Genomic DNA, 71,398 nt, shown 5'->3' on the forward strand with positions numbered 1-71,398 from the left:
GGAACAGTACGACAACCCTTGTTAATGCATCCGCACCCACACATTTCCAGTCGTTGCCCATTCGGAAAAGCCGCTCGGCGAGATCTCGTACAGCGTCAAAGTACAAGTGTCGCTGTTAGGTGAAGCTAAACACTCATTACTGGGCTCCCTCACATAATTATGATTATGAGTGATTATTTTTTCATGTTGTCGAGTGTCAGCGCGCTTAACGAGAAGCCCCCCCCCCCCCTGCTCATTATCGCCGCCAGACTGGCGCTCTCGCTGCAGGTCCTGTTTTAATCTCTCGCCCCGAGGTGTCATTATGCCTGTCAAGTGGGCGACACACGCTGAGTTCTTATGTATGCACATATGCAAAGTGGACTCATTGTGCATATTTATGCTTTCTGGCCATGTCTGTCTGTATGTCTATCTATCTATCTATCCATCGATCTATGTGTGTGTGTGTGTAGGCGAGCAGGGGGGTGGGGGGGTGCATAAGTCTGCCGGTTCTGGGTTTGAACCAATCACTTCTGCACCAGGCTTCTGATAGAGTTTTTGCTGGGACATCCAAAAAAAGGGCAAATCTTTCGACCACACTGCATCCAATCTCCAAAAGAAAAGATGCAGAATATTCATTCATTCATTCATCTTCCGAGCCGCTTGATCCTCACTAGGGTCGCGGGGGGTGCTGGAGCCTATCCCAGCTGTCTTCGGGCAGTAGGCGGGGGACACCCTGAATCGGTTGCCAGCCAATCGCAGGGCACACAGAAACGAACAACCACTCGCACTTACACTCACACCTAGGGACAATTTAGAGCGTTCAATCAGCCTGCCACGCATGTTTTTGGAATGTGGGAGGAAACCGGAGCACCCGGAGAAAACCCACGCAGGCCCGGGGAGAACATGCAAACTCCACACAGGGAGGCCGGAGCTGGAATCGAACCCGGTACCTCTGCACTGTGAAGCCGACGTGCTAACCACTGGACTACCGGGCCGCCAGATGCAGAATAGAAAAGACAAAAAAGAATGGTCGCCAAAGAGAGCAAATGAAGGCGGCGTGCGTCGCGTCCAATCAGACGTTGAGTGCCGCAGTATTGCCCGTTTGGTAAAATGGCATCGGGCCCACTCGGCCTTGTCCCGCTCTCTCCGCCACTGTGACGGCGGGCCGGATGATTGTGGACAGCATCATTAAATAGCTTGCCATTACCTGTTCCGCGGTGCCGCGTTCGCTTTCCCCGCCTCATTTCCGTCACGTAGATATGGAGAGAGGTGCCGCAGAGATTCACGTGTTGTACTTGTAGTGAATGTACAGATCCAAAAAATGACTCTCGTAAAAGTAGAAGTACTGTGTGTGTGTGTGTGTGTGTGTGTGTGTGGTTGTATTTCCCCTTATGTGTTAGCATTAAGCCAGTCGATGTATGTGTTGGTTTTAAATAAACAATATGTAATTCTCTTTTAGATTTAGGTATCATTTGATGTTAAATTTGAAGCTAGTGAAACTCCTCTACACTTAAACCTACATGGGCGAAAATACCCTCTAGTGTGAAAAAATGTTCATGCATGAAAGCTATTCCCATTTTTCCGCTCCCCCTAATACGAATTTTTTTCTCTGCTGTTGCCTCGCAATGACATTCACTACAAGGAAAACAAGCCTTCTGCAAAAGTCTAATCCAACCTCTGCATTCCACAGCTACCTCCACCTCCACCTCTACTGCATCATTCGAAAACGACAACAGCAACCACCACATCGGTGTACACATGTGCAGTAGTCCAGGAAATATTTGTTCTTGTTAGTTTCAGACGCAGCACAAACGTTGCATTGCTAAAAAGGCTACAAAACAGAGTTTTGCAGACCAAGGGGTGAAGAAAATGAAAAACATTCACGTTTGAATACAGGTTAAAGTAATAAAAATGGAAGATGGAGGAAGCCAAGTAAAAGACATTATGCAAGAAATTGATGTAAGTGAAAGTGAATGCTGATCCAAAATTTCGCAATTGCTTTCCCGTTTTTTTTTTCTTTCTACGGGTGTGTGTGTGTGTGTGTGCTTACATCTGAGATCAAATTTGCTACAGTGAAAAGCCCCCTGTTGTGAAAAATTTCTTGCTGGAAACATGATTTTGTTGAAGAGGAGTTTCACTGTCGTCAATAAACAGTTTGAGTCCTTTTTGAAGAATCATTTGCTATCTGCCAAACCTGCTGCTTGGTGTCAAGTTCCTTATCTACGAGATGCGGTTTGCCCGGAGGACTTGGTGGAGGACTGAAGCGCCGGGATCGAAATGAGTCAGGACGGCAAGCGGTCCAAAATGAGGCGTTGAAGTGTTGACTTGCAACGGCAATGAACCGACGCAGATTGACGGAAAGCCGAGAACGAAACGCGAACCAAGTTGCGAGACACAAGGAACAGTGTTGATGAGGGGAATGAAAACCCAACTTGCAAAACAAGAAGTGAACAAGGAACGCGAGAAACGGGACGGGCGGTCGGGGGAGAGAGACGGAATCGACATTCCATACGCCAGGGTGATGGCGAGGTGCAGGTTGGGGGTGGGGGTTTGACTTTGACTGCAGCGCACGGGGGCTGTTTGCTTTTCTTGAAGGCCGTGTTTGTCACGGCGAGGAGGCGGGATCGGTGAAGGCTCCCCACTGGGACCGTCGGCAAGCCGAGCGGATAAATTGAAGGTTTATTTGTCCAATTGGTTGTCAAGGTCGGCTCGTCGGCCGGCTGTCCAAAGCTTGTTCGCAAAATGCCAAAATCCGGGCGAAATCGTGTAGTCGCGGGAGCGTTCGGGGAAGGAAGGAAATCAATGACCTTTGCTTTGCGTCAAAGCTTCAAGCTGCCAGCGGCGCTTAAGGCGCTCCTTACTGGTCATTATGGCCGCCTTTCACAGCAACAGCTGACACCGCGCAGCAATTACCGCAACTCCGCTTCCTTTGTCCAACGCACGGCGAGTGTGCACCTCGTGGACGTACTTGAGCTGCATTCTCACAAACTCGCACGTTTCATGCCTCCAACCGGGGAAAATGCATTCCGATCGACCTACGCAGATTGTGCCTTCAACCAAACCAGCGTAACTTTTGTCTTAACGTTGCGTATGCGGACATGTGGTCGCGGGTCATTCGCGGGTGGGCGGTTGCTTGAAAAATAGATCTTCCACAAAAGATATTTGGCCGCTCTAATTCAATCATTGCTATTGTTAGTATTATGAAAACTTGATATGCAATAGAAAGAACAACGGCAGATTCGAAAGCAGGGCAAAAAAAATAAAAAATCATCTTGAAAATCATATTTGCATTTCTAATTTCAGCCATTTTGCCAACATTTGCCGACCAGTCGAATCGACTGGAAAACAGAGATTCGCAGTCTACTCGTTATCATCTCCTCCAAAACTCTGCTGATGCGAAATCCCAAAGTGATGCGATGCCGCCACCTACAGCGATCTGTTTGCCATTACGGCAGATTACGAAGCCAGATGTCACAGACAAGCTGCGCGAGACCATCTTCCACTCCGACGCGTTGAAAAAACGATTTCCATGGATGCGTTCCTCGTATGTCGCTGTCCAACGTCAACGTTCGCGGCAGTGAGATGACGATGACCACCTTTTCCTACTCTGACTTCAAATGTCCCAGAAATGACCGCGCTAACCGATCGTGGCATCCAATCAAAAAGTCCTTTTAGAACTTCCTGACAAATCCCCGCACTTTGAACGCAACTGCTACTCGTACTTCCGACGGATCCCCGAGGCTGTCCTGCACTTTGTAAGCTAATGGCGTAGCACGTAGCGTGTAGCGCGCACGCGTTGCATTGACGGCGATACAGGGCGTCTGGTGCGTGTGTGGATGCGCACGCGCCTGCGTCAGGGAAGGAGGCCCTGTGGCCGGTCAATAGTGAAGCTGCGAACCTTGTTGTGGCTTCCGAGAGGGGGGGGGGGGGGGGGGGGAGAGAGAGCGCGCAAGAGAGCAAATCGGGAGCTCCGAGATTGATTTGGGTGTGCGCGAGCGAGACACAAACAAGGCAATTATTCACAGCGTGTCCCCTGTTAGAGAATTTAGATAGTCGACTCTGCGAGCGGATCATTGACTCGCCGCTTGTAAATATCGTTAACTCTTTGCCTCCCGACAGCGTGCACGCACACACGCGCACGCGCATGCGCATTTTGTGGTGCGCTCAGTGGGAATCTGCTGTGCGACGCAATCGACACTCTGCTCCTATTCCCTTCCTTGCACACACTGAATACACCAAGAGCTCTGTTAGAACAACATCGCCAAAGTTGGAATTTAATTGGGAGAAAATGGAACGACTGAATATGGCCAGGATAAGGTTGGGAAGGCGGCCATTTTAAGAGGAGTTTAACATTTGTGAGAAAAACAACAAAGTAAAAAAAAAAACGCAAGACGACAATCATGAAAGTAGACCGGAGGTGTTGAATCTGCTGCCCTCGGGGGCATTTGCGATCCGCCACATCACCCCAAAAAACCCCGACAAAACAAAAAATGACCTTTGACATGTGCCAACTCGTATCCTTGACCTTTGACTTCCAAACTAGTCATCCATCCATTTGTGGTGCGGATGGAATAATGACTCCTTTTAAGAACTCGATGTGTGTCATTATATGTCTTATGAATGTGAAATCAATATTTAAACATTTATTGGGTTTCACAGTCATAATGCCCATAATAATATAAGAATATTAGGAATCATTTATTATGGGGGATAGTAGTCTACTTCTATTAATTTGCCCTCCCCCCCCCAAAAAAAAACATTCGTCCTTGGAAATCTCTCAGGATGACATCTTTAGTCACAGAACGCGCACGCTTCATCTCCTCGGGATGCGTTGGAGGAGGAGGAGGAGGAGGAGGAGGTGGACGAGCTTGGTTGGGGGAGGCGCTGAAAGGCTGAAGGGGGAGGGAAAAGTAAACAGCCGCTAATTAAGAGCTCAAAACTTGCCATCATTGCACTTTTCTCCTCGCAAAAGGACCACTTCTGAAGATTTGGGGGAGGGAGGGGGGGTTTGCACCTCCTCTTCCCCACACACCCACAGCCACCCACTCGCGTTGCAGAGACCCCGAGCGTCTTTAACACCAATTAGGAGAAAGGCCACGAGAGCAAGAGGCCCACCGAACACGCCGCCATGACAGACACAAACACATGGACGAAGAATATTTGCAAGGCGTGAGTATTGGATTATTTCGACTAGTTAAGTGGTTGTCGTAGAGGAAAAGAAGTAAATCAACGTATTCGCACACTCACACACACACACACACGTTGAAATGTCCCCACAATACACAAATACAAACAGGCATACACACACACACACACACACACACACACACACACACACACACACACAGTTAAACGTCCCCACAAAACACAAATACAAACAACACATACACACACACACACACACACACACACACATGGTGAAACGTCCCCACAAAACACAAATACAAACAACACACACACACACACACGGTGAAATGTCCCCACAATACACAAATACAAGCAGGCATACACACACACACACACAGTGAAACGTCCCCACAAAACACAAATACAAACAACACACACACGCACGCACACACACACACACACACGGTGAAATGTCCCCACAATACACAAATACAAGAAGGCATACACACACACACACACACACACACACAGTGAAACGTCCCCACAAAACACAAATACAAACAACACACACACACACACACACACACACACACACACACACACACGGTGAAATGTCCGCACAATACACAAATACAAACAGGCATACACACACAGACACACAGTGAACGTCCCCACAAAACACAAATACAAACAACAAACACACACACACACAAAATGGCGTGACAGCACCTGTGCCACAAGTTGGCGCTGCTTTCACCAGGCCTCGTCTACTTTTCGGTCGTCACATGGTCAGGTGCATCGTCAAGCGAGGCGTACCGCGCTCCGCCAAATTCCCAAGTAAGCCGAACTAGACGGAAATGAAGATGCGGCACTTTTTGGGCCGAGCGCATGTGTGCCTGCCTACCGAAGTCGGGCCCGTGAAGTGGAAACTTGCCCTTACTGACGACAGAGGACAAATCCTCTCCAGGTTTGTCCGAGCTTTCTTTTTCTTCTTCTTCTTCTTCCTTCTTGTGTTTTTCCTCATGAGCGGGAGCATTTATCAAAACCATAAAGCAACATGTGGTCAGCGCGCGCACGCGGGTGTGTGTGTGTGTGTGTTGTGAAGGCATGTTCCTAGACGACAGGGGGGGGCAGAGGTAGAAATATTTTGCCGTCCCCTCGGTGCGCCGGCCGTGGTATTAAAGCCATATTTCGCGCCGCAGCTGGCAGATAGATGGCGTGTCCTAAACAATATGAACTATGTGTTAAGAAATAAATTGCTTACACCACCGGAATTCTTACAGGAACACTTCAATCCGGAGCCCCAAGACCCTGCACATCATTATTTCTTGCGCATTTCCCACCCCCCCGTGCAAGCAAGCAGACACGAGTACTGATTGTAATAAAACACCGCGGCCGGGAAAAGGAGGCGGCTGTGACAGCGCGGCGCTTGTACGCCATTCGTCTTCTTCTTCATTTACGCTCCAGGATTTCTGGGCTTCGGCGGTGGCTCTAATCGACCCCCCCCCCCCCTCAAAAAAAAAAATCTCCATTTGAGGAGTTTGCGTGTCCCTCGGTGAGAAGCGACGCCACCCCGAGACATTTAAGTTACGGCCGGGCTGGGCGGCCGCAGCGCGAGCTTTGTGTTTTCTGGGCGTCCGCTCGTAAATCCGCTCAACGAGCGACAAACCTGGAGGACTTGTGAAACAGGCAGGCGCTTACATTTTTGGAACTCTTTCTGTCCTTCTTTTATGGCACGTTCCCGAACTCGCTTTATGTCGAATCCGCGGCTTTCGTGCTCTTCGGATACCGAATAAAAGACGACGCCTTGCCCGGCCGGCGACGAGGAAGAATGACAATCGGGAACGTCACATTTGCGGCGATAAGACGCAAACTGGCACCTTCCTGCGACCTTCGTGAACTGTGCAGGGTTGCGTTCCGACTTTCACGTCAACGTTTGAGTTGAAGGTGACAGAATTGTCACTTTCAAGCCTTGGCCGAGGTGTCGAAGCCAACGTTGAAATGGCGTTTTCAACAAGGGTTCCGGTTTCGAGCTAAGATTACGGTTTCAAACAGCAGCGTCGGGATGCGCGTTCGGAACGAGGCTCGCTTCGGATCGGCTTGAAAGCCGAGGTGAGTTTTTCAAATCTTAGGTTTCGAGCCTTTCTTTGACGTTCGCCATCGGGCTTTGAGCAAAAGTCAGGGGCCTCGGTTACGGTTTTAAATGACGGGTTAAGGATTCAAAATAGAGTTTGAAGGCCTACCGCAGTCATTTGGGATGAATGAAACCCGATGAGCGGTAGAAAGACGGAGGAAGCCCCGAATTCAGAATCAGAATCAGAATCAGAATCAGAATCATCTTTATTGGCCAAGTATGTAGAACACACAAGGAATTTGTCTCCGGTATAACACGCTGCACTAGTATCATCGTAAACAACAAAATCATTGAACCATTTTTAGAGTAACCAGTAGTTTTGTAGTACCATTTTGTGATGCAAGAAGAGTGACTATGTCAGTGACTGTTTAAGGAGTTAATGGCTTGAGGGAAGAAGCTGTTTAAGTGTCTACTGGATTTGGTGCGCATGGATCTGTAGCGTCTGCCTGAGGGGAGTGGCTGAAAAAGGTGGTGGGTAGGGTTGCGGGGGATCCAGGAGGATTTTCCGTGCCCTTGTCTTGATTCTTGCAGTGTGCAAGTCCTCAAGAGTGGGCAGGGCGATGCCAACGATTTTTTCTGCCGTCCTAACTGTCCGTTGAAGTCCCACAGACTTCAAACGCTGCAAGACACGGGTAGCAGCGGATGTTTAATGAAGGGCAGAAATTATTCCGACCCCCACCACCCCCAGGAAAGGCAGCAGCTTGCACTTGACAACATGGCCAGAACCAGAGCGCAGGCTCTGTTGAGCGAGGCCAAAGTCCTAAAAGCAGCGGGTTGTCGTCGGTTTTCAATCGCTGCCTCCAAAGCGGAGCCAGAATGTCCTTCTTCGTCTCGGTCTTGGTCTTGTTGTCTTTTTTTAAGACGCTTTGTGTGTCACATCCCATCACGGATGTTGTTTGCGCTTGAGCTCTTTATCTGACGCCCGTGAAAGAAATGATGAAGGCCCAGCCGAGGAACAAGAGCAACACGGCGCCACCTTTTCTTCTTTGTGTATTTTTAATTTTTTGATTTCCTCGCTGCCAAAATTAAACAAGCTTTGGATCTATTCACACGCGCGGAAAAAAAAACCACACGGGGCTCGCCGGCTGTCTCTCGCCGACGCCCACTCCGCGCCGCTGACTGATGTGGAACGCCATCCGGCGTGTCCCAAGCGCTTTTCCGCCCTGCCACTTAGCCCAAATCCCTCGACGGGCGGCGTGACGCCGGCTGTCAGGAGCCCACAACGCCGTCGCTTCTCGCCTGCTCCTTCCCATCCCGACTGACGCCGCGGATGACGGCGGGGCGCCGTTGTGAAACCGCCGCCATTGCCCGCGCCGCCGCCCGTTCTTCCGCGTCTGCTCGGACGCGTTCAGTTCGACGCCGGCCTCCCGCGTCCAGGCGGCTGACGTCGGATTTTCTTCTCTTCTTCTTCTCTTCTAGCATGCGAGAAATAGTTCGCCAGGCAGCCTATCCTCTTTGGATAGTTACTCTTCGTATAATATTGTGACCATTAAAGCTTGCTCGGAACTTTTCAATTGGTGCCCTGAGCAGGATGATAGAGATGAATGAACGCTTCACGTCGCAACTGCAGACACACGCCAAGCTCTTCTTCCGCTTTCCGACTCTGCGAGGCCAAGAAGGGATCGGACGAATAAATCAGGGTGGGCTCGACGCAACCAAGGACGGGTGGAGGGGGTGGGGGGTGGGGGGTGAGGGTGGGGGGTCATGAGTAAGCAAGATTTTGGGGCGGGAAATATCGCAGACTTTCCTCACCTTAGCATTGAACACAAAACATCAGAAGCCTTTGTGTCCTTCCTGCGGGACGTGACGCCATTTTGAAAGTGGATTCGTATCATTCCCGCAGTCGCTCCACATTCTGAAACCGTTTTATTGTCCAGCCCCTCACTGTCACCTAGAAGTTATTCTCCGCAAGACCAAAAAATAAGCGTCAATGTCTCTCCTGACTCGCGGCGCTGACTTTGACTTTTGTTTTCACCTCGTATTTGGCATCCAAGTCTCCCGGCTGCTCTCTCCATCATCTGAGCTTACAAAACGTGCGGTGGGATGTTGATGTCAGACAGCGTCTGACAGACGCAAGCGGTTGACTGATGGGCAGGGCAGTCGGAGGGATGGCAGAGCGACGGATAACAAGAAGCTGATTGACAGCTCGCAGGTGGTATTTTTTTTTTTTATGGCTCAGCTCTGACTGCGACATCTTCGTTTGAGTTTTTGTAAGCAAGATGGAAAATTCACTTGGATCAGATTTTGGATTTCGGATGTGAAAAAAAAAAGAATAAATAACTAAATGAATGACTAAATAAATAAATCGGACTTCCAAAGGCATTTTTAAGAGGCTTTTCAATCCAAATTAAGTCCTCACATTCGATCGTGATGACTGCTTGTAATGGGCGATGTACATCCATCCATCCATTTTCCCAATCCGCTTTGCCTCGCAAGGGTCGCCGGGGGGTGAGGGCGCAACAGGTGGAGGGACACCCTGGATTTGGTTGCCGCCCAATCGCAGGGAACACAGAGACCAACAACAAAAAAAGTATTTTAAAAAAAAATCATGTAAAAAAAAAAAGCAGGTCATCTTTAACCTACGGCGGATCACCGGAAGTTGTTAGCGGTCAGCGTGTTCGGGAGGGGCCGGCCAGGCGGCCTGCTCGTCACCCACCAGCTCATTTGGGCTGGCATAAGTTGGCTCAGGCGGCCCGGTAGTCCAGTGGTTAGCACGTGGGCTTCACAGTGCAGAGGTACCGGGTTCGATTCCAGCTCCGGCCTCCCTGTGTGGAGTTTGCATGTTCTCCCCTGGCCTGCGTGGGTTTTCTCCGGGTGCTCCGGTTTCCTCCCACATTCCAAAAAACATGCGTGGCAGGCTGATTGGACGCTCTAAATTGTCCCTAGGTGTGAGTGTGAGCGTGGATGGTTGTTCGTTTCTGTGTGCCCTGCGATTGGCTGGCAACCGATTCAGGGTGTCCCCCGCCTACTGCCCGAAGACGGCTGGGATAGGCTCCAGCACCCCCCGCGACCCTAGTGAGGATCAAGAGGTTCAGAAAATGGATGGATGGATGGATAAGTTGGCTCAGTGCAAGTTTGGCCCGCAACCACCTGCAGTGAGCTGCACTTTCCCGCCTGAAAGGAGACGGGCCGCCACTTGGTGGTCACACTGGCCCAAGTGACGGAATATTAAGGACCTTTGATCCTTTTTGCTTGCTTTTCGGGAAAGTTTCATGTCAATGCCGCAAATTTTTTTTGGTCCAATTGTGATGAAACATGAAGTCATCGCGGTGTTTACCATTGTGCCGATGAGGAGGCGAGGCGTTTAAATGCGTCCAGACAAGGCTTCGTGCGGCGCCTTTAGCTTGGAAGAAATCAATTTGGATAAAACATTGACCCCGGCGGAAGATTAGAGATGTAAAACGGGACGAAGTAGGATATGCATAATCCTCTTTTTCATTCTCGCTTTTTTTTCTTTTTTCCTCCCGCCCGCCTCTGTCTTTCGAATGCTAATTCCTTTCTCCGGCGGCACACCAAAGTGCACAATAGATAATCTGTATGCTAATAGCGCGGCTCCCGCTCAACTTAACACAGAAATGTGACACAAAGTCGGTCAGAACGCACGACGCAGCGGCAGCGGAGCCAGCGAGCCGAGCGCGGCGCCGGCTCCCGGAGACTAATAGCCCAAATTATACGTGCTAATAATTCATGCAAAATGGACGGCCTTTTGAGCGCCGGCGGGACCCGCTTCTCGTTTTTCAGACAGAATAACGCCGCTCTGATGTTCGAAAACATCACGGCGAACAACATCGCGGGAACATGTTGCAAAAAAAAAAAAAAAAAGATCCTAAACACACTCCATGGACGACATGCATGAGTAACATGGGAGGTGGGCAGCCAAAGAATTAAGTACCAGGAAGTGAAGAGAATTGTCGAAAAAGAACGGTGAAGACCAGGAAACTGAAATTTGATATCTGGGGGAAGAAAAGTGGAGGCCAGCAGACGACTGCTTCCACAAAAGACACGTCATTGGTTCGACAAATTTCTGAGAAATGTATCCAGCGGACCATAAATCCGTTTAAAAAAAATGTATCTGGAGGCAGATTATTTTGGTTTGTGCGACTACTTGACAAAATAAAACACAAATTAATTAATTAGTTAGTTAATTAATTAATTAGTGGGCGGCCCGGTAGTCCAGTGGTTAGCACGTGGGCTTCACAGTGCAGAGGTACCGGGTTCGATTCCAGCTCCGGCCTCCCTGTGTGGAGTTTGCATGTTCTCCCCGGGCCTGCGTGGGTTTTCTCCGGGTGCTCCGGTTTCCTCCCACATTCCAAAAAACATGCGTGGCAGGCTGATTGAACACTCTAAATTGTCCCGAGGTGTGAGTGTGAGAGCGGATGGTTGTTCGTCTCTGTGTGCCCTGCGATTGGCTGGCGACCGATTCAGGGTGTCCCCCGCCTACTGCCCGGAGACAGCTGGGATAGGCTCCAGCACCCCCCGCGACCCTAGTGAGGATCAAGTGGTTAGGAAGATGAATGAATGAACGAATGAATAATTAATTAGTTCGTTAATTAATTAATTTTAAAAAACTTGTCTGGATTCAACACGGCATTTTTTTTTCCAAACTTGCTATTCCAACGGCGAGGTGTGTTGTGAGATTGTTGTTTGAACCCAACTTTATTTCAGCTAAAATGTAAAATATGCCGCAAAGCAAGAAAAAAAAGGAAGAGTCGGCGGGAAAAAGAGTGCAACGCAGAAAAAAAAAAAAGAAGAAAAAGATCCCAATTAAACATGCGCTTTGATCAAAGCGACCAATTGGAGAGGAAGGACGTTGTTTTGATTGTAGTCTACATTTAGAAGTGCTGCGTGTGTGCCTTACGCTTCCTCCGCAGCCTCTTGGCTTCACTAACTTCATCACATTCAAACGCAAAATGACTTAAAGGGGGAAAAGTGGGGGAGGAAAGTGGAGGGGAGGTGGGGGGGTGGGGGGTCAGAGCCACCATCTACAAAGCCCATTTTCTTAATTAGCTGCCGCCACATCAGCATTTTTTTTCTCATGAAACCTTTTGGATACGCCTCATCGCAGGAAGATGTGCCGCTAAAGGCAACCACCTTCCCAGTGGGAATTCTGCGCCCCCGTGCACGGTCGCAGCTAAAGAACTTTCAGTCACATGGCACCGCACTCTTTTGGCGGGGTGTAAATGTTGACTGAGCCGTTGAAGAAATAAAAGGGTTGGATATTAAAATTATAACAACCTGAACGAAATAAAAACAAAATACTGGCTGTTCCTGCCGTGTGTGCCTTGGCCTCTAGGGGCAATATAGCGCCATTCATGCATACGTGCGTGCGGTCACACTGCAAAAAAAAAAATCCCTCCTTAGCGATTAGGGAATGACAAATGACGCCGAACAGCGCCTCTCTCTTGATGCCACAAGGTTTAGCAGCAGAAAACACAAACAGAGAGAGCGAGATGTGTCGAGGTGCATTGTGGGAAACAGGTGGCGCAAAGCGCGGGCGCTACGCAACGTGTCAGCGAGAGCTAATTAGCGGAACAGCGCTAATTGCCAACAATCATTTGTGCGATTACAAGCACGCCGAAGCGGTCACGCATACGGCGCGCGCACGCCGTTTGTGCGCTTATTTTCGGAGGCGTTGAATGTAAACACAAGAGCATATTTTATTCATTCATTCATTCGTTCATTCATCTTCCTAACCGCTTGATCCTCACTAGGGTCGCGGGGGGTGCTGGAGCCTATCCCACCCAGGGACAATTTAGAGTGTTCATGCATATTTTTGGAATGTGGGAGGAAACCGGAGCACCCGGAGAAAACCCACGCAGGCCCGGGGAGAACATGCAAACTCCACACAGCTGGAATCGAACCCGGTACCTCTGCACTGTGAAGCCGACGTGCTAACCACTGGGCTACCGGGCCGCCCTAAGAGCATATTTTAGAAGAAGCAAATTCATGTCCGGTCTTGTATGAGCCGGTAGTCATGTTTATATATTGTCATTTAAAATAATTATTATTTAGATTCAGAAACGCTTGATTTGCTTTTTCTCATGACGCGTCCCTTCATAACGTTATCGAGAGTAGACTGGGAGGAATCCGAGAATTCCTCTCCAACAGTGACCGTTAAAGTGAGCAAGTGTAGTGGAAATTGGTTCCAATCTCATCGTATCAAAATATGAATAATAGATATTTCTGCTCGCGCATTGAAACATAAAAGCAATCTTGTAATTAGCATTAAATATCGCGTCGAAAGACTAAAGTACTGCGCGCGCTTCTCTGCAAGTCTTCACCATATAGACGAGCACAATCATTTTTGAACAGCTGTATCGCTCTAATTATTATTCATAATCAAGAATGGGCATGATGTGTTGACATGTGCATCCGCGTGTGTCATCTATAATTCATGCAAACATGTTTTGAAATGAACATTCCGAATACGAGGCCACAAGTCGCTGATGGGGGAGGAGAAGCGTTTGGCTAATCATGTTTTCTATTTGTCCCATATTTTCTGGTGCTGTTTCTATGGGAAATATGATTAGCGACTAATAAGTTTGCAATGTTGTTTTCGGGAATCTTTTGGGTGATGGAATTACTGTTTACTAAATGCCAAGGGTGCTTCGATTCCTTATTGGCTCACCTTTTCTTCGACATGATTCGATATGCTCCTCCCTTTCATAATCAAGCCATATTTTTATTTATTCAATCATTCATTCATCTTCCAAGCCGCTTGATCCTCACTAGGGTCGCGGGGGTGCTGGAGCCTATCTCAGCTGTCTTCGGGCAGTAGGCGGGGGACACCCTGAATCGGTTGCCAGCCAATCGCAGGGCACACAGAAACGAACAACCATTCGCACTCACACTCACACCGAGGGACAATTTAGAGTGTTCAATCAGCCTGCCACGCATGTTTTTGGAATGTGGGAGGAAACCGGAGCACCCGGAGAAAACCCACGCAGGGGAGAACATGCAAACTCCACACAGGGAGGCCGGAGCTGGAATCGAACCCGGTACCTCTGCACTGTGAAGCCCACGTGCTAACCACTGGACTACCGGGCCGCCCATTATTTTCCTTCAAATGAAAATGGAGGTTATGAACATCGATATGCTCTTGAGTATCATATCCATTGAAACGTCAAAGCAAATGTTATGAAATGAATGTGTATTTTCGTGGGGTTACGGTGTGTGCTGTTTTGGAGGCGGCTGGAGCAAGTTCGTTTTGTTTTGGGTATTCGGCTGGCTTGTTGTCAGCATCTGGTGGGCATTGGCGGTAGCGCCCTTGAGTGGTTTGGCTCCTATTTAGCTGACAGAACCTTTCGTGTTAGTCTTGGTTGCCCCACTGCCGTGTGGTGTTCCACAGGGCTCAATCCTGGAGCCTTTGCTGTTCTCACTGCATCCAGTCCCACTGGGTTCCATCTGAAGGAAACATGGTGGTATTTCCTTCCACTGCTGTGCGGATCAAATCTTTAAAAGGCCTCGCCCATACCTTACCTTTCTGAGCCTCAGGTCTGCGGACCAGACACGATGAGAGGTACCGTGAACTAAGCGGGCGATAAGAGGGAGTGGAGCCTTTTCCGTTGCCGCTCCCTCTCTTTGGAATGACCTCTGGTTTTGAAACTCATCTTGCAAATAATTTTTATTCTTTGCCTTTGGACTCCGCATGAGACTTGATTTTTAGGTTTTTTTTCTGTGTTTTCTCCTGTCTTTGTTCTTCATTTATTGTTGTATGATTTTTTTTTTTGCTCCTTGTATGGTGCTTTGTGTACAACGGTGGTTGTTTTCAATTGCTTAAGAAATATACTCGAGTTGAGTTCAATAATTTTTGTGGAAAAGGAACATTAAGCAATCATCCCGTCAATACGAAATTGGAACTAGCATCTTCAGAATACATGTTGCAACTCATGAAGCTTTTCTTAGGACACACACCGGTGAAGATATTTTGGCTTTAAATTCTTGAAAAATATGATTTTAGAATATTTCCCTCTTCAAAGAAACTGTTTCTGTTTGGAGGCCAAAAACCAACAAAAAAATTACCAATTTCAAAAACTCACATCAGTAAAATTAATCGATTTTCAAAAGAAAATTCGTTGTGATGTGCCTTCACCGTTATTGATCAAATAATATGACAATGAGCCCCCAATTAAAGTTGCAAGCTTGGTCGGGAAGCGAATTGAGCCGGGAAGTCGATGTCTCCGTGTGGCCGTCTCGCGGCAGCATCTGGCGATGATGGAGAGGGCTAGCGTAGCGGTCATTAGGGTGTTTTATGTAGCCTGAAGCTAGCGTGTCAGCTTCTCGATGCTAATGGGCCCTCGCCACGGAAAAATGAGTGTGGCGCTGGCTCGCTCTCTCTGGGGCTGGCGCAGAGATCACCTTGCTCCTGCTCCAGCTCGTTATTCTCATTAAACGCAAATGCTCCTGTTGTCTTTTTTTTTTCTTCTTCTTTTCTTCTCTGGGCTAAGATGTCACAACATGCGTCGACAAAACCTCATCAGACTTTTCACTCGAGGAGACCTTTTAAAGCGTTCAAATCGACACGCCTTTTAATGACAAGCGTCACACATTTGCTTTTTTTGGAAAGGTCATCGGTTTTACCAGATAAAAAGTCTTACGAGAGTTAATTTGGGGGGGAGCTTTGTGTAAATGTATTCGATTTTAAGGACTTTTTGATAAAATAAAGTGGTAATCTTAGTCATGGTGATTTAGATCGTGTCACCCAACGTGTTGCCCACGTACACCGGCTATCCCCCAGGGGCCACCGGAGCGTTCTGAAAATAGCTCACCGGTAATGTGCATCGACATTTTTGTGTGTGTTGGGCAGCTGGACTTAGACTGCACCAAATCGTTTTTGTGTTTTTTGGGGGGAGATATTATTCTATTTAAATCAAATTTGCATTGTTGTAGATTTAGTTTTAAAAAAAAGTAGTATGAGTCAATGTTAGCATTGTAGCACATGACCAAATGCGTGTCTAGCGTCTAGCTAGCGCGTGAAACAATTTGGGGATGATTTACACCAAACTCCTTGGGGCTAATTTGTTACCGATGGAGTGTGGATCAAACGGGTAGCCCTTTGCGTTAATCAGCACCCCCAAAGTTAGCTCTCACTTTCAAAAAGCTTTGTGACCCCTGATTTTGATGAAAAAAAAAACAACCAAAACAAGCGTTTTGAATGAACATGAGAAAACAAAGACGTGGCGGTCCACAATTACAATCGCCGATCCTGCATTTGCATGCGCTCATTAATCTCACTTAAAGGCGACACGTGCGCTACAAAGTGTTTTTTATTACTGCGAGGCGACAAAACAAGCAAGCGTCTGACACGTTATGAAGCTCCAACACCAGCGCGGCGCTGTCTTCATAACTTCTCTCCCCCCCCCCCCCCACACACACAAACACAATCAGCATCACATAAACTGGAGAAGCAATGTCAACTTTTTGGGCTGTAAAGCCGGCTTCCAAATAATCCGAGTGTAACGCGATAGAGGGGGGGGGGGGAAATGATGAAGCCCACATTACATGCAAGTCGCGTTCAATTTTCGCTTCTTTTTTTTTTTCTTCACCTTTTTGCAATAAAAGCTTGCCGTCTTCATTAAAGTGTCACTCCTCATTATTTGGCCGCTATCTCAATTAGCGCAGGTTGTAATAAAGCACGAATCCGCGACTCAACCCCGTCTCCAAAACGCTCGACTGCAACTCAACAATCGGGCCGAATGATTGACTACCGGCGACTATTGATGCTACTTCCCATCAATTCCCAGCATTCTTTTATTTCCAGCATCGGACTGCATTTCTCACAACGGCTGTTATTTACAATCCGGGCCGTATTTCCACAACAAATTCAAGTACTCGATGAGCTAAGACTGAACACCGACACAGGAAAGGGGTCGGTTCTGGTCTGATGGGATCTGAGTGCATCTTATATTTGATAAAATAAAATAAATAAAACCTTTATTTGTCTCACAATGGAGACATTCCCTTTTCGCAGCAGCAAAATTATGAAAGGGAGAACGTAGAAGAACAAAAAGTATATCAATAAACGTAAATGTAAAATTCATTCATTCATCTTCCGAGCCGCTTGATCCTCGCGGGGGGTGCCGGAGCCTATCCCAACTGTCTTCGGGCAGCAGGCGGGGGACACCCTGAATCGGTTGCCAGCCAATCACAGGGCACACAGAGACGAACAACCATTCGCACTCACACTCACACCTACGGACAATTTAGAGTGTTCAATCAGCCTGCTACGCATGTTTTTGGAATGTGGGAGGAAACCGGAGCACCCGGAGAAAACCCACGCAGGCTCGGGGAGAACATGCAAACTCCACGCAGGGAGGCCGGAGCTCCATCCATGCTCACACTCACACCTAGGGACAATTTAGAGTGTCCAATCAGCCTGCCACGCATGTTTTTGGAAAGTGGGAGGAAACCGGAGCACCCGGAGAAAACCCACGCAGGCCCGGGGAGAACATGCAAACTCCACGCAGGGAGGCCGGAGCTGGAATCGAACCCGGTACCTCTGCACTGTGAAGCCCACGTGCTAACCACTGGACTACCGGGCCGTAAATGTAAAATATTAAATAGAAATATAAGCATATTAATCGTCTGACAGCGATCGAAGAAAGAAGAAAGACAACTATGAGCAAACTAGGCAAAACGGCGTGATGGACGCGGATCGGAGGGAAGGAGACAAGGATGCGGGGAAGGAGGGATGGACGAGAGAGACGAAAAGGAGGAGGAGGACGAGAGTTCAATCTCAGCCAGTTTTCTGCTGCGCATCTGCTTCCCCTCCGAGAGCAATTAGACTGCTGCGCGGGCGTGTGTGTGCGTGTGTGCGAGACAAATGTCCACCTTGTTCAATAATGGCTGCAGGAAGTCTAAAGATCTTTGGCGGCTTTCAGCGAAACTATAAGTACAGCGTACAGGCTCGCACACAATCAACACGGCCAACAACGGTGATGCTAGCGGGATGCAAAATGAGGCGACTTTTGTACTGCCTACCGCTTTCAATACCTGCTCATATTTTAGCAACCTGGTTAGCATTTTTTGTACCGTGCTCTCTTTGGAGTACCTAATACTGTTTATCACACGTTATCTCATACGATTTCTTATTTCCACCATCAAGTACAAGAACATCAACAATGACCTGATTGCAATATTTCTCTGACTGGTACTATGTTCGGTATGTGTACTTGTGTATTTCTACGAGGCTACTGGGTAGTTTTTAGAGTATCTGCTACTCTTTCTTCTGCATCTTGGACCTGGTACTCTTTTGGTAATATTTCACTTGGCTTGTAGAATGGCAGTTTTGCACGCTTGCCTCACAGTGCAGAGGTGCAGGGTTCGATTCCGGTCTCCCGTCTGGAGTTTGCGCGTTCCCGCGAGTACACCGGTTTCGTCCAACACCCCCAAAACATTCTTGGTCGGTTCCTTGGACAAACCCAATTGTCCCTCAGTGAGATTGTGAGAGTGTATAATAGTTTTTCGGTGAGTACCTCGCAATCGGCTGGCAACCAGTTCAGCGTGTGTCCCCCCGCCTGCTGCCCAAAGACAACTTCTCCTGAACGCCCGCCACCCTGGTGAGGATGAAGCGGATTAGAAAGTGGAAGGATGGATATCCTACTTGGTGTCTGATACTATTTCCATATACTGTACAACCCAGTCTTGTACTCAACTTCCTGTGTACCCTACATGACTTGCTAGCACCATGCACTATTTCTGGTACCTGTTATTCATTCTACAAGTTGCTACCAAACCCCTTTAATTCGTGGATACCGCATTCTACGCATACATATATTTCCGACCATGGTGTATCACGGTGCATCAAGTGTCATTTGTGTGTGTGTGTGTGTGTGTGTGGTGCCATTGGTACTACATACGGTGCCGCGTACCGAGATTGATAGAGTGCGCGAGTTTTATTGCAGTGTCTGTCACACGGCCTGCAGCCTCAATGTCTCTAATGGAACCTTCATTTCCTTCATTTCCTCTGCACGCTGCCCCCGCAGGCCATGTGTAACACTCGCGCTGACCTGCCGGACGGACAACACGGTACATTTGTCTCACGCACACACACACATACACACACACACACACACATACATGTACCAGAGCAGATATGTCTCCTGATACCTCTGAATGTCCACTGTCAGGACCACAAGGCACAAAATGGCTGTGAGAATAACACAGACTGCTTGATTGTGCACACTTCGCATTCGCGTTAGCTAGCTGTTTCTATTTCTACTAGAAATCGGACTGACGGTATGAAATTGGTTTCATTATGGCATTAGAATTATAGCTTTAACAAGTTTGCTCAACCGTAGCATCACGATTTGAATTCCGAGCATTTACACGTGCTTGTCACGGCTGATCAGTTGGATTGCATTTTAGTCATTTCATGAAGAACAGTTACAACGTTAGCATTGCCCAGTTAGCACGACTACAGCCCATCTGCGCGCAAAACCTTTTCTTCTTGATAAAAATATGACGGAATGTGAGTTGCATTATTCATGTATGTTTACTTTCAATATTAGCGTTAGCTGGCTACACAGGGCCACATCATCGAACTTTTCCCTCATTTGCGCTCAAAAAGTTTACCAAAAAAAAAAAAGCCTACAAAAAGCAGAACTCTCTTTTAGAAAAGAAGTAACTTTGTCTCTTTCGTCCACAGCGGAGGACTTTTTTTTTTCCATTATTTCTGTTTGCCACGTGTGTAAAAGTCCACGGGGGGCGCTAATGACGATAGCATCAAAGCGCCAGTTATCCGTTTGCTGTCGACAGCAAGTGTACTTTTTAAGCAAACGTGCGATTGTGAAATGGCCGCTCCATCAAAGCACACGCTATCTTGTCGCGACGGCGGCTCGGACGCATTGCTCATGTGCCACCTGGAGACGTATTACCGTAGCGTCGCTATCTAGCTGATAGCGACCGACAGCGTTTTGATATTTATGAAGAGCTCAGCGGGGAATTGCGTGCGCTCGCGACCACCGCCCCCATCTGTAATCTGAGAGTTGAACGCAATTCATCTGCGAGAGGAATGTTGAGCATGCTAACGCTAACAAACACATTTGATAACATGTGCAAATACAGACTGCTAAGATGATATACGTAGCGGCCGGTTCCCTCAATGTGCCATCAAGTTTTGACTTCAACTCCAAGGAGTTTTATTTTGAATCAGCATTTTGTGTTTCAAAGTAGGGCTTCGATCTCGTGATTGGGTTCCAAGGTTGTGCTTTAAAGTAACCGGGTTTAGCTTTTCAAAGCCAGATGACAGTCCAGATTTCGACTTTCGAGTGCGAGTTTGGGGTTTCAAGTTCAAGGTTTCAAGCTAAGATTTGAGTTTGGCGAAGGTGGCATCTGTGAAGTCCAACTTTGCGATAAATGTGACACGTGTGACACATGTGATAGCGTAAGAACAAGAAGACAAGGGTATGAGTCCACTCGGTGCTATCCGTGTGTGATTTCTTCTTGTGGAGCTCATCCATCACGGGTGTGTCAGGCCTCCTAACAAAAGAAGTTTATTTCGGTCTGAAGTCCCAAAGCTGAGGACACGCTCATCTGTCTCCGGCTTGCACTTGCCATCACTCACAGTGTACATAGTACACATATCCCGTAATAGCACACACACACACACACACTTGACACGCATCACACGGTAGGAGCCGGTCAAGTCAAAGTCAGGTTGCTAACTTTGATTCGGTTAATTAACGTTGAGAAGTTGTCCAAAGTCAAGTCAAGCCGGATCACTGTGGGAAAGAGGAACAGGTTTCAAAGGTAGGGTTTACAATTAAGACAAGGGAAGGGTTTGAACTACAAAGTCAGGTAACAGCGGGTGTAACAGTCTCTGGCTGAAGGAGCTACCAAGTGCTGTCAGGGCGGGCTGGAGGGGGTGGGAGGGACTGGCCATCATAGCTTTTAGCTTAGTTAGCATCCTTCTGTTGCCAGAAAGAGGAACAGGTTTCAAAGGTAGGGTTTACAATTAAGACAAGGTTAGGGTTTGAACTACAAAGTCAGGTAACAGCAGGTGTAACAGTCTCTGGCTGAAGGAGCTACCAAGTGCTGTCAGGGCGGGCTGGAGGGCGTGGGAGGGACTGGCCATCATAGCTTTTAGCTTAGTTAGCATCCTTCTGTTGCCCACCTCCTCTAGAGTGTCAAGGTAGCAACCCAGGACAGAACTGGCCTTCCTGACCAGTCGCTCCAGTCTCTTTCTGTCCCAGGCTGAGATGCTTCCTGATCAGCAGACAATGCCATAATGGATGGCCGAGGCCACCACCGAGTTATAGAAAGTCTTAAGGAACGACCCCTGAACCCCAAAAGACCTCAGTTTCCTGAGTAGGAAGAGTCGGCTCTGTCCTTTCCTAATCAGGGTGTCCGTGTTTGTAGACCAGTCCAGTTTGTCGTTCAGAAGAACACCAAGGTACTTGTAGGAGGTCACCCTCTCTATGTCCATACCCTGGATGTTCATCGGTGCTGGTGAGGACTTTTTCCTGCAGAAATCCACAACCAACTCCTTAGTTTTCCTAGGGTTGATCTGGAGGAGATTTTGCCGGCACCAGTCCACAAAGTCCTTTGTCAGTCCCCTGTACTCCCGATCGTCCCCTTCTGTAATGAGGCCAACAATCGCAGAGTAATCGGAGAACTTCTGGATTTATTGATGAAAATGATACCAATACACAATCCAGTCATCAATATTCCAATAAAAGGGTAAGTCGCACGCTGTGTTGGAAAGAGTTTGCAGTCGTTGTGACTGCAGGCTTCCTTGCAGGCCTTGAGGCTGTCAGGGATCCAGCAGCGTTCATTTGTCATGTGATCTGCGTCTCAACGGACGGGCCGCTAGCAGCTCTCTCTCGTATTGATCCGGCCGGCCTTTTCTTCATCTGCCTCCCTCCACCGGTCCGCGGATTTCATGGAAGAAACGTTGCAAAGCAAGCAGAGATCCTGGCATGATTGCCTTCTCTACCGCTTGACAGGAAGTAAGGCCGGCTTTACAAAACCAAGAAACGATCCATCTGACCCTTCGATAAAAATAAAAAGATGGATCCGTTGCGCATGAAACAGGCTTTTCAAGTTTTTGCTTTCCAATTATGAACTCGGTCTTGTTTGAAGTCAGGGGTAATGTTTTGGCTTTCAGGTTATGAACGCAGATGAGGATTCCAAGTCAAGCAGTCAGGGTTTGAAATGCGGGTGTCAAGTTGAGGCGAGGCGTTTGAACGGCGCTGAGAGAATTCTTTGCATTGCTGTTTCGCAATTTGTAACTCCCGTGAAAGAGAAGGCATTTTGACATGCGGGGGCGTGCGCCACTGGTCATCAGTCAGTCCTCCCGGTGGGCAGCTTAGCGCGCCAGCGGGTGCCCGTGGGCAGATGGCGACGCTACGGCCAATCACGTGGCTTGATGAGCGAGACCCAACTTTTCCGACAAGCGACGGATGACTCGCGTTACGCCTTCCATCCCCAATGTAACAACAATGATGGGAAAAAAAAGACTTTGGTGTCACCTTGAGCAGATTTAGGGCTATGAGCCTTGATACTCTCGGGTTTTGTTTTTTTTGTTTTAATATGAACACGCAATTGAAACGCTACGCTGGAGTTGAAACAACTTGACTGACACCCTGATAAGAAATCTTCACAATGATTTGAAACCCAAACCCTGTCATGAAACCTTTGCTTTTGCAAAAGACTTCATTGAAACCATAACACCTTCTATTGAAATCCTGATTCCAGGCTTCAAACCCCAACCCGGGCTTGATAGCTTCAATTTAAAATCTTGATACTCGGTTCAAGCCCTCCTGCTGCCATGAAATCCTTTTTTTGCAGCCCTACAGCCATGGTTGAAACCATAAAACAGTCTCGAAAAGCCCACTTTGAAATCCTGATTGAGGATCGAAACCCTAAATCCAAAGCCAGCACCCTTGTTGGAGCCAACAACGCCATTTTGAAACCCTACTCTGAAACCTTGAATCTGATCTCTGAACCTTTTCCATCACCTCGCCACTTTTTTGGAGACCCCAACCTCAGTTTGAACCCCTAAAATTGCATTTGAATCTTACGTGTTGAAACACTTACCTTAGCTTGAAAGCTCAATTTGAAATCCAACCCCTAACCCGATCTTGGTACCCTACTTTGAAACCCGAAACCCAATTTCCAACCTAGACTATGTTTTTGCTGTTGTTGTTTTGCTGATCTTCTTCCTGGTCTCTAGTGTGATCCGTATCCGTTGGAGAGCAGATAAGGATCCCACCTTTAGATGGATGTTTTGAAGGTCTGGGGCGGGGGGAGGGGGGGCCGGTTAGAGAGGTGCGGTTTGCGGAGGACACGGGGAGGCGGGGGACGCATTGAAGGCGACAGCAGCCAAGAGATAAGAAGCTTGTCGTGTAATTCCTCCTTTTTGGCACATCCGCCACCGCCACTCTGGATCTCCGCTCGGCCCCGATCTTCAACACCTCTCCCTGGAATCCCATCACACACACACACACACACACACACACACACACACACACACACACACACACACACAGACAGAAAGATGCTCAGGAGCGGGATGTCATGTTGGAGGAGAGCAGCTCATCCAGACTGAGGCTAAAGCCAGATAAGTTGTTGAGGCAGAGGATCAACTCCCAGCCAGCGTTCCTCCCGTCTGCCTTCATGTGAACACCCGTGAACATCATCAAGCGTCACCTTCTTAAAACGTCCTCTTTGGCTCTTTTTACTCTGGCTCTAATGCATCCATTAGCCACCAATCGCTGACAAAAGCGACACTATTTCATCCCTAGCTCGGCCCGCGTACGGTACAAAATGATGAATTTCAGTCAGTATTGTTATAATTCAGGCCCGGCGACATTTTTGGCAGGCTCACTAAAAAACTTGGCCCATGTTCCACGAGTTTACCACCCAAAAGCCTTCATGTCGGACATTTATTTATTTTGTGTTTGGCAACCTCGGTGGGAGCGCGCTCCACCTGAACTTCATCCTCTCAACGCTGCCTCATTACATCCACGTCCTTTCCCGCATTTGCATATAGACAGTCTGCATGCATACCTGTTGCCTCTATTCACTAAGCGTGCACACACACATACACACACACACACACAAAATACAAAAAGATTGATGGTGATGTTTGTGTTGTGAGCTCCAGTGGAGATGATGCAGCAACCAAAGAAGAAACGTCCAAATATGGTCGCAGAGGAAGTGGACAAGGTGATTGGAGACCTTCAAGGCTGACACAGGTTTTGTATGTATATGTGTGTGTGTGTGTGTGTGTGTGTGTGTGTGTGCGTATGTAATGAAGTCAAAATGTGCAACACTAAGGACTTTCCAAACCGGCGTGCTGTCCCTATAAGTCAACAATAGGAGCTTCTTCAAAAAGCACCACATCCTCTCCCCCACACACACCGATTTCATTCATTCATTCATTTTCCGAGCCGCTTGATGCTCACGAGGGGCGCGGGGGGTGCTGGAGCCTATCCCAGCTGTCTTCGGGCAGTAGGCGGGGGACACCCTGAATCGGTCGCCAGCCAATCGCAGGGCACACAGAGACGAACAACCATTCGCACTCACACTCACACCGAGGGACAATTTAGAGTGTTCAATCAGCCTGCCACGCATATTTTTGGAATGTGGGAGGAAACCGGAGCACCCGGAGAAAACCCACGCAGGCCCGGGGAGAACATGCAAACTCCACACAGGGAGGCCGGAGCTGGAATCGAACCCGGTACCTCTGCAAAGTGAAGCCGACGTGCTAACCACTGGACTACCGGGCCGCCACACACCGATATGTGTTAGTTAATTTGTTGTGAGAGTTAACTCTCAAAAAGGAAAACAAATATGCCCTGATTTAGTACCTTAGTAGTATGTTTTAGATTTTGTTTGTTTATTTCTTTTTTCTTCAGTGTGGCTTGTCACAGAAGCAAACTCAAAAGTCCAAGCGTTTCCGTTTACCGGGGTACTTAGCGACTCTCTTTGCGTTTCTACGATGGCCTCAATTTAACCTCAGTGGTGCCTTTGACTGCCAAGCTGAATTTGTTCCTTTTTCGGACTTGGTTTTGAATTCCTCGACTCATTTTTTTTCCATCACTCAGATGGCCTGATGAATATTTGAGTGAGTGACTGCAGGTCTCCCTTGACAGGCTGCTCGAATATTTACATGGCGAGCGGCCGCTTTTTCAAAGCCTCTCAGCGCATCGGAGTGCGACGCCGTCGAGCGCCGCCTAAGTAGAACCGCGATTCTTGTCGGGAACGCTTTGCTCCTGTCGTTCCTTCGCACATCGTCATCATAGCCCCACCGCGACCAAGCATCGTCTTCACCCTGACACCGTCCTTCAACCTCGCCTTCCTTTGTTTTGGCTCAGCTTCTTCATCCTCGCCCACATTTGGTTACCCGAACGCTCATCTTCTTCCATCCTTGTTGTAACTCGCCTTCCTCTTACATCTATGAGCCCACCACTGATACCGGTTGATAACGGAGGGCCAAAAGGGTGAACTAAATTCGAGATAATATTAATTGGATTTATTTATTTAAAAGTTTGTCATAGAACCTTCCAAGTAAGGGCGGCACTGTAGACCAGTGGTTGGCACGTTGGCTTCACAGTGCAGAGGTACCGGGCTCGATTCCAGCTCCGGCCTCCCTGTGTGGAGTTTGCATGTTCTCCCCGGGCCTGCGTGGGTTTTCTCCGGGTGCTCCGGTTTCCTCCCACATTCCAAAAATATGCATGGCAGGCTGATTGGACGCTCTAAATTGTCCCAAGGTGTGAGTGTGAGTGCGAATGGTTGTTCGTCTCTGTGTGCCCTGCGATTGGCTGGCAACCGATTCAGGGTGTCCCCCGCCTACTGCCTGAAGATGGCTGGGATAGGCTCCAGCACCCCCCGCGACCCTAGTGAGGATCAAGCGGCTCGGAAGATGAATGAATGAATTTATTTAAAAAGCAGTATTTTGCATTTTTTGCCACGTTTTTCAGACTTTAAGAGTACATTATTCCCTCGTATCGAACGGGATTCGCTTGACTCGGCGCTACTCGGCGGGCTTCCGTATCGTCTCCCCCTTCCTCCCAATGTTCTGCAACTTCAAGTAACTGCGCCACCTGGTGTTTAAATGCCTGTCAGTACAAGTCCAAATGAAATGAATGCAGTCATTGACATTAAACCTTAATTGTGTACCAACCTTCGGCGGGCCGGATTAAAAAGACCAAAGGGCCGGATTTGGCCCGCGGGCCGTAGTTTACCCACCACTGCTCTAGACCCTTCGTGATCGACTCGGGACCAGTCAGCGAGCTACCGGTCGATCGTGAAGGGTATAGAGGGAAAGGAAAAAAAAAAAAAAGATTTGTGTGTCTGTGTGTGCATTATTAATACAATCTATTTTGGTGTTACTTCACACTGCACCCTAAGCCTCAGTTTCACTTTCACCAAAAAAAAAGTATTACATGATTTTAAAAAATAAAATAAAAAAAGCAGCTCACCTCTAACCTAAGGTGGCGCATGATCTGCACCGCCGGATGTTGTTAGCGGTCGGCTTGCAATTAGAGCTGATGCGATATATCATGTTATTACGATTATTATTCTCATTCAAAGTTTGCTTGATGTGCAATTCCAAAAAGCATTTTCAAACGTTACAGGTACGTACGAGCATATCTCCACTTAACAGCTGCAAAAGTGCGGCCCGTGCCTGCGCGTCATTTCACAACGAAGGTAGCAGCTATTGAGGCCCTTTTCACAAACTCACAAACTCACAAACTCTTTTTTTTTTTTTTTTTTTTCATGTTCGGGCCGTTAAGGCTGTTGCTCGGTTGCTTGAAAATGTGAACGTCCTTGTTATTGAAGTCATTGAATCAACCACAATAACTGATTTTGGGGGGAAGGAGAACCACCTCGGTCCTTTGCCCACCTTTGTCCTCATCGGCTTTTTCTGTGATGCAAAATCTAAGATTGTGTACCTAATCAAATGGTCTCTGAGCGGCCCCTCGGATTCAGTGTGTGTGTGTGTGAAGGTGTGCGTGTGTGTGCACGCTCGCGTCCACCTGACAGTCCAGTGTCTGATTATGGAGGCACTTTAGCGTTATTAATATTAATGCCACTCCCTTTTATTCAGGATGTCTGCCTGCCACTCCGACAACGACCAGCAGCAGCAGAAGAAGAGGCACTTTGCCGCTTTAAATGATGGGTGCTTGACACAAAATGTGTGTGTGTGTGTGTGCGTGTGTGTGGGTGGGTGTGTGTGAGTGTGAGCATGTGTCTCTTTAGCATAAATGTCAGGAACAAAGAATCCTTCTAGTCCATTAGCAGTTTCAAACAGGACCTCACCTGGTGGAATCTTCCTCACCCCAACGCCGTTTGTTGACCTTTCATGGAAAATGTGATGGTAATCAGTGAGTTCTGTTTTTTTTATTTTTTTTTTAATATTTCTGAGACACTTGTCACAAATAGGAAGCTAGAAGTCAAAAATCACAAGAGCTGTGTGGAAATCGGCTACACTGGAATCATCATGACCACTCCAGACTTCATGTTGCAAATATTCCCAAGAGTGGAAGCAGGTTTAGGGCTGGCCCGGGTTTGATTTTCCAGGGTTAGTGTTTTCAAGAGTTTTCCGGGGAAAGGACCGCCCACATGTAAGCATTCGGTTTCGAGCTTCCCAAGGTTTGGATTTTACTGGATTTGAGTTGACTTTGTTTTGGGCTCTCCAGGGTTGTGGGTTTTCATGGTCAGTTTTATTCCAGGGTGAGTTTTTTTCCAGAGATGAAATTTTTCAGGGTTCGGATCAGGTTATTTCCGGAGTTAGTATTGTCCATCTTTAGGGTTTAGTGTTTTCCAAGTTTTTCAAGGTGAAGGGAGAGCAGGTCTTTTGACGTTTAGGGTCAGGGGGATGTTCTCGGGATTCCCAAATTGAAGGTTTTCCATAAATATGGATTCTAGAGGTTTCTGGGGTTGATCTTAAGGTTTTCCAGGGTGAAGGTTTTTCCAGAGGTAGGGGCTTCCGGGGTCTTTCATCTTGAACTCAACTCACCTCAATTCAATTGTATTTCTGGAGCGCTTCAAAACAACCAGTGCTGTATACAAAGTGCTGTACGTCCAGCAAAAATCTGAAGTATAACAGCAAACAATCAAAAGCCATCCATCCATCTTCTACCGCTTATCCGGGGCCGGGTCGCGGGGGCGACAGCTTTAGCAGGGAAGCCCAGACTTCCCTCTCCCTAGCTACTTCTTCCAGCTCTCCCCGGGGGATCCCGAGGCGTTCCCAGGCCAGCTGGGTCACATAGTCTCTCCAGCGTGTCCTGGGTCTTCCTCGGGGTCTCCTCCCGGTGAGACATGCCCGGAACACCTCACCAGGGAGGCGTTCAGGAGGCATCCGAATCAGATGCCCAAGCCACCTCATCTGGCTCCTCTCGATGTGGAGGAGAAGCGGCTCGACTCGGAGCCCCTCCCGGATGACCGAGCTTCTCACCTTATCTCTAAGGGAGAGCCCGGACACCCTGCGGAGAAAACTCATTTCGGCCGCTTATATCCGGGATCTCGTTCTTTCGGTCATGACAATCAAAAGCCAAAGCATACAAATGAGTTTTGTCTCTCGGGGGGTAAGGGTTCCGCGAGTTAAGCTGGTTAGGCCTTTCCAAAAGTAGGGATCGGTGCTTGACAAGTTCGAGCGGGGTATTACTCTCAAATAAGGCTTGAGCAGGGTTAAGTTAGTCGGGTGAGAGTTTTCCGAGGTAAGCGTGAAGTTATCGCACAGGGCGACAGTTCGGGAAAGGCGACATCTCTGCGTTGCGGTTGGCACGTCTCTATCGCTGTTCACATCAGTTTTGCGACTTGAGATGTTCCGTATATGGCGCCCAATACAAACTGGGAGTCGCATGACTACTTTTAGCGTCGTGGGTTGAAGTCAGCGCTTTGTCAGCAAAGATCTGCAAGTTCCAACTGGAAAACCTTGTCAAGTTCTGCTCACTTTCATGAAGTTCAATTAAACTTCCGCCCCAAATTCCCCCCCCCCCCCCTCTTCCCCCGGCAAATCATCTGCTATCAACTCTTTGTGCCTGCCTTGGGTCCGGACAAAAGGCAGCGGACCCTGGTACCGGGGATCGCGGACTTTGTCGCAGAGCTGAAGCCACCCCAAAATGTAACATGTTGACTGGAGGGAGGTGCTCCGAGGGAGGTGTGGTGGGGGCTTCATCATCTGATATCTTTTTAATTAACGCTATCCCTCTCAGACACTTGAAGGAGGCAAATACAAAGATAGTGACACGGCCAGATACTTAGCTTGTGACAGCTCTAATTAATGGGGGGGGGGGAGAAATTGAGAGTGTGGGGGGGGGGTGCTGCTGATGAAGGATTCATTAAGACCGGTCGCCCTTTTTTACTCAAATCTTCCAACTTCTGTGTGAAGGGAAGAACAGACAATGTAGTGGGAAAAGGAGGATAGAGGATAAAAGAGGAATTGAAGGTGTGTGTGTGTGTGTGTGCGTGTGTGTGTGCGTGTGTGTGTGTGCGTATGTGTGTGTGTGTATGTATACGCAGGAGCTGCCACTTCACAACAGGGGAGATGAATGACTTTTTACCTCTGGACACCGGGCCTTAATGAAACCCCCAGAGGCCAAACAATGGCATCTCTCTTGCTCTCACACACACACACACACACACACTCACACACACACATTCATTTATATATAAACCATATACACACACTCACAAAAGCAGGCGCTATATGTCGGTGCTGCTGCATTCCCAGACACTCCGTAAAAGGCAAAACACCGGATCATGAACCCAAGATGAACCCAGCATATTTTATTCAAGTATCTGTGCATTTGCACACACACACACACACACACACACAAAAACAGACAGTATTTTGTGGCATCTCCGTGTTTTCGTGCGGGTGTTTTGAAATTTGGCAGACCGCTCAGTGCTTTGATGGGTGTGGCTAGGCCGTGCCCTTTGACATCTGCGCAGCGCCTGTGACAATTTTCTGACTGAAAGTTGGTCTAAACGTACGCCTCCTCAGACCACGCCGGTGGGCTCACATATGGGGCGGGGGGCGGGGGGGGGGGGAATTTGATGGAGGTGCAGGCGGACACATACGCCAGCTCCGTCAACGGGTGTGGTGGACGTCAGAATCGCCCTTCGAGGATGACCAGGCTGCAATCGATGCTCAGTGGGCAACGTTTGACACAATATTGCTAAACAATGTGAGTTCCCCCCCCCGCCCCTTTTGTCTCTTGGGTTTGTGTTTGGGGTTTTCAGGGTTGGTCCTTTACATCGCTAGGGTCAAGGTTTTCTGCCTGATGTTTTTTGAGATTGGGCTTGATTAATTTTTTTCCTGCAAAAGGTACAAACGTCCATCCATCCATCCATCCATCCATCCATCATCTACCGCTTGGCCGGGTCGCGGGGCCAACAGCTTTAGCAGGGAAGCCCAGACTTCCCTCTCCCTAGCTACTTCTTCCAGCTCTCCCCGGGGGATCCCGAGGCGTTCCCAGGCAAGCTGGGTGACATAGTCTCTCCAGACTGTCCTGGGTCGTCCTCGGGGTCTCCTCCCGGTGGGACATGACCGGAACACCTCACCAGGGAGGCGTTCAGGAGGCATCCGAATCAGATGCCCAAGCCACCTCATCTGGCTCCTCTCGATGTGGAGGAGAAGCGGCTCGACTCGGAGCCCCTCCCGGATGACTGAACTTCTCACCTTATCTCTAAGGGAGAGCCCGGACACCCTGCGGAGAAAACTCATTTCGGCCGCTTGTATCCGGGATCTCGTTCTTTACGTCAACCTCTTCAATGAGCAGACTTTATTCCCTGAAGAATATTCTTTATATCGTCGTGTGTGTATGTGTGTGTGTGTGTGTGATGGATGAGTGTGGTACCAAGAGCCCCCAAGTCTAATACCCTCAATAAATGCAGCAAGGCATGCTGGGTCATGGCCGGTCCACTTGTGCCTGGTTACTCTCCATCATTCCCAATTAAAGGCGTCACTCGCTCTTATCATCTCCGCCGCCACCTCGTATGAATATGCAAGCGACTCTTATCTGCTCAGGTAAAATGGCCGCCGCAGCACGCGCGCCGCATGCTGATGAATCTCTTTGACCAAACTCCGGGTCCCAAAACTTGATGTTATTTAGCAGCAAAATAGTTCTTGTTTTGCATCGATTATTCTTGGCAGTTTTCGGGCGGTGGGTGGAGGGGGGGGGGGGGGATTCAACTTCTCCAGTTTCTTCCTCTTCTCACAATTTTGGTCACAAAATAAATTTCCCAACGGAAAAAGGGTTACAAAATTGCCATTTTCCGACACTAAATGAGACATTTTAGAAGATGACCTTCTCCTTCCACATTTCCCAACCACTTGAGAAGAGTCACAAACTTTTCCATCCTCATCTTCCTCATTTCTCAAGTGATTTTAAAGTCCAGAAACCGAACCCAACATTCCAGACATCTTCAGAAACAGTCCCCAAATTGCTATGATTTTTTTTTTGGTTTTCCCTTTGACAAAAAAAAAGGACAAAATCTGTCTTCGATGGGCACCACCCTCCCCACTCTCGAGGACTTGCACACCTTGGGAGTCCTTTTCATCATCCACCAAATTCTCCCCGTTGCACATTTCCCAACTGATTCAAGCCATCTAAACCATCAAATATTCCCGAACTTTGGGACATCCTAATGGCCACCTTTTTTTTTTCCCGGTGACATCTGGAACACCACACATGTCAACTGATTCACGCCATGGCAACGTTTCCTACGTTACATCTCATGAGGGCATCTCGAAAAGTGGAACGCATCATTTTCCCGGCAAGTTTCCACATTTTTTTTTAGAAATCCCCAAAATAATGAATATGATGTATCATTTGATAAGCTAAATATAAATATCACCACCTCCAGCTGCTGGAGGCTGTAAATTTCCCCATTGTGGGACGAATAAAGGATATCTTATCTTATCTTGATATATATAATATCAAATATATTATATTTGGGTGATGATATTATGATTAATAGATGTAAATAAAGGCTATTTTATTTGAAGTCAATATCATAAGGCGCATGTACGAAAAGTCAAAGTTGGACTCATCGCTCGACTGTCATCGCTCGGTTCTTGTTTGAGAGTCAAACAAGGGCCCTCCGCGTCTTTCCTGGCAAACAGCGACATCCCTAGGCCAACTGCTGCAGTGCAGCAACCGCACATGCACGCGACTTCCGGGTCTCGTTCGAATGGTCAAAGTCCAGCCGGGCAAAAGCGGGCAGAGTGTGGAGAGAGAAAGAAAAGGAGGGATGCAAACAAAGGGGAAGCAAATGTAAGACGCGAGGAAGAGGAGGACTGCAGGCAACGCCCTGAGCAAGGAAAAACAACTCTAGAAGAAGAGCAGCGAACAGGATTCCAAAATGGCTCTCATTGACATTTTGCTGACGAAGCACTCGACAGGTGATTTCCTTTCTTTGACAGCCTCGAATCACATGAATATGTCAAGACTCTCAATGTGTAAAAACAAATGAGGACGAAAGTCTTTATTGATGTATTTTTTTATTTCTTTTTTAAGATGAATGGATCCAGTCATGAAAGTGTCTGCTTAGACTTGTTCAACCAATTCGTCTTCGATCAATACATTTCCCAAATACAAATATTCCCACGTGCTGTATTAGTTTTGAAGAAAAAAAAGTCAGTCCTTTAAAACAAGTGGACCTTTCCATTCCTTTTCACGTGTTGAAGTCTCAATTTCAAGTTTCCTCCCACTTCATTTTCACACTGGGACAAAGTAACACTCTGGAATCAGCGTTAATGTCACAGATGACTCTTTGGGCGTTTTAAAATGTCGTGCCATCACCGAACTCTTAATAACTCCATCGAGCTTCTTCTGTGCTAAATAAAAGTCCAGTTCATATTACTGACTGACTTGCCGTAGTTGTTAGCGTCCGTCTGCGTCTGCTTTGAGGCCAATTAATGGAGAACTCGGCTGCCCTTTTGCTGGTGTCCCACTGACAAATTCAATTTTATTATTACACCAAAAAAATGACAGAGTTTTAATCAGCAGCGGCTGCACACCTTTTTCACCACACCTCGTGTCACGTACCTGTAGCTACAAAAATAGATTTTGATTTCATGCTGTAGTTTCAGCTTCTACTCGCATATCCTCGGCTTGTTATTGTGAAAGCCAACTGCACGACTGGTGAGTGTGTGAACAAAAACACTTTTCCTCCATATCATGCACTGATTGTCCTCCAATTTTATGATGATATTAATAACAATATTATATATTCATTCATTATATTCATTCATTCATCTTCCGAACCGCTCGATCCTCACTAGGGTCGCGGGGGGTGCTGGAGCCTATCCCAGCTGTCTCCGGGCAGTAGGCGGGGACACACCCTGAATCGGTTGCCAGCCAATCGCAGGGCGCACGGAGACGAACAACCAACCACGCTCACATTCCCACCTAGGGACAATTTAGAGCGTCCAATCAGCCTGCCATGCATATTTTTGGAATGTGGGAGGAAACCGGAGCACCCGGAGAAAACCCACGCAGGCCCAGGGAGAACATGGAAACTCCACACAGGGAGGCCGGAGCTGGAATCGAACCCGGCACCTCCACACTGTGAAGCCGACGTGCTAACCACTGGACTACCGGGCCGCCCAATATTATATATAATATTGTTATTAATACTATACTATAAAAGGCTGGAATTAGCTCCAGCAAGTCCGCGACCCTTATGAAGATAAACGGATCAGATAATGGATGGATAAAATATTTTCCGACCCTTACAGTTGCATTGAGTCCATTCAAAAAATTTCAAGCCCCCCCAAAAATATTTAATTAGTGTAGATAGACTGCCAGAAAGCGTTTGTGGCAAAAAAACAAGCTGTTTGTTCCGTCCCTCAAAATTGTCAATATTTAAAAAAAAAAAGGCTTCAAATCGTTGAATCTGCAGGTATGAACCACGAACATGAGTGAATCCAATATATACTAAGAATACATACAATGAATGTTAATATGCCAATTCAATATTTTTAAGTTTTTTTTTTAATCATTCGGGTTGTTTAAATCCAGGTATTGCATTTAATTAACAAAAACCTCCCATGTTAAAATCATTTCACACCTACAAGCTGATGATGATCAAAATTAACTCTTGAGAGTGACGCTGACATGTTGGCGGAGGTGCTCGGAGCATCACGCGGTCTGAAGATGGCAGGTCACAGCGAAATGGCCTCGGTAATTTGCGACAATTTTGCGCATTGCAACAGCAGCTCTCGTCTTATTGGAGCATTCATTTTTGCCGTTGTCACATAAAATGTCCGGACACCCCTTCGACCCACGACCTCGCCAACCTGCACACCTCCAAATATCAAATGCATATTTCACCACACATACACACACACACACACTCACACAGAATCTTCTTATTGCGTCCACTAAATCATAAGCTCGGTGGATAAAGGTACTTCAGGCTTCGGGTTGTCGGAGGTGGGGGCATGGGGGTGGGAGGTGCACCTAGAAGCTAATGGAGTGTTTATGGCTACATATGGATCTCATAAACAAGGCTAATAGCATACAAGCTAATGTGTCTTCAATCATCTCCAACGTAAACGCATCTGACCGTCTTGACCGTGAGTGGCGGAATAAATGTCCAAAATCTGACATTTACAAGCAGCATTTATGACAAAATAATGTTCAGCGTAAAAGATGCTACCTTTTGATTACAAATAGCAAGCATGTGGCAGCTATCATGAAAAGCTAAAGTTCACATCCTCATCACGGAGAGGTGCGCCACGCTATACACCGGAGAGCCAAAACGACTTTGTTCGCAAAAAGCCGCGGGACGACAGCACCCTGGTACAAGCTTGCCCATATTTGGAAGTGTTTGGCAACCAGGAAGTAACAGGGAGGCTTTGCCGCCTGGTCTCTTGCTGTTAGCACTTTGAAATCGCACCACCGGCCCCTTTTTGATTAGATGCGCCTTTCTTCGGGCATCCCAGGTGTGGGTACCGCAGATACACAATGAATGGTCGCATTGAAAGTACGCCGCATGTTACCCGAACATTGGCTTGAACCCCTCAACCGAAACCCGTTTTGCAGCCTTAACTTGCACACGTGCATTCTGGTGAAAAAAAAAAAAAAAAACAAGCAGTAACAAAAAAAAAAAAACCCCAGTTGGATTGTGTTAAGGTTTATTTTGGTGGAGGTCATTATCATGACTTGATTTTGGATTTAAAATTGCCACGTGATGTGAAAAACATGTGTCACCTCAGCAACTGATTAAAAAAAAACAAAAAATTGAAAATTGTATAATTTTTTTAAAATGAAGAATTAAAATAATTGTAATTGTGAATTGGGAAAACCAATACAGGGAAATTTGAATTAAGAATAAAAAATACCTATATTCTTTAAATTGTGAACATTGAAAAAACATTTCACAAAAACTGGTCAAATGTTAAAGAGTCAAAATGGTAAAAAAAAAAAAAACATGACATTTTTTTGTAAATGTACTTGGGGTGATAAATATTCAAAATGCCCTTTTTTTAAATGATTGAAAAAGTCATGGGCGGCCCGGTAGTCCAGTGGTTAGCACGTGGGCTTCACAGTGCAGAGGTACCGGGTTCGATTCCAGCTCCGGCCTCCCTGTGTGGAGTTTGCATGTTCTGCGTGGGTTTTCTCCGGGTGCTCCGGTTTCCTCCCACATTCCAAAAACTTGCATGGCAGGCTGATTGGACGCTCTAAATTGTCCCTAGGTGTGAGTGTGAGTGCGAATGGTTGTTCGTCTCTGTGTGCCCTGCGATTGGCTGGCGACCGATTCAGGGTGTCCCCCGCCTACTGCCCGGAGACAGCTGGGATAGGCTCCAGCACCCCCCGCGACCCTCGTGAGGATCAAGCGGCTCGGAAGATGAATGAATGAATGAATGAAAAAGTCATGATGTGCCTAACACTCATTTACTCTACGACTCACATTCACTTCCAGTCAAATCCTTCCACCAGACAACAATCACTGATGATGATGACGATGATGACGATGATGATGATGACGACATTAATATGGCGTCGGGGTCTGAAATGCACCTGACGGCCTGGTTCATGGTCACTGCTTCTGATGGCGGTGGGGGTCCGACAAGTGGTGGCCCGGCCAGTGTGTGTGCTTGCTGATTTGTAAGCCGATTTGTTCCTTTATTTCCCCTGGCTGTACATCGGCGGTCAGCGCACTTTCACACACACACACACGCACACACGCACACAAAATGTAGGGCCTCCCCAAGGACAATCTGTTGTGAATCGCATTACAGCCATTTCCCATTCTGTAGGTGCAGGAGCAGCCCCAGCAGAAATCAAATATTTATCACGTTGTATTAACCCCCACCGTTGCCCCCCTTGCACACACTCGCACACAAACAAGCACACACACACAAGCGCACGCACAGCAGCCGTCCTGATGTTGCGGCCGCCAACACCACCACATAGAATTCATTATCCTATTAGGCCATTGCTCAGCCGCGCTGCGGCTGGCAAGCAAACAGATGAGCATACATAACGGTACATGCTGGCCTACGCACATGCACACACACACACACACACACACACACACACACACACACACACGCACACACACACGTTACAAGAAGCTGCTGCTGATTGGTTGGTTAGTGTTACAATGCTAAAATCTGACCTAGAATATGTTATGTGTTATTGTGTTCTAATGTCTGATAAGAGATCAGACGTGACAGAATTGGATCGTTCGGTACCAAATGGCCCAGTGGGTTTATTCAACTTCAACAAATATGGTGGCCACGGCTCTTTTAGCCATCACTATCAACAAGTACAGCAAGTTTGATTCAAATCAGAATCTGCTTGGTTGGGGCAAGGGGGGGGGATTGTTTAATTGGCGGTCCAAATCCAGGTTTCGATCCAATTTCAACCCGGAAAGTTAACTCCTTCCCATCTCTACCTGGCCAGCCTATTACGATCTCCTTCTCTTTTATTACCATCCAACCTTGCATACATTCATTCATTCATCTTCCTAACCGCTTGATCCTCACTAGGGTCGCGGGGGGTGCTGGAGCCTATCCCAGCTGTCTCCGGGCAGTAGGCGGGGACACACCCTGAATCGGTTGCCAGCCAATCGCAGGGCACACAGAGACGAACGACCATTCGTGCTGGCACTCACACCTAGGGACAATTTAGAGTGTTCAATCAGCCTGCCATGCATATTTTTGGAATGTGGGAGGAAACCGGAGCACCCGGAGAAAAGCCACGCAGGCCCGGGGAGAACATGCAAACTCTACACAGGGAGGCCGGAGCCGGAATCGAACCCGGTACCTCTGCACTGTGAAGCCGACGTGCTAACCACTGGACTACCGGGCCGCACCTTGCATACATGTCATGTTAATTCTGTTCTGTTCTGCCACCTCCACCTTTGCCCTATGTCGCATCCCTGTCTCCTCCGCCTCTTTCCATGGTGTTCAAATGCCATTCTTGGATGTTTCGGGTGGGGGGGGGGGGGTTCATGAAAAATTGATGGCAGTCCGCAAATGTCCCCGGGACTGTTGTCTGGACACCGCTGAGCCATTTACATCATGAGTGGATGCACAAAATACCATCAGGAAGTTTTGTCCATTTTATTTTGAAGGGACCATCTTTGCATCGTTTATGTTAACTACCATCAAAGACAAACCTGTCGTAGCCGTTGTCATGTTGCTCCAAAAGCGACGATGAAGAGCGTTATTAGTGGGAAACTTTGCACCGGGAGTTGAATATTCTGACCTTTCGGTGCCCCCAACGTTCTCCGATTCAAGTCTTGCGCGTTAGCATCCAGCTAGCGCACAGGCTTGACACGGAGGCGTCAAAGATTGCTTCATGTAAATATTTTGACTCATTGACTTTGTGGATAACTTTGACTTTTACGAGGTGATATTTCCTGGCACGTGAGATGAACATTGCACTTAAAAGTCCACCATTTCATGATTTGCTCCGGCTCAATAAAAGTACCACTTTACGGCCACCGTAAATCACGCAAAAGAAAAGAAGCAAAAAAAACACACCGGCCGCTGTTAATCTCACACATAAAGCGACCACCTATAAAAAGAACATACACGCACACACACAAATAAAGAAAAGAGGTCCTTTGCGGCGGAATACCTTAAGTAAATGTCATAAATGTGAAATTGTGTTGTTAATTTGATGCATTAGGCGTCTGATTTGTTATAAATAATTGTTTATTTCGGTAATAAGACCTCCTGATATGTCCTGGCCAAGCGTCCAATCAAATTGATGCTCATTAACGGTGCAGATAAATTACTTTTACACTTCGGAGTCATTAAAAGGAAGCAATTAAATGTACACGTAGCTGGTTTTGACTTTTTATGCACCCCCCCCCCCCTTGAATTTACACATGTTCAAATGATCACAGGCACCATCGACAAACTTGTTACAGCATTTTGTGTTTTTCCGCTTTTGACTGGTAGTTTTAATTAGGAGGATATTAGTAGGATAGGCATGTGGTGTATCATGAGTAGAAACACTAAAAGTAGAGTTGCGGGAAGCCTGCTAGGTGGCGGGGGGGTTTCATTTTGTGCCATTTTCTTCAAAAACAAACTTTCGAGGGATTTTATTGAACCGCTCCTCACCTTTTACACTTAGCCAGCATGACATTTGGTGGGCAGGTCTGTCATACGTGAACTGGCAACCAAAAGCCATCTTGTTTTCAAGCCACCCTATTTTGTTCAAATTAGTCATGTCCAGCGGTCCTCCAAAAAACAAAATCATCTGACGGATATTCTCCAATTGCTACCAAATTGGAACCACGTCATGATGCAGAATCGCCAAAGTTGTGTGAGGTTTCATTAAAAGGATGCGGGTGAAGCCAAATTTGAGAATTTGCAAAACAGGCCCACCCACTCTGCAAAAAATAAAAGATGCTCCAGCCATAGAACAACATTGCGACCATCCTTGCTGCCGTTTTTTGTTCTCAATACGGCCGGAAAAAGAGAAATCACACAGGAGCCACAATAAAGCAGCGGCTGGGAAGAAAATGACCCAAGTGCTGTGTGCATGCGTCTTTGTTTAGTCCTGTGCCTAGATGGAGGTCATACATCCACGTTTTACTGCATGCAAAAAAAAACAACAACAATGTGACAGAAAAAAATGCAATTATTGTTGCGTGTGTGCGCGCACACACATTTACTTCCTGTTACACTTCATTTCATAATTACAAAGCAATATATAAGAAATGAAGTGTGTGTCTCTTTTTCGCCTTTTTGTCACATGAATAAAATGTACATGAGATCAGATTGGAGATTCTTTTCATTTTTGCTTTTTTTTAGAGTGTGCACGTGAACTACCCTGCAACATAGGAGAAAACTGATGTACACACTGCACGGGGAGACCGTGCAAACTCCACCCAGGAAGGCCAGAGTCCAGATTCGAACTCTGCACCTCTGTACGATGAGGACAAGGTGCTAACCAGTTGCCCACACCCACTGTGCCACCTTCACAAACCTAATTTAACATACAAATACAATATCGGTGCCGCGTCTCAAAAGGATGCATTTTTAAATTGAATTTGAAGCATTCGATAAGCTCAACCAAAATGTGACTTCAAAAATGAACGATTTCAAATCACGACATTTGCTAAATTTGTAAGCATTATTTTGAATTACATTCTAATTTTATTCGAATGGCTCATAGCATGTATCAGGTTGATCATTTTACAATTCTTTCACATTTTATATTGCTGCAAAAACTCGACTCAATGCAAAGTGAAAATATGTGAAATGCACCGCAGGCGTCTTCATACGACCCGCATGCCATGGCTGCCACCTGCTGTTCAGAATTGGGACTGCAGCACGATTGAATGGCTGATTTACTTTTTTTTTCGAGAACATCCGATTTTTCAGATATTTTCAATGTTCTGTTTCTCAGTGTGACCTATGAAAACGTGTGCAGTGGGGATTTTATAATACCGTGTCGTGTATAACTATGACGTTTCAGAAAAAAAACGCCTAATTTTGAATCAAACCTTACGTTTGATGTGCCAGAGAAAAAACAAGGGCACCCAAAAGTTTGTTTGCATGTCTGATTAAAAACATATTGACTCGTGTTATTTTCTTGAATTCCATTTCCTAATTATTTACACTTTAACAAGAATGCCAGCTGCCAGTCATGTCGTTTTGATTATTCGTTTGTCATGAGCGTGTCTATATGTCATGCACGCTGCAAAATGTGTGTAGTGTAGCTTGAAATATAAGAAAAACTCATCCGTGTGTCCCTTTTGCTTAGCTCTCCCAGCTGGACTGAAACAAGAACTGTGAAGCTGGACTGAAGTATGACTTTAATAGGGCAACAGAAATAAGCTGCTTTCGGCCACCATCCTTTTCTACGCCCGGGGCTAGGCTCTAATGCGCCATGGGAACTTTATGAGCCGTCAGATGGGGTTGGACGCCGGGCGCCCACCGGGGTACTTTTGAGGTCGGCGTCGAGATGAGTGACGCTGATGAGCGACCGGTCATAGCCCAGAGCACGCTGATGGAGGCGAAAGACAAAGCAAAGGATTTACATCAGGTGGACGTCAGGAAGGAAAAACACTGACGGAATACACTAAGGGTTGCCAAATCCGGTCCTCCAGGGCCGCTAACCTGCGTGTTTAAATCACGATGTATTGTATTGTATTGTATTGTATTGTATTGTATTGTATTTGAAACGTTTTCCTCCTCCGACACACCGGATTAAAATGAGTAGTTACCAGGCTTCTGCAGAGCTTGCTGGTGATCTGATAATTCGAACCAGGTGCATTAGAGGAGGGGAACTATCTGGGAAAAAAAATGTATCCATATATATATATATAGTGTGTGTGTATACTTCCACAATGGTGAAAACGCCTCGTCTCCGAAAATACTAAAATAAATAAAAATAAAACTCCACCCTTGCGCACAGTTATGACTGCACTTTGCACTACAACCGAAATAGGGCCCGACCACTTCACGTTTGGATATAAATGGGCAAAAAGATGCTTTCATTATATGTTGACATTATAACGTCAACATATAATGACGTGTTTGGGTGACGTAAATGAATGCTTGCGTGATTGGACAAAAAAGTACATTATTTGTGTCAATAAATGAAAACTGTAGTTAAAATCCAATAATAACACAACTATTGCCCCCTCCTCCCACCACCACTACTGTCACTCCCGGTCCCAAACACACATACACACGCACACACACACACAACACACTCGCGCATAAAAAATTAAAAATACCGAAATTGCATTTATAATTTCTATATTATGATGAGTATGATTGCTATTTTTGAATATTTAGCTTCGTTCAATTTCGTTGAAAAGAATATGGCTTTGTATTTTGCAAATTGCCTCGAAAGGCACCATCCGCGGGTTCCTGGACCGTCAGCCAGTCCAATCACCAAGCCGCTTTTGGTCACCTGACCACAAACTCAGAGTCACGTGACCTAGGCTCCATTCTCGCCATTTTGCAATGTGAGCGACCGAGGCGACTTTTTTTTCTTTTTTTTTAATGACTGTCGTATAAAACTAACGCGAGCACTTGCATGCTTGGAGGACAAAGAGCGCGGCGACTCGGTGAGTATTTAATGTCATTCACAAGTCTCAGTGTAGTAATGCGTTGGTTACCCATTAACCGCAGATGAAAAGTCATGCTTTTCCGGCGGGTTTTTACACGCTGATGTACTGGGTTAGCCTCAGCGCTAACTGATGCTAACGTGGCCAAACTTGATGTTTCACCTTTGACGCTTTTGTTTTGAAACTACCACGCTCTCTCGCCATTTAGCACCACCAAAGACGTGTCTGCCTGTCAGGGTACTCAACGTTTGGGTGTGTTTTAACTCTAATTCCACAAACGGAAATGAAACAAGGTGACATATTTTTAGATGCGGCCGAACAGGTGCGCGCTGGAGGCTGTCCGGGCCTCGCCTTCACAAAGAAGTACTCAAATCGAGCCTTAAAAAGCTTCCAAACGCGCACAACTTTCATATGACCAATTCGTGAATGGCTGAGGGTGTTCCAGTTGTGGATTCCACACGCGTGAGTAACTCCGCGAAGCAGAAGTGGTGAAAAAAGAGGAAGGCGATTAGTAAAGAGAAAGTGAAGGATTCCAGACAGATGAAAGGAAGGGACGTGCGGTCATTTCCCCTTCCAATAGCGACGTCAACAAAAGCACGTGTGTGAGTGTTGTCTTTTCCAAGTCACACTTGTCATCACGCTTCCCCGCTGCAAGATGAACGGAGCATTCCAAAATCGGTTGTGCCAATGCACAGATTTGACATTGACACAATTTCGTTGCACCAAACAAGCACGGCAAAAGTATCAAAACCAAAATGGTGATTTACTCGCAAATTTAATTGACTCCCTTTGAAATCTGGCCCTGTTTTGTTGAGCGCAAAGCTATTATTACATTATTACTGTATTATTACGCCTCAAGCTTGAAAACAACTCAAAGTAGATAGAGATGTGGCTTGAGCAGACAAAGTACCGGTAATCATTTATTGACATGGGCACAATAAAGTCACCAGCGGCGGCCCGGTAGTCCAGTGGTTAGCACGTCGGCTTCACAGTGCAGAGGTACCGGGTTCGATTCCAGCTCCGGCCTCCCTGTGTGGAGTTTGCATGTTCTCCCCGGGCCTGCGTGGCTTTTCTCCGGGTGCTCCGGTTTCCTCCCACGTTCCAAAAACATGCGTGGCAGGCTGATTGAACACTCTAAATTGTCCCGAGGTGTGAGTGTGAGTGCGAATGGTTGTCCGTCTCTGTGTGCCCTGTGATTGGCTGGCAACCGATTCAGGCCTACTGCCCGGAGACAGCTGGGATAGGCTCCAGCACCCCCCGCGACCCTAGTGAGGATCAAGCGGTTCGGAAGATGAATGAATGAATGAATGAAAGATGAAAAAGTCACCAGCGGAACTTCAGTGGCTTTTTTTTTTACATGACATTTGTCATTCACTCCACGAACTGCGTCATCTTTTCTCATCATCGCATGACATGGGAGGCCTTTGCATGAATCGGTACCCAAGAAGTAACTTTCAGTTTCAAAACAGCCGGCGAGTACATCACTCCCTCCCGTGTGATATTGCTTAGTTGTTTTGTTTCATAATTAAACAATAATCCGTTCATACTTAGTAATTAGACCAAAAAAAATGATGTTGCTTTCCACTTTCATGCAACATAGAATTTTATTCAGTTAATTAATGCACAAACAGACTCTCCAAAAATATTCAATCCCGCTTTTGCACCTCACTTGGACACTTTTGTGGATGGCACGTGTCTCACGTCAGGACATGGAGGACATCAACAGCGTCGCCGTCCTCATCGCCGCCGCTGCCGCTTCCTCATCTGCGCCTTCGTCGGAGCCCCACGAGCAGCAGCAGCAGCGGCAGCAGCAGCAGCGGCAGCAGCAGCGCGTCGCCGACGCCTCCGAGTGCAAGCCGGACACCGACTCTCTCATCCAGGTCATTGAGAAGCTGAGTCAAATCGTGGAGAAGCGACCCCAGCGCCGCTGCACCCTGACGGGACACAAGAGGTTCCAGCCGCGAGCAGAAGGAGACTCTCCTCACAAGAAGCCGAGTGTGGCGCTCGCGGATGATGGAGACCACAACAACAACAACAACAACAACCACGCGAACCACCGCGGCGAGCTCAAGCCTGCGGTCACGTGCTACCAATGCAGCCTGTGCCCCTACCTGTCGCCCGCCCTTCCGCTGCTCAAGGAGCACCTGAAGCAGCACAACGAGCACAACCAGGACCTCATCCTCATGTGCTCCGAGTGCTGCTTCAGCTCCCGAGACCAAGCGCAGCTGGAGGAGCACGTCAGGATGCACCTGGACAACGGCGCCGACGCCACGGAGGCTGAACGTGGACCCGGGAGGGATGCCGAAGCGCTGGGCTCGGAGGTACGGCCATCACTTTTTTTACTTTGCGACAGTACTAATGATGTCAACCGTTTGGGTTCCTGTACGTTGAGCAACTACAGCGGGCTCAACCCGTTGACTCCGATGACTTATGAAGGGTTTATTTTGCTACCGTTTGTTCAATAAAACGACGGGAAGTTTTCCGGCGGACGACCGTGTGAGTCCTTGAGCACTTGTGGGGACGTTCCAACTGGAGCTGCTAGACTAATACTGATCGATTGTCTTGGCCAAAGTGGATGTGCTGTTGTAGGCCATTAGTTCATACCGCTTTGCACTTGACACATTCATTCATTCATTCATCTTCCGAGCCGCTTGACCCTCACTAGGGTCGCGGGGGGTACTGGAGCCTATCCCAGCTGTCTCCGGGCAGTAGGCGAGGGACACCCTGAATCGGTTGCCAGCCAATCGCAGAGCACACAGAAACGAACAACCAGTCGCACTCACACTCACACCTAGGGACAATTTAGAGTGTTCAATCAGCCTGCCACGCATGTTTTTGAAATGTGGGAGGAAACCAGAGCACCCGGAGAAAACCCACGCAGGACCGGGGAGAACATGCAAAGTCCGCACAGGGAGGCCGGAGCTGGAATCGAACCCGGTACCTCTGCACTGCGAAGCCGACGCGCTAACCACTGGACTACCGGGCCGCCACTTGACACATTGCACTCATTCATTCATTCATCTTCCGAGCCGCTTGATCCTCACTAGGGTCGCGGGGGGTGCTGGAGCCTATCCCAGCCGTCTTCGGGCAGTAGGCGGGGGATAAGGCTTCTCTCTCTTCCTGAATCGGTTGCCAGCCAATCGTAGGGCACTCACACTCACACCTAGGGACAATTTAGAGTGTTAAATCAGCCTGCTACGCATGTTTTTTGGAATGTGGGAGGAAACCGGAGCACCCGGAGAAAACCCACGCAGGCCCGGGGAGAACATGCAAACTCAACACAGGGAGGCCGGAGCTGGAATCGAACCCGGTACCTCTGCACTGCGAAGCCGACGTGCTAACCACTGGACTACCGGGCCGCCCGCACTATATATTATTATTAATTTTTTTTTTCATGTAAAATGATCCCAGACTTCGGACATTATTGATGTATTCTTGTGTCATGACTCGTGGCCATTTCCGCAGCACATCCCCCCCCCCCGTGACTCAATTGTGTCGACCTTGACCCACTGTTGTGCTCAACAGTTGTCCCACTCGACCCGAGCGGAGTTGTCCCAGTCTTGCTCTCAGTGACACAATTGTGCTCCCGAACGTTTCCGATGTTTTGCTCTGCTCTGCTCCGCCAGTGCGTGGGCGACGCCCAGCGGCAGCGGCAGGAGAAGAAAAAGAAGTGGTACATTTACGAGGAGTACGGCTTGTACCGCTGCCTGATCTGCAGCTACGTGTGCAGCCAGCAGCGTATGCTCAAGACGCACGCCTGGAAGCACGCCGGACTCCTCGACTGCTCCTACCCCGTTTTCGAAGAAGAGGAGGAGGAGGAGGAGGAGGAGGTGGAAGAGACGGGAGCTACCTCAGTCGTCGTAGCGTCCGCAGGTCAAGAGGCGGAGTCCAAGACCGTCTCGACCGCCTTCAAAGCGCTTCGAGACTGCAGATCGAGTCCGCCCCACCTGTCCAAAGAGGAGCCGGGCGAGTTCGCCGTCAAGGATTTGAGTCCCGAAGAATCTGAGACGGAGTTGCACGTCGCCACCGAGACGGAGGTGGAGGCCGAGACGGCGTCCACGGCTGACAGCCTGCTGACGTCGGCGCAGAAGATCATCAACAGGTAAAATCCATCCTGCTGACATCACGTGGCAACCCACCAGGTATCGAGCGCTCACCTCGGCTGCCGATAACAGTCGCCGATACTTCTGGCGCTCTCTTTTGGCCGCTTTATTTCCCCACGCTAAATTCCGTTCTACGTTAATGCGTGATCACTAGCGACCCCAAAAGCGCCGGACACATCAACGTGATCGTGGAGCGTCTGCCGTCCGCCGAGGGCACCGCCATGGCCGCCGCGCCGCTGCTGCTCGACCCGGAAGCGGACGCCGGCCAAAGCTTATTGGATGTCAAAGAAGAGAAGGAGCGCGCGCGAGGCGGCGACTCCCCTCCGGACGAGAACGTTCCGCCGGCCGGACGCAAGCGGACGCACTCGGAATCGCTTCGCCTTCACTCGTTGGCTGCCGAGGTCCTGGTCGCCATGCCCATGAGGACCCATGAGCTCAGACCCGAGGCGGCGTCCGTGATGGAGCGTCAAGACGATGTGGACGGGGAGCCGGGGTTCCTTCGCAAGTATGAATTTTCTTTTTATCCGTTTCAAGGTGTGGAAAACGAGAGTTCCTACATGTTTGGAGAATAAAAAGGGAGATGTAAAATGACGCGGCCCGGTAGTCCAGTGGTTAGCACGTGGGCTTCACAGTGCAGAGGTACCGGGTTCGATTCCAGCTCCGGCCTCCCTGTGTGGAGTTTGCATGTTCTCCCCTGGCCTGCGTGGGTTTTCTCCGGGTGCTCCGGTTTCCTCCCACATTCCAAAAATATGAGTGGCAGGCTGATTGAACACTCTAAATTGTCCCGAGGTGTGAGTGTGAGCATGGACGGAGCTCCGGCCTCCCTGTGTGGGGTTTGCATGTTCTCCCCGGGCCTGCGTGGGTTTTCTCCGGGTTCTCCGGTTTCCTCCCACATTCCAAAAATATGCATGGCAGGCTGATTGAACACTCTAAATTGTCCCTAGGTGTGAGTGTGAGCATGGATGGTTGTTCGTCTCAGTTTTGGCTGGAGACAGGTTCAGGGTGTCCCCCGCGTACTGCCCGGAGACAGCTGGGATAGGCTCCAGCACCCCCTGCCACCCTAGTGAGGATCAAGCGGTTAGGAAGATGAATGAATGAATGAATGTAAAATGACCCCCCCCCCCCCCCCCAAATAAAAATACATCGGCGGACACATGAAAATGAAAGTTTGCTGTTGACAAGTGTAATTTGAGCCCTGGTACTGCAATGAAAGACCAATCAACCTAAAAAAAATCTGGGATTCAGAGGGAAATTCTCAGTTGGTTTTACAATTCATTTTCATTTTTGACATTTGAACTGCGTAGGACTCCCGAAGGCACGGCCTCCACCAACAACGCCGGCATCAGCTCGTCTCTACTCACCGTCATCGAGCGCCTTCGCGAGCGCTCGGACCAGAACGCCTCGGACGAGGACATCCTCAAGGAGCTGCAGGACAACGCCAACGCCGCCCCGGAATGCATTCCGGGGGCGCCCCCCCCGGACGGCAGCCTGGTGGACTACGAGGCCGGCAGCGAGCGGCCGTATCGCTGCCGCCTGTGCCGCTACAGCAGCGGCAACAAGGGCTACATCAAGCAGCACCTGCGCGTGCACCGCCAGAGGCAGCCGTACCAGTGTCCCATCTGCGAGCACGTCGCCGCCGACAGCAAGGATCTGGAGACGCACATGATCCACCACTGCAAGAGCAGGACGTACCAGTGCAAAACGTGCGCGCAAGCCTTCCACTACAAGGTCAGCAAACGTGCGCGTACAACTTTCCAAACGTGCCAACAACACCGTTAAACGAGCCTTACTTAGTTGCATATTCTAATATTTTATCGGCACTGAGCACCAGGCATGATGAACGCTTTCATTACTCCCGCCATAATGGACTTTATTCCCAACATTTTACAGACTTCGAAAATATACCGTATTTCTTTGTACAAGCGACTCCTTAAAAGGCGAGCATTTGATAAGATAAGAAAACCTTTATTAGTCTCGCAATGGAGACATTCCCAATTCACAGCAGCAAAAAGGAAAAGAAGTCTCATCTCATCTTCCGAGCCGCTTGATCCTCACTAGGGTCGCGGGGGGTGCTGGAGCCTATCCCAGCTGTCTTCGGGCAGTAGGCGGGGGACACCCTGAATCGGTCGCCAGCCAATCGCAGGGCACACAGAGACGAACAACCATTCACGCTCACACTCACACCTAGGAACAATTTCGAGTGTTCAATCAGCCTGCCACGCATGTTTTTGGAATGTGGGAGAGACCCGGAGCACCCGGAGAAAACCCACGCAGGCCCGGGGAGAACATGCAAACTCCACACAGGGAGGCCGGATCGGGGATCGAACCCATGACCTCTGCACTGTGAGGTCGACGCTCTAACCACTGGATCACTGGCCCGCCATATATATAAATTCATTCATTCATTCATTCATCTTCCGAACCGCTTGATCCTCACTAGGGTTGCGGGGGGTGCTGGAACCGATCCCAGCTGTCTCCGGGCAGTACGCGGGGGACACCCTGAATCGGTTGGCACACAGAGACGAACAACCATCCACACAGCGGGACAATTTAGAGTGTTCAATCAGCCTGCCACTCATGTTTTTGGAATGTGGGAGGAAACCGGAGCACCCGGAGAAAACCCACGCAGGCCCGGGCAGAACATGCAAACTCCACACAGGGAGGCCGGAGCTGGAATCAAACCCGGTACCTCTGCACTGTGAAGCCGACGTGCTAACCACTGGACTACCGGGCCGCCGGAAAAGAAGTAGAACAACAAATACAGGAGCTGCTGGAAAGGCAGCCACTCTCGCAGCGCCATTTTGTAGTCAAAATGGCGTCTCATTTTGGCAATTGGCGGCTCGACGCGGCGACAAAAATTTGAATCCGTCACGTCTTTTCGCCATGTCTCGTTGACGTGCACAAAGCCTCATATGTCATCAGCGTGCGATTTGAGCCGAGTTTTTGATGCGCTGTTCTAAGAGGCCTGTCTCATGCGGGCTCCGGAGTCTCACGTTTTGTGTTTTGGTGTTTCAGAGTCAATTGAGAAGTCACGAGCGGGATCATCACAGCTTCGTCGGCGTTGACGCGCAAGCGCTGGCGGCCGTGGATGAAACGGTCGCCGCAGCCGAGGAAGCCGAACGCGCCCCGGATGAAGGTTAGAAACCGATCCGGGGGGTCAGTTGTAGAACCGGCCACGGACTTTGCCTGTGTATGTCTGTGATGATCATTCTTCTCGTCCACAGAAGGCGCTCTTCAGAAGACGTTTAAGTGCGACGCGTGCAACTACACCAGTGCCACCTACGTGGGAGTCAGGAACCACAGACGCATACACAACTCGGACAAACCTTACCGGTGAGGCTTTTACTGCGAAAAAAAATAAAAACTATCTTTAAAAAAAATAAAATAAACGGGGGTTATATCAACTGTAGAGCGGCTGAAGTTGACAACCCCAGAAATGAATCAATTGTCGAAATAAAAGCACAGATTGTTGTATAGCAGCTTGGTTTTCTTTTTATCTACAAAGCCGCTAGGTGGCAGTAGAGCACCGTAGAAGCTCTCTTCCCTCTGCTTTTGGTGCAGGAAGCTCAAATGTCGGCACTTGAATCCAAACCGAGCCCAAGGTTGCGTTTTCTTCTGCGCTGTTTGCGTCTGGAAAATGTTTGTTTATCCTGCGTCAAAGCGTGTGAAAGTGCAGTTTGAAGAGATTCAAGAGCAGGAGAAAACTGCTTTTTCGATGCACTTTGCGTACTCGGCAGGTGGACCCTGAACCTCCTTTTCAGGCGTTTGTGTGCTCTGCGTTGTTAGACGGCATTTTGCACGCACTGCTGGATTAACTTGTCAGAACGCCAACATTGGTGGAATTGGAAAAAAAAATCTAAACGCTATAATGGGTAAAAGGTGAAATACTAAAAAAGTTAATATGCAAATACACCAAGGCTGATTTGTATTTATTTATGTAACGCAAAGCAGTACAGTGGCGGCCCGGTAGTCCAGATGGTTAGCACGTCGGCTTCACAGTGCAGAGGTACCGGGTTCGATTCCAGCTCTGGCCTCCCTGTGTGGGGTTTGCATGTTCTCCCCGGGCCTGCGTGGGTTTTCTCCGGGTGCTCCGGTTTCCTCCCACATTCCAAAAATATGAGTGGCAGGCTGATTGAACACTCTAAATTGTCCCGCGGTGTGAGTGTGAGCATGGATGGAGCTCCGGCCTCCCTGCGTGGAGTTTGCATGTTCTCCCCGAGCCTGCGTGGGTTTTCTCCGGGTGCTCCGGTTTCCTCCCTCATTCCAAAAACATGCGTGGCAGGCTGATTGGACACTCTAAATTGTCCCTAGGTGTGAGTGTGAATGGTTGTTCGTCTCTGTGTGCCCTGCGATTGGCTGGCAACCGATTCAGGGTGTCCCCCGCCTACTGCCCGGAGACAGCTGGGTTAGGCTCCAGCACCCCCCGCGACCCTAGTGAGGATCAAGCGGCTCGGAAGGTGAATGAATGAATGAATGAAAGCAGTACAGTGTCTTTTATAAAGTGGTGCGTTCAACAACAGTTGGTCGATGTGAAGTGGCTGGTGATGTATGGTGCTACTTGACACTTTTTGTGTGCAGGTGCTGCAACTGTGACTTTGCCACCACCAACATGAACAGTTTGAAGAGTCACATGAGGAGGCACCCTCAGGAGCACCAGGCCGTGCAGTTCCTCGAGCAGTACAGGTGAGACCCCGAGGCCCGCTGCCAAACTCTTCTCAAGCCCCGAGCCGGCGTTTCACATCCACTTTTGCCGGCGCTCAGGTGCTCGCTTTGCGGCTACGTGTGCAGCCACCCGCCCTCCCTCAAGTCACACATGTGGAAGCACGCCGGAGACCAGAACTACAACTACGAGCAGGTCAACAAGGCCATCAACGAGGCCATCTCGCAGAGCAGCCGGTAAGCGCACAACGCAAGACTTACTCTTGCGTCCCGGGGGGGGGGGGGACAATCAACCAAAGAAGCTTCAAACCAGCCAACCCGTAATCTATAGAAATGTGGCGCTGTCAGTGTGAAGTACAAATGTTTTGTACTTTTTCTTTTCTTTTTTTTTTGTACGTACTCGCAGACTAAATGCTACAAAAATAACATTTTCCACGTGAACAGTCAACAGTTGCACACTTGGTCATATGTGATCGCACATGATATTTTCATGATGTATGACAATCTGCTGCACAATATAAACGGAATGACTGGAAGTGATTTAAAAAAAAAAAAAAAAGACCACAGCACCAAATAAGCACATATTTTATGCAGCGGCAGTTTAAAAAAAAAATAAACCAGCTCCGACCTCCCTGTGTGGAGTTTGCATGTTCTCCCCGGGCCTGCGTGGGTTTTCTCCGGGTGCTCCGGTTTCCTCCCACATTCCAAAAAACATGCATGGCAGGCTGATTGGACGCTCTAAATTGTCCCAAGGTGTGAGTGTGAGTGTGTATGGTTGTTCGTCTCTGTGTGCCCTGCGATTGGCTGGCAAGCGGTTCAGGGTGTCCCCCGCCTACTGCCCGAAGACGGCTGGGATAGGCTCCAGCACCCCCCGCGACCATAGTGAGGATCAAGCGGTTCGGAAAATGGATGGATGGATAAATGGCTTTTTATATGAAAATGGCAAAAAAATGGCAAAAAAACTGGACTTTTTGGGTGGGGGGGGGCAACTTCCTTTCATTGTCACAGGACACGCTATCGTTGGTCTTGCAAGATAACTCAAAAACGTCTGGCATTGAATGAAGTACTCATGATAACCGCTAAACTCGCCTAATCGAAATAAATTCAATTTTTTCATTGGATTGGATTCAAAATTCGTTTTGAATCCACCGAACGATTCAAAACGGGCCTTCCGTATTCACTCAGAGCTCCTGTGTCGGCGCCGACGGGACCGGAATCTCTGACGGCGTGCTCGCAGGAGAACGCCAAAATCCCGGCGGAACCACCTCTGGAACCTCCCTCCGCGCTCCCCAAATCCAACTCGGAGCCCTCGGCCCCGACCCCGCCAAGGAGCTCAGCGGTCCCGCCCCAGCCGCACGGTGGCGGCGTGGAGTACTGCATGCTGCTCTTCTGCTGCTGCATCTGCGGCCTGGAGTCGACCAGTAAGGAGCGGCTTATGGAGCACATGAAGGAGCACGAGGGCGACCTCATCAGCATCATACTCAACAGTAAGGACGCGCACAAACACGCGCAGGCGGGCGCGGCGAACCCCGAATGACCCCCTAGGAATGACTCGAATATTTCACACGCTCGCTTACCTCAGTGGTCACGCGTATCCCGTCACTCGTCTGTCAACCGGCTCCGCTGTCTCGTCAACAACAACAACGGTTGCCGTTTTTATAGCAATAGTATGTCGCAGAATGCACGCGAGACCTCCGCCAAAGGCCAGCCAAGCACAATTTGGATCACATTCCATTTTTTTTCTTAGATGACACACATTTATTTTTCTCATGGTTTTTTTTTCCCTTCATTTAAAATGGAGTGAGGTTTTAATTTCAACGAAGTTAACTCCCACGACAGAAACAGTAGAACGAAGGACGGGCAGTGTATTCAGAAAATTGCGAAATGAGTCAATGAAGTGAGCATGCATGAGAATTCTTAAATGGCGCCACATAGTGGATGCCGCTCATTTGTCCTTTTTTTGCTCCACAAAGTTCCGTCGTGTTTATGTACACGCAAAGTGTACAAAAGTGTTTTGAGTTCTGACTCGCAAAGTGACTTTTTCCCCCAAAAAGACTCTTTGCGAGCGTTTAGTTTTTTTGTTCAAAAAAGCAATTCGACCAAAACTCTATATATTTTGATGAATGACATATTTTTTTCCAAGAAAATCAATTAAAAAAAAATACGTTTCCCTGTCCTCAAAAGTAGTGACACCTCCAAATGACAAATCTGACCGCCCCCCCCACCATTGACAAAATCTTACTTTTTTTTTTTTCTTTAAAAATCGATTAATTTATTTTATAGCTTCTAAGCAAGAATGTCCTGGAAAATACATTACAGTTTTCTAGAAAGACTTGTAGACCCCCTCCCCCCGTGGTCTCTCCAATTAAAAACTGACCACGATTACATAACTAAAGGCGGGATAATCGATCATCGATAGTTCATGAAATCGAATAATATTGCACGGCTATGACGTTTTCCTCCAAAAGTCTATTCTCAAAATTGCTTCAAAAGCCGCCAGTTGTCAAATGTGATTGATTTTGCCTTTTTTTTTTTTTTCCACAATTCAAATGAAACTTCCTTGGCGGAGGTAACACAAAATCTGTCTCCAGTGGTGCTAGAGCGCTGGTCCAAGTTGATACCTCGTACAAACAAAAACCATGCTGGTGCAAGGCAGCTCGTGGTTTTTCTTTTTTTTTTTTTTTTTAATAGCTACTGTCATATTTAATGTTTATTTAATAACATAATGTGTTGAAACTCGATCGCGGCTTGAGTTCAGACGTATTTATCTGTTTGTGCGCATGTTTTTATCACGACACTTTGAAAAGAAAAAGTGGATTATGAATTGAATTTGTTCGCTGTATATGTTTAAAACATACGTTTTGTTTTTGTGAGGAGAGGAAGGGAAAAGGGACGAACAGAGGGAATCTGCTTTTTCATTTTCCCAGAATGGTGCCTAAAAAAAAACATGTACAGTGTCAACTTTCATTTTTGAAAACTATGTATGCATATATATTGCCCCAACATGTAAGTTCTATTTTTGTATGTAATCTTTTTGGTCACTCTTTTAAAAGACTTTCTAGCTCAGAGGGAAAGGAAAAAAAAACTGCTGTTCCCGCCAACATGAACACAGGCGACAATAAAATGTCAAGATGCAACATCACTGTGTGAATGTTTAACTTGAATGCAACACACATAAACATGACGTGATTTTTCATTTTATTTTATGTTGGCAATGTTTTTTCTTGCCGTTGTGCGAATCAGGTCGAACGCTTTTAAACACATTGCATTGGTTATAGTTTATGTGGTGCTTTATTTTGCTGCTCTTTGCCATTGAAGAGATATTTTTTATTTTGTCAGTCATCTTGCATTCATACTTTTGGTTTCACTGTGACAAAAAATTCAATTTGCCCACTCGAGTTCGCTGAATTAAATATTTTGAGAAAAAAGAAACGTAATGATTTTAATATTAATAGGTCAGAATTGGCCTCATTTGTTTGAGCAGTCTAGAGACAGTAATGCGTTTCAATTTTTTTTTTTTTAATCAAGGTACCAATATAAATTGCCTTTAACCATTTAACAATTGACTGAGCTTCACCTGCAGAAAACCTCGCTTGAGTCTCGTTCCACCAAAGGACTTCCTTTGCACAAATCTTTTGTGCTTTTCAAAAAGCGACATGTAATCCCATTTTTCAAACATGACATCTATACAAGCGAGTGTGCTTTTCACGTCATTGCAAGATCACATTTTCCACGTAAACCTCTTAAGAGAATGTCAGCATGGAGATGAACAAGGAGGAAATAACGGAAACGAGGCAAGATTACTGACTCAGCTCTCTTAAAGCAGCTTTTCGACTCTTTTACTTAATCCGCACATTCTACTGCTCTTTGGATGCTAATTTGTCTGCAAGGAAGGAGAGCAATAGAAGCTAGCATGTCCCAAAACAAGTGACTGCATCGGTAGATGTAAAATTGTCTTTTGACACCCATCTCCCAACTGCTCAGTAATTTAAGAAGAACAACATCTTTATTCGTTTCACAATGGAGAAATTCCCAATTTACAGCAACAATTTGGTTTATTTCCTGGTTGTGTCACTTGTCGCGAGGCTGAATTCATACTGCACCACAGACTGAAGACTGGAGAGGGAGATCTGGCTGCAACAGAGACAAAATTAAACCCCAACGACATTTTAGCAACACGGGGATTGAATCATATTCTAAAAGACGAGGGTGTGTGTGTGGGGGGGGGGGGGGGGGCAAGAGGCACAATAAGGGAATCTCTCTTACACACGCACAAACAGCTCTATATTTATAATGGTGCACATCCATGGTTGTGACATGTTTTGAGTGACAAAAAAAGAATACATTTAAAATGTGTTGTGTTTAACCGTTTTGAAAATCCCCATTTCGACCGTGCACCGGATACAACCGTGACAATGGTGGACAACAAAATAACAAACACTCGCATGTAAAAAGTCGTTGAAAACTCATATACGCACTACGTATGACAGTATAGTAAATTTATATTGTTTCAGGTGGAAGTCGTCGTCGTGATGTCAAGATGCGGATGCGTTTACATGTTAGGAAAAGTGGTGTTTTTTTATTTTGAAGGGAAGGCCTGCCAAGTTCCGGCGTGGATACTCAATCGAACCCCGGGAGGCTAAAAGCCTGCAAAAGCAGCGAATGTGTGTTTCTTAAAGCAGATGAGAGGGGAATGATGGAGCCGTGGAGCTAACCACGCCGGGCAGAAAGGAGACGAGAGTCGCCGAAGTGGACGTTCTTCCGGTGGTGGTTGGGACGCGTACGCTTGGTTTTCTCGGTACGTCTGTGTTTGCTTTTGCAGTGCAACAATGCTCGCAAAAATAACAGCAGTGTTTCTTTATGTAGCATAAACCACATATGAGAGTTTAGGCAAGTCTTATGGAAAAAAAATGTATTTTAATGTTGACTTGATCTCATCAACAGTCGCCGCCCCCCCCCCCCCCCCCACCCCATCATATCAAACAAACATCATCCCATCGATCAAAAGCCGATTGCAAAACAAACACAAGATGGCGTCGTAGTGTGTGTGTGTGTGTGTTTGTTTTGGGTTGGCCACGCAGGGGCGCGCATCATGGCAGCCCTGCGCCAGAGGAAGGGCAGCCGGGGCAAGTGCCCCCCCCAGAGCACCGCTGGAGTCCCTCTGACTCCTCAGCGCCTGCAGGCCAACTGTTGCTCCCTGCATCATCACCATGACGACCTCCTGCAGGGTGAGTACCAGGTCCATGGAGTCACAAACATTCCTGTTAAATCACAAAAAGCCATTTTTAAAACCTGGCCCATGCATATTATTAAAACGTATATAATAACTGTATTTGTCACAACAGTTGAGCGGTTTTTCCTCTCCTAAATTAGTCAATTTGCAGATACAATTAAAAATGTAGATTAAACAATTTATGCAGTACATTTCAAATATTTATGAAATGTTGGGTTAATTTATTTTTGTCAAATGTTTAGTACAATAATTTATTGATAAAGCATATTTAAGATGTTTTCATTTATTATATTAATTGGTTGATCTATATTGTTATTGTATGTGAAGCAAAATAGTAACATGAACCAATTTGTTCAGTTGAATTTTACAGCTGCAGTTCACTTATTTTTTTCATTCATTAATTGAATCATTGATCATTTTTATGTATATGATTAAAACATCGTACATTTTGCAGCTACGGAACATGTTTCATTCATTTTATGAAATAGTCATTTTATTTATTGTAGATTCAGTCGTGAGAATATTGAAACGGGCAAACATGACATGCAATTTTTTTCTATTACTCTGTCATTTAATTAGTTTCTCAATGTTGAATTATTTTTCCAATATTTTAACAGTAATATTACTCATAATAAAATTTATGAACTAATTGCTTAATTATAATCAAATGAATGCTAAATAGTACAGTTAAAGGATGAGAGTGAATGATTTTATTCTTAACATGAGCGTAATCTGTTGGCTTGAGGCTTCTTCCTAATGTTGCTCATGCGTATATGCGCCATCACAGGTGATTGGTCGTGGGGGTCCATCGTGTGGACGTCGTTGGGCTGGTCGGTGTCGGTGGGCCTGGGCCTGCTGTGCTGCATGTACATGGCCACGCTGCACGAGAACGACCTGTGGTTCTCCAACATCAAGGTGACCTAGCAACAACCTTTTTCTGCTTATTCTGTCGTGTGCGGTGCTGCTTACGAGCGATAGGATCCATCTTATACAAGTTACTGTATCGTTATCATTGTTGCACGGATGGACTCGAATCATGTCTCACCAATGAAATGCTGTGAATCGGTTGCAGCCTCCTATTAAAAGACCCCAAAATTATTCATTCATTCATTCATTCATCTTCCGAGCCGCTTGATCCTCACTTGGGTCGCGGGGGGTGCTGGAGCCTATCCCAGCTGTCTCCGGGCAGTAGGCGGGGGACACCCTGAATCGATTGCCAGCCAATCGCAGGGCACACAGAAACGAACAGCCATTCACACTCCCACCTAGGGACAATTTAGAGCGTCCAATCAGCCTGCCACGCATGTTTTTGGAACGTGGGAGGAAACCGGAGCACCCGGAGAAAACCCACGCAGGCCCAGGGAGAACATGCAAACTCCACACAGGGAAGCCGGAGCTGGAATCCAACCCGGTACCTCTGCACTGTGAAGCCGACGTGCTAACCACTGGACTACCGGGCCGCCCACCCCAAAATTAGCTTTGTGTTTTTCTTAACAAGTAAAATAGCACTCCGCACTAGTGCGCTTAATGAAAACATTCATGAATGACAATTGACTGGAATGTGATGAATTCAAATAATTTTTGTCACACATCACTTCGATAGAAATCGTGCCGCGCCGTCTGGCGGGTGCGCCTTGGGGTATCGTATGATACAGACAAATGTGAATCTAGTACATGGAGAAGATCCTAAGTAAGCTGCAGTCATATTGCTAATATGACGGCTCAGTGGCCGAGTGGTTAGTAATCAGTAAGATAAGATAAGATAAGATATCCTTTATTTGTCCCACGATGGACGTAATTGACAAGAGGAGCCATGTGACACATACTGACTGAGAGCGCCATGGAATGATTTTGTTTTTACTTCATGAGTTCACTCCAACTCACTTGTTGCATGCCTTTCGCATCAAAGCTTATGGCTACAGCTGACAGTAATCCAGTCGGATCTTGGCCATCTTTGCTTTGGTGCTCCAACTCATGGACACAACTGCTGTGGGCTAATTTTTCAGACAATCTGTCAGACGTGTGTTCTGTACCTTCCCTGGGATCACGGCAGAGTGAACAAATCAACCCCCACCCCCCCCAAAAAAAAAAAAACGAGCATGGCAACAAAGCCTTTAGTTTGTTGTTACGGTGCTGACATGTTGCCATGGCAACAGAGTGGACACTTGGTGTTTGGGAATGACATCACCATTGGCAGTGCACACTGTACTGTTCTGCATACGCAAAAAAAAAAAACCAACAACCCAAATCCTTTAAAACATTGCGCATAAACTTGTCCAGTAAATTTTCTGTAAGTTTTCAATCTTAAAAAAAAAAAAAAAAAATCTCCACATGTTTTTGACATTTCGACTCGCACCCTCATCATGGCACACAAAGTTTCTAAGCGGGATAACATGGGCTGGAAAATCAATCCGTTAATCTTAATTTTAGAGAGAAATATTTTTTCGTGACTCATTTCCACCTTTGTGGTACAAAGTGTACGACGCAAAGTTTTAAACGTCCTCCGAGACGGATAAATTCAAAGTGATGACCTTACCTGATGGTTTGCTACTATCCGACACTGCATTGAGTCACAAAATTGTTCTAAATGTTGAGTTGGAATTCTCGTTCTAGTTTTCTGTTGTGATCGAAGAGGACTTAGTTATTGTGCAATTTTATTTATTTGATTTTTTTTTTTTTTTGCTATTTAATATCGGAGGCGGGCGGCCCGTTAGTCCAGTGGTTAGCACGTTGTCTTCACAGTGCAGAGGTACCGGGTTCGATTCCAGCTCCGGCCTCCCTGTGTGGAGTTTGCATGTTCTCCCCGGGCCTGCGTGGGTTTTCTCCGGGTGCTCCGGTTTCCTCCCACATTCCAAAAACATGCATGGCAGGCTGATTGAACACTCTAAATTGTCCCTAGGCGTGAGTGTGAGCGTGGATGTTTGTTCGTTTCTGTGTGCCCTGCGATTGGCTGGCAACCGATTCAGGGTGTCCCCCGCCTACTGCCCGGAGACAGCTGGGATAGACTCCAGCACCACCCGCGGCCCTAGTGAGGATCAAGCGGTTCGGAAGATGAATGAATGAATGAATGATTGAATATCGTAGGCTGATATCGACAGCCTCTACGAGGACCCGATAACCTTGATACCGATGCTCGATATCGGTACCTGGCTATCGCTTACCAAAATAATCAAACAAACGACATCATTTCATTGAACCAAAGTCTGCTAGCTATTGGTATGATTTTTGGTACAGTATCAAAGTCTCAATTTGGGTGACAAATGTTGGAACGGTTTTGATGAGAATAATCACAAATCTGCAGAAAAACATAGCAGGCACCCAATTAGCACTGCGGGTAATTCAGGCCGGCTTCCGCTGTGCGCTGGGGTGAGTCATGTGTACGGCGCCGGGCTTGCATTGGTCAGGTGTGAAGTCATCTCCACGTGGTCGCAACCCGGGAGTTAATTTCAGTCACAGCTGGAGTGGGCTGACATTCCCAAACACCCCCCCCCCATCCCCCACTACTCCCTCCTCCCTCCTATGTCTCGTCCTATTCTTATAAAAGGTCAGCCACAGTCCACTAGCTTGCCACTTTTCCGTCCATGCCTTTCGACGAGGAAGCTGGAGGACGTTCAAGTTCAGGGCCAACCAGGCTGGTTGAGATCTAAGCCCTTCTGCCGCCTTTTTTTTTTTTTTTTAACATGAGTAAGAAGAACTGTGGGATCATAAAGGAGCTGCTCATTTCCTTGGAGAAGGCCTTGGCACGTTTTCGCTGCCAAGAAAGCGAAATGATTTGATGATTCCACTTTGACGACGCGGCGGCTGCTACTCTTTGCTCCTGGCCAGATGTTTTTGGCTTTCTTCTGTTGATCATTTCCCCCTGGTGATGGAGCTCCGCAAACGGCGACGAGGTATGACCAGGTCCGCCCGGGATGAAGAAGAAGAGGAGGAGGAGGAGGAGGAGGAGGGGGCCTCTGGATCTGGCTCGCAAGCCCCGTGGTGGAGTTGGCAGTGGACCGTTGCCACGGTGACGGGGCTGGCGACGGCCGGCCTGCTGGCTTTGACACAGGCCTGCTGCGTCAACACCTTGCATGAGAACTTGCTGTGGTTCCAGCAGCTCACGGTAGCGCCTCACAATGCTTCAAATAACCTGCAACAACCACAAATAGAACACCCTCAAGCTGTGTGTGTGTTCATGTAAAATTGATTGTCTTTAGTGTCACCTTTTTTTTCAGGAATACGAATGAGTACTCATTTTCTTTTAAAGCTTTAATCTTTCACTTTTTTTAATTATTAATATTAATTATAAAATATTTTTTTTAATTTGGATAATGTATAACTTGGGCGGCCCGGTAGACCAGTGGTTAGCACGTGGGCTTCACAGTGCAGAGGTACCGGGTTCGATTCCAGCTCCGGGCTCCCTGTGTGGAGTTTGCATGTTCTCCCCGGGCCTGCGTGGGTTTTCTCCGGGTGCTCCGGTTTCCTCCCACATTCCAAAAACATGCGTGGCAGGCTGATTGAACACTCTAAATTGTCCCTAGGTGTGATTGTGAGTGCGAATGGTTGTTCGTCTCTGTGTGCCCTGCGATTGGCTGGCAACCGATTCAGGGTGTCCCCCGCCTACTGCCCGAAGACAGCTGGGATAGGCTCCAGCACCCCCCGCGACCCTAGTGAGGATCAAGCGGTTCGGAAGATGAATGAATGAATGTATAACTTTTCTTTTTTTCTAAATATCTGTAATGTATAACTTTGCTCAAATCATTTTTTTGAATATGGAAAATGTATGAACATTATAAATAAGGAAATGTGAGACTTTCTAGGATGTATGACTTTGCTCAAAAATACAAAAGAATAAAAAAAAATGTGAATTTCTTTTTCTTTTGAGTATAAAAAGAAGTGTTAAAAAATGTATGCCTTTTTTTTGGGTCAAAAGTACAGAATGTAAAAACAGCTTTATCTTAACTCTGGAGAACCCCAAAACTTTTTTTCTTCTTTGGAAAATGATGAATTATACATTAAATGACTGCTATATGTTCACTGATCACCAAAAATGTTTTTTTTCAAATATTCAATGCTTTAATCCTAATTTAGGATTAGGGCCAAATCTGACCCTTTGGCATTTAAGGCTAATATTTGAGTAGCAGAATTTATAGGGGCCAAAATTGACCCCGTGGGTTCTCCAGGGTTTCACAGACATAATGCACAGCTGACGTAAGCGACGATAAGTACAGTATGTTGATTCTGGATATCTTCTTTTGGAATAAGTGTAAAGTAAAGTAAGTCAACCAACGGAAGACCTGTGATAAATCCCCGGGCATTTCAAACAAACATTTTTGTTGCAGGAGGTGGAGCGTGAGATCTCCTTCCGGACGGAATGTGGGCTTTACTACTCGTACTACAAGCAAATGTTGAATGCTCCGTCCATCAAGGAAGGTACGGCTAAAATACGAAATCTGTGCTCGAATGCTCATATCGGCAACCAGTCTGAAAATCTTTGGCCTCAATTTGTAACGAGGGTCTGATTTTTCTTCTTTTACAGTAAAAATAAAACACATTACAAACAAAATAGGTGAGAATTCGATGAATTAGCAGTAGCGAGGTTACTGTGTGACTGATGATTTCCTGTGAGGATGCGAACTGTTTGTTTCGACCTTGATTTATTGATTTATTTAGAAAAATAAACAAACACAAACTAACACGTTAACTTGAGGCTGACACGAGCAAATGTTTACGGCCTTAAGTAAGCGAAAATCCTGAAAAAGTCAACTGAAAAGCGAGTCGACTCATTGTTGTTCTTACATTTTTAGCTTGTTCGCGAGTCATGTTAGCGTTAGCTCGGCCGCGCTCTCCATTTTCCCGACCCAAAGTGAAGTTTATTGCTAATGATGCACGTGGGTGAAACGACTCCTCATCATCGTCATCAAAATTCCTTGTTTGCCACAATTTTCCGCTACACGGTCTAAACGACCGACTCGAAGCGCAGAGAAGAATTAAGTCACTGGAAGAAGGGAGAGGGCGTGTTCAGCTAATGAAAGAATATTTTGAGAACGGAGGAGCGATAAAATGAAGTGTGTGGGTGGAAATGCGGACGCCGTTTATGGAAAGTAGGGTCGGTTGCTGCGGTGGATCAAGGCAGTCGTCGACATCGGGATGACGTCTGAGGCCCAAAGTCGGAGGAATGTCGCACGTTTGGCAGCAGACTCTCCGAATCTCAGCAAACATGTTGTAATCATTTCCAGGCCTCCAGGCCTGTTTGGAAGAATCATTACGGCTCATTGGGCCGCAGTTGTTTGGAGATTACTGGAACTACTGTGGAAGTTCTCTTGTTGCAAGTGCCGTCTACAGAGATTTGAAGCCAATGGCGGAATTAAACCACAAATGGCTTGTTCGCGGGACATGTTAGTGTTAGCAACATGTTAGCATGTTAGCAACATGGCAGACAGTCTTTTCGAGCATTTTTTTTAATCGGTCTGTCTACACATGAACGACATGCCGAGCAACTTGCGTGTTGCTGAGTGAAACTTTCTTTTGGGTCTGGATTAAAAAAATAAATAAAAGATCTGTGGATTCTCCAAAATAGATCCTAAAATGACCAGGAAACAAAAAAATGGTCAACTGTGTGTGTCTTTTCGAGCAGCGTTTCTGAAGATTTTTTTGTCGGTAGCCCATGCCCACCAAATTTCACGCTGGTAAAGGCAGGCTGTCATTTATTCCAGAATGGCTACTTTGAACCAAAATGGCAGTCTGACTTTTTTGAGACTTTTTCATGCGTCTACTCATGACAGACATGCCTATCAATTTTCATTTTGCTCAGTGAAACTGGCTTCAGGTATTGAATGTTTAAAACCTTACTTCCTGCGGCCTCCCGCTAAATTTGGAGTATGGGTATACATGGTTCCCATTTGGGTACTAAACGGACCACCAAATATCCTGTTTTGAATTCCATCGATCTATTTTTTTGTGTGTTTTGGTGGGGTGCTTAGGATTGTCAGAGTTGATCCACGACAACTTGACGGAGTCCAAGAGGACCATCAACCTCCTGCAAAGGATGAACATTTACCAGGAGGTCCTTCTCAGTATTCTCTATAGGCTGCTGCCAATACAGGTAACAGACCCGTGCACGTTTTTGAGATCAAGGAAAAAAACTATTGAGTTTGAGTACCAAAAATTGAGTAAAAATGGTGAATCCCCCCCACCCCCCGCCCAAAAAAAGAGTGAACATGTGTTGGCTGTGTGATCATTTTAAGTACGTTTGGTGGGGTTCCAGTTGTAGATGTCAAAAAGTACATCGAATTTCCGATTTCAATGTTTTTCTTTCCAAAGTGAACCTTTGACATCTGATGATCATTGAGAACTTTGGTCAAATATTTTGGCTCATGATGACTCCGCTAATGTCACTCGTGATAATGTTTTTTGTGATCACTTTAGTCATGATAATGGTGACATTTTGTCCATTGCATTGTGATCATTTCAATCATGTGGTGATTTTGACAGTTCTGTTCGTGGTATTCATGGCGATTTTCATCGGCATCACCAATAGCGACGATCCGGCTGACGATTTTGGTTGCGTGTGTTGCAGTCCTACCTGGAGCCCATGTACTTCTACATCTACAGCGTGTTCTCGCTGCAGGCGGTGTACGTGATGGCGCTGTACCTGACGGCGTGGCTCCTGGGCGGCTCGTGGATGGCGGGCGTCTTGGCCGCCATCTGGTACATCCTGAACAGGTGGGCGGAGACGACGTGTCCCGCTAAGCTAGCATTAGCGTACCAACCTCAGAGCAAAAAATTCAAGATGTCTCGGAGCGACCCCGCCTGCTGTCGCTTGCAATCTTTGCAATGCAAATGTCAGCCTCGTTAAGCCAATTTGCTAGCGCCACCATAAGTGGCCCACGTTTTTATTTTTATTTCTTATTTTTGAGTGTGCGATCATGTCGAGATGCGAACAATAACGACGATGAATTCCGAATCCGTTTGCAGGGTGGACACGACTCGTGTGGAGTTCACCATCTCGCTGAGGGAGAACTGGTCTTTGCCCTTCTTGGCGCTGCAGGTTGCCGCCATCACATGCTACCTGAGACCTCAGCTGGGCGCCTCGCAGCAGGTGCGTGCACGCAAACGCCACTGAGCTGATGTCTGCCGACGCCTCCAGCCTGCGTTGTGTGTTTTTCTTCCACTCGGCAGAAGGTGATGGTGTGGTTGATGTACGTGTGCAGCTTGTGCTTCTGCGTGACGTGGCAGTTCAACCAGTTCATCTTTCTGGTTCAAGCCTTTGTCGTCTACACGCTGGACTGTGTGGACGTGCTCACCGGCGTACAGGTTGGAACAACAGGACTCAACAGCATTTTTTTTAAATTATTTTAAGCCCTAGCATAGAGCCGCAGAATGCAATGGTAGACCCCGCTCATTTTTCCCTTTTCTTCATCGGAAAGTAGGATACTTGCTTACACCCCAGCTAAGAACCAAAAATGTGGTTTCATAAGTGTTTGGGGGTTTTTTTTGTTCTCTTTCCCACTTCTATTTCCACTCCAAAGTAAACAGTTTGAAATGAACCTATATGTTACTGCCTGAATTCAAGCAAATGGTCAATAAAATCTCACAACGGTATAAAAAGAATAAAAACAATGGGTAAGTAATGAATGACAAAATGTTGGAAATTGTCTTCACCCCCCCCCCCTTCTCTCCACCAAATAGTGCAAATTGACAAGAAATCTGGGAAACTGGTCTCCAAAGAATGAGTACAGCAAAAATGGTCCGTCAGTGAAAGTGAGGAGAAGTAAGACAAATGTCAGTAAATTAGGTCAAGAAAAAAAAAAATTAAGTGCAAATTGACAAGAAATCTGAAGCTGAAAATACAAAGCATGAGTCAAAGTTTTACGAGTAAAAATCGAGTTTAAAAAATTGACAAAAAAAGAATAACATTACAATAGAAATGGTCTTAAATGAATATCCATCCATCCATCCATCTTCTACCGCTTATCCGGGGCCGGGTCGCGGGGGCAACAGCTTTAGCAGGGAAGCCCAGACTTCCCTCTCCCTAGCTACTTCGTCCAGCTCTCCCCGGGGGTCCCGAGGCGTTCCCAGGCCAGCTGGGTGACATAGTCTCTCCAGCGTGTCCTGGGTCTTCCTCGGGGTCTCCTCCCGGTGGGACATGCCCGGAACACCTCACCAGGGAGGCGTTCAGGACGCATCCGAAACAGATGCCCAAGCCACCTCATCTGGCTCCTCTCGATGTGGAGGAGAAGCGGCTCGACTCGGAGCCCCCTCCCGGATGACCGAGCTTCTCACCTTATCTCTAAGGGAGAGCCCGGACACCCTGCGGCGAAAACTCATTTCGGCCGCTTGTGTCCGGGATCTCGTTCTTTCGGTCATGACCCATAGCTCGTGACCATTAAATGAATATATTGGGTTAAAAAAAAACGGTGAAAATTATCCCAAAACCCCAAATTCTCATAAAATCATCAAAAATATAGTTTTTTGTTATTGTAAAGTGTCCTGGGGTGTCCTGAAAGGCGCTTATAAATAAAATGTATTATTATTATTATAAAATAAAAAATAAAAATCTCCAGCCATGGTCTAGAAAATATTGCAACCCTGCGCCGTAGCACATTCTCATGACGACATGGCTGTTAGCTGCCCTCTTGTCGTTTTCCCAGGCCTTTGTGAAGTTCTGCTCTGTATGAGTGTTTTTTTTTTATTTTATTTTTTTGTCTCCGTCCCTCGCAGGCGACCACGTTGTACTTGGTCCAAATGAGCGCTCTGCTCAGCGTGTGGCTGCTGCAGTTCTTCAACGCCATGATCCTGGGCTCCTTGGTGCTCAGCTTCATCGTGGCGGCCCTCCTCGTGCGTCACTTCCACGTGCGTACGCCCGCGCAAAAAAAAACGACGAGGCGGGCGGGCGCGCGCGGCCTCGTTTAAGCCGCTGATAATTCCACTTTGTGAGCTGAGACATATTTCCCCGGCAAGTCTTAATGTATTGTCATTTTTCCAATCTGATCTTATCACGGCGACAATTACAAAGATATTTGGCGTGACAGCAAGACGGAGCAAGACTCTAAATCATTTATGTGCGTCTACTAAGTTACTGGTTGAAAATAGGCTGCTTTTAATAATATGTACGTCGCATCGGGGAGATGGGGCGGGTGGGGGGGGCATAAAGCAGTATGAGTCATTCCTTTGGTTCCCAGATGCTGTTCAATTAGATCCTCCCACATGAAAGCCTTAAGTCTACTAAGACAAAATGACGGCAAATACTTAAGTCCCCCGTTCGGAGGTTTTAAAATGCCACAATGCCCAATTGGGAAGAAAAATAACAATCGCAATCAAGATGGAGGTGCATTTTGCTCATTTGCATCAACTCTCTAGCCCAGGGGTGTCCAAACTTTTTGCCAAGGGGGCCAGATTTTATGTGGTAAAATGTCGGGGGGCCGACCTTGGCTGACATTCTTTACATTAAACAATATTGTTCAACAAATTTTAGTAAGCCAGTCTGTTTCAAATTTCCATTTTTATTTTAATTTCAACAATCTTAAGAATTTCTTTTGGTTCATTTGAAACAGGTATATCACATGCAACTGTTTATTCACTTGACTTTTTCTTAAACAGAAGTCTCCTGAGTGCAAATTGATTGATTTGAAACATAAAATGTATCACCATGACTTTTTAATAGTCACAAAACCTTTGACTCGAACAACGGGGAAATGAACAAGCAATACACATATCCACAACTGCAAGGATCATTTGAAATATGACATATCAGTCAATATAAACACGGAGTGATGTCTTGTTAACTCGTGAGTGATGCCCTCTAGTGTCTAAATGCTATTACTCATTTAGTGAATGCTATTACTCATTTAGCCACCTGAGGGAAGCAGTACTCTATGAAACATCACTCCCCAGTCTACGAGACCTCAGTCAATGCAACACGTGTTCCATTGCGCCCAACCTGCGGGCCAGACGGCACTGATTTTATGACAGGGGCCGAGGGCCGGATGAAATTCGACCGCGGGCCGGATTTGGCCCCCGGGCCGGACTTTGGACATGCCTGCTCTAGCCCAAATGATGACATTACTTTTTGGAAGGCGTATTATTTGCACATTTTGTCTCTACAGTTCTTTCTCTAAATGAGTGAAAATTCCAAAATTGTTTTTTCTTTTTTTGCTCCTTCAGCATTCTTTGAAGACGGGAAGTTTTGTGGTGCGGCTGTCCCGGCTGATTCTCCACAGCACCGCCGTCCTCCTGCTCACCTTCGCCATCAATTTCCTTGCCAAGGTTGTCCTTCCTCATTTCTTTCATTTCCTTTCCATTTCATCTTTTTCGCTCCTCGCAGTCATTGATAGGATGAATTTTTTTTTTTTTGTTTAAGTTGCCCAAACATTGAAAAAACAGGGTACGCTTCTTCAAAAATGTTTGCAAATGGTCGAAAAGTGGAAGGAGTACAGAAATGATTGGAAAGCAAAAAAAATTTGGTGAGAGATGGCAAAAAAAATAGGGAATATTTGTTATTGTCAAATTGGAAATTGGCGAGCAATGAGTAAAAAATGTGTCAATATTTTATAAAAATTAGTGATTCAAACAAACAAACAATTGAAAATAGTCTAAAATGACTGCAATTTTGCATCGCATCACATATCGACCTCCAGTAGTTTAGTGTCGTGTTTTTGCAGTTGGGGTTATTTTTTGGGGCACAGTTATTTATTTTTTTTGTTTTTTGATTTGCCGTTTTGGTTCGTGACTTGTTTTTGTGCTTTTGAATTTAGTTTCTCACATTTGTGTTTTGATTTGCTCTTGTCGTTGGATTTTTTTTTTTCTTGTTTTGGTTCGTGGTTTGTTTTGTGTCGTTGGATTTGCTGTTGTGTTTAGTTGTTTGTTTTCCTAAGTTGTGCTGTTTGTTTAATGTCGTTTAGTTTGTGTGTGTTTTGCTGTGGCTTTTCGATAGTTTGGATCTCCTCTCTAACGTCCGCTCCTCTTTTCAATGGACTGGAGACGCGCGGCGGAGGCCACGATTCACGTGACGCATGTGCTTTGGATGTCGACGTGTTCCTGTCATTTGTCCTTCCTGACTTTATCTCGCTGTGTGTTTGCAGAAGGCGCTGCGGCTGCGATCGGACGAGCACATCTTTAAATTCATCAAGTCAAAGTTTGCCTGGGGGCCCACGAGGTAGGAACGGCGAGCGCCGCTCGCGCTCGTGTCTGGGTGCCCGTTTCGTCTCGTGCGCCGGCGTGCGTTTTTATTCCTCCGACGCCGCGGCACCTGCGCACGTGAATAATAGATGACGGTTGACACCATCGATTAGACGCCGCTCGGCGCCGCGTCTCCGGCAAGATAACGCCGGCTTGCCACACGCGAGCGGGCCTTCTATTATTCAGCAGCCGGCGCGCAATGCGGCGTTTGTTGTGTGACTCACACTCGCCGAGGATTTCTTTGCCGCTTCTTGCTGGCTCTGGTTTTCACTCTGAGCGAGGCGTAAAAAAAAAAAAAAGACTCGGCCAGGAAAAATTCATGCGTGAGAATAGTAAAAAAAATAAAACTAATAATACAAATTGGAGCGGCCCGGTAGTCCAGTGGTTAGCACGTCGGTTTTACAGTGCAGAGGTACCGGGTTCGATTCCAGCTCCGGCCTCCCTGTGTGGAGTTTGCATGTTCTCCCCGGGCCTGCGTGGGTTTTCTCCGGGTTGCTCCGGTTTCCTCCCACATTCCAAAAATATGCGTGGCAGGCTGATTGGACGCTCTAAATTGTCCCTAGGTGTGAGTGTGAGTGCGAATGGTTGTTCGTCTATGTGTGCCCTGCGATTGGCTGGCAACCGATTCAGGGTGTCCCCCGCCTACTGCCCGGAGACAGCTGGGATGGGCTCCAGCACCCCCCGCGACCCTAGTGAGGATCAAGCGGTTAGGAAGATGAATGAAAGGATGAATGAATAATACAAATTGGTCCGAACATGTGTGAAAAGCACCCGACAAACATTTCAAGAAAAAAAAGTTCAATTATCGGGAAATGACACGATTTGACTTTGTAGAATTTACTGTGGCAAAGTGAAACTGATTTCAGCTTAATCGCTATTTATTTTGGAGAATCAATGAATATGTCGAGAGAGCTTGTTTCGATTTAAAATGGTCTCAATCTTGATTTCTGCAGTCTTCCATAAAAGCGGATTGATTATTGAAGCCTTGAATCAAAATACAACATTTGCTTTCAACTTGGAAAACCACCATCACATTGTTGCCGATTTGTCTGACATGTTCCCGTCCAACCCATGAAGTGAATTCAAATCCAATCAAATCTTGTGATTTCTGCATTGTCCATTTGGAATGTCTTATTTTTCAATGAAAGGATAAAACCTGATAAACATTATTATTTATTTTTTTGCATCGAGTACTTGGCAAACTTATCGACAGATTCAACGATGATGCAATTCGTCGTTAATTGCGGCCCGAGGAAATTGTGGTTGGCGTCATTGTCAAATATTGTCAATGACGCCAACCACATATGACCTTTGACATATGACAATGTCATATGTCAAAGGTAATCTTCGTCAAAAATGACTGCAAATGGCCAAAATGAGTGCAAATGACATTTTGTCAACGGACAAGTGAAAATGGTGCCCGACGTGGGAAAAATCCAGACCCAAAAACTCAAAAGGAAGTTCCCACTTTCATTGTGGACCCAAAAGCCCCGCCCCCTGGGCAGTGAACATCCCATTGTTGACGTTATTTCCAGTCCCAACATTCATTCATTCATTCATTCATTTTCCGTACCGCTTGATCCTCACGAGGGTCGCGGGGGGTGCTGGAGCCTATCCCAGCTGTCTTCAGGCAGTAGGCGGGGGACACCCTGAATCGGTTGCCAGCCAATCGCAGGGCACACATAGACGAACAACCATCCACGCTCACACTCACACCTAGGGACAATTTAGAGCGTTCAATCAGCCTGCCATGCATATTTTTGGAATGTGGGAGGAAACCGGAGCACCCGGAGAAAACCCACGCCGGCCCGGGGAGAACATGCAAACTCCACACAGGGAGGCCGCAGCTGGAATCGAACCCGGTACCTCTGCACTGTGAAGCCCACGTGCTAACCACTGGACTACCGGGCCGCCCCAGTCCCAGCATACAAATGCTAAAAAGTATCCCAAACCTACACTTGCTGCAGTGACTTGGATCTCCATTGTCCAGTTGTTTTGAGTCTGTTGGATGAGAAAATCGCTCTTGTTGAGTTTGTTGGCTGACGAACATGCCGTTGACTGCCGCTTGTCCTCCTCCAGGGACTTTGACGCCAACCTGTATCTATGCGAGGAAGCCTTCGGTGCCTTGCCACTGGACACTCTGGAGCGTCTGTCCGCCACCCTTGTGCTGGGACCCTACGCCCTCACGCTCGCGCTGATGGGCGGCGCCTTGGCGCTGGCTGCTCTGCGCAACCTCAGGTGGGTGTACCCCAAGGAACTGGACCGGAGCCCCTGCATATCAGCTTGAGTGACTGATGTCCTTGAATCTTGAATACGCCGCCTGTCCATCGCAGTGACGTATGGGGAACGTTGACGTAAAAACTCAATAGCAGCTTTTCAATGGTCGTCGCGTGTATTGATAAATAGCTGTCCACTGTAGTGACTGATGCCCAACTTCAACTCCTTCTCCTGTAGTCACTGATGCCAAAAATTGATACCGTCCACTTCGGTGATGCACAACTGCAAATCGCCGTCCTCTGTAGTGACTGACAAACAACTTTGCCACTCTCATCTGTGGTGACTGATGCACACATTTGACACTGTCCACTGTAGTGACTGATGCCATTTTGCAGAACCGTCCACTTTAGTGACCGATGATGACAACTCTTTTGACACTCTCACATGACAAATTAATCAATATGGTTACCGATAAACGGCATTTTTCGAGAGGGCCTCCTGCCTGCAAGGAGAGTTAAAGAGTTTCGTGACGTTTGGGGCTCCATGCTCCAAAAAGCCCCATTTTGGAATTTCCGCATCTTCCATCGAAACGCTCTGCGCGAATGCCAACCCGCCGGACGGAACAAAAGGGGCGCTCGGCCATTCCGGAAGGAATCCAGACGCTTTGCCGCCCGCGCGCGGACAAAGACACAAAGAGTCACCTTGGCATTCCTCTGACGCGATGACGTCACTTGCCGCTGCGCCCATTTAAGATGCTCGGCGGCTCGTAGCCAATGAGAAGTGAATCGTATCAATTGCAGCCACCTTCCATTCTGCCTGGAGCGGTACGCTTGGAATATTGCCGTGCCGTGACTTTCTGTCTTTTTCTTGCCCCCCCCCCCCCCCCCCCCCCCCCCCGCCGCAGAATGAAAGGTGGCGGCACGGAGGGTCCGGCGGTGGCGTCCTTCCGTCCGGACGTGGCCTACAACCTGCTGCACACGCTCTTCTACGGCCTGCTGGCCTTCAGCACCATGAGGTGACCACGCCCCCTCCTTACATGTTTAAAAAAAAATAATAATAATAAACGTATCGGCACTCGATTCTCATTTTTGCCATTGGGCGTGCTATGATGAGTTTCAAACACATCCAAATGTTCAGTTGCTCAGATAAAAAAAAAAAAAAAAAGTTGCTTCCAGTGTCTGGGATTCGGGGCTGGGCCTCTTTTTCGTCCTTTGAAATATGCCGCCTGGTCATCGTCATGGCAACAGCGGGCGCCGTCGCCTCTCCGACGAGAAAGCG

The 71,398-nt window shown here is 47.2% G+C and overlaps 2 protein-coding genes and 1 long non-coding RNA gene across 7 annotated transcripts in view; all 3 read left to right on the forward strand.

Moving 5' to 3' along the window:
- The first annotated feature begins 32,292 nt into the window (after positions 1-32,292).
- LOC127599122 (uncharacterized) lies at positions 32,293-40,819 on the forward strand. The gene is made up of 3 exons (XR_007962003.1): positions 32,293-32,600; positions 39,480-39,611; positions 40,435-40,819. It is a non-coding gene; the product is annotated as an uncharacterized LOC127599122 (long non-coding RNA).
- An 808-nt stretch (positions 40,820-41,627) lies between these two features.
- znf507 (zinc finger protein 507) lies at positions 41,628-53,648 on the forward strand. 2 transcript variants are annotated; one of them, XM_052062638.1, is made up of 10 exons: positions 41,628-41,749; positions 43,456-44,070; positions 45,376-45,851; positions 46,007-46,357; positions 47,157-47,580; positions 48,868-48,988; positions 49,077-49,185; positions 50,431-50,535; positions 50,614-50,748; positions 51,697-53,648. In XM_052062638.1, the coding sequence occupies exons 2-10, from the start codon at positions 43,459-43,461 to the stop codon at positions 52,046-52,048; spliced, it is 2,685 nt and encodes an 894-aa protein (XP_051918598.1). In that variant the 5' UTR covers positions 41,628-41,749; positions 43,456-43,458; the 3' UTR covers positions 52,049-53,648. The 2 variants fall into 2 exon arrangements, with proteins under 2 accessions (XP_051918598.1, XP_051918600.1); XM_052062640.1 differs by having other exon boundaries at positions 49,080-49,185.
- A 1,443-nt stretch (positions 53,649-55,091) lies between these two features.
- The window catches only part of dpy19l3 (dpy-19 like C-mannosyltransferase 3), a 24,707-nt gene continuing 8,400 nt past the window's right edge, over positions 55,092-71,398 (forward strand). Inside the window, exons 1-13 of one of the 4 annotated variants that reach the window (XM_052062664.1) lie at positions 55,092-55,309; positions 55,593-55,739; positions 56,532-56,659; positions 61,066-61,156; positions 62,707-62,828; positions 63,303-63,448; positions 63,701-63,824; positions 63,905-64,039; positions 65,447-65,578; positions 66,890-66,991; positions 67,807-67,880; positions 69,983-70,141; positions 71,025-71,135. In XM_052062664.1, the coding sequence (XP_051918624.1) occupies positions 55,604-55,739; positions 56,532-56,659; positions 61,066-61,156; positions 62,707-62,828; positions 63,303-63,448; positions 63,701-63,824; positions 63,905-64,039; positions 65,447-65,578; positions 66,890-66,991; positions 67,807-67,880; positions 69,983-70,141; positions 71,025-71,135 (1,460 nt within the window). In that variant the 5' untranslated portion in view covers positions 55,092-55,309; positions 55,593-55,603. Of the gene's footprint in view, positions 55,310-55,592; positions 55,740-56,531; positions 56,660-59,301; positions 59,907-61,065; positions 61,157-62,706; positions 62,829-63,302; positions 63,449-63,700; positions 63,825-63,904; positions 64,040-65,446; positions 65,579-66,889; positions 66,992-67,806; positions 67,881-69,982; positions 70,142-71,024; positions 71,136-71,398 lie in introns of those variants that run through there. The other 3 variants (XM_052062663.1, XM_052062665.1, XM_052062667.1) reach the window with 3 other exon arrangements.

This window comes from Hippocampus zosterae, chromosome 4 (genome assembly GCF_025434085.1).
Source record: "Hippocampus zosterae strain Florida chromosome 4, ASM2543408v3, whole genome shotgun sequence".
NCBI classification, from domain to species: domain Eukaryota; kingdom Metazoa; phylum Chordata; class Actinopteri; order Syngnathiformes; family Syngnathidae; genus Hippocampus; species Hippocampus zosterae.

Bases quoted from the DNA above. Each gene is read 5' to 3' on its own strand.
- znf507 (XM_052062638.1), top strand. From the start codon at position 43,459: ATGGAGGACATCAACAGCGTCGCCGTCCTCATCGCCGCCGCTGCCGCT. The intron at 45,852-46,006 runs GTAAAATCCATC...CGTGATCACTAG, and splicing joins GCGCAGAAGATCATCAACAG to CGACCCCAAAAGCGCCGGAC. The intron at 50,749-51,696 runs GTAAGCGCACAA...GTATTCACTCAG, and splicing joins GCCATCTCGCAGAGCAGCCG to AGCTCCTGTGTCGGCGCCGA.